Here is a 70,723-nt window from a genome sequence, read left to right as displayed (position 1 = left end):
GTTAACAAAAGCCAGCTAACACCATAATCCTTATAATTACCGTTGCCTCTGTACCTAGAGGCACTAGTGTTAACGCACACCTCAGTGCTGCCCATCCCTCAGGACTACATCCCAATCCACCACTGAGAGTTCTGATAATAAGATGCTGTCTGAGCAGCGAGAGATCCAGTTTCAGAAGCCCACTGAAGGTCTGGTCTCTCAGCTCCCTTCTAGTACCAACTGACTTAGTTTGGTTCCCTGAAAGCAAAGCCTGAGGCAGGGATTGGGATAAAAAGGGGGTTTATTTGGGAGATGATCCTAGGAAGTTGCAAGTAGAGAGGAGGAGGAAAGACAGATGACAGGTGTTTCGGAGACTGCTGCTGTGATCGTGACAGCCCCATTTCCGTAGGACCTCCTGCTCCCTGAGCGGCACACAGAACGCCTCCTGAGCCCCCTCAGCTCTCATGGCCCCTCTGTTGATGGTTACTCCTGGGAGTTCTGACTGTCCAGTAATTCCAGTCTCGCCTGAGCAAAGATTTCTGTGATGGGAGAAAAGGCCCTGGGGCAGAAAATAGAAAGGCAGTGGCCGACCGGTGCCTGACGTGGTTTGCTGTCAGTGCACGGGGAAGGCTGTCCCTGCGCACACTGTCCACTGCAGATATGACTTAAATCAGGAGAGGGCTGAGGTTTTGTGACCCCGATGACAGCTCTCATTGTCTTCATTGTCATCGCCATTATCAATGGCTAAACCAGCTATAGCACAAAGACAGGGTATTGTAAATAACACAATAGAGACATCAACAAGGTGCATAGGAAGGAAGGAAAGAATGATTCTAGCATTTGGGAAAGAGGAGGTGTCATGAAGATGATTTTTCATGGGATCTTGAAAGACAAGTAGGATTTCATAAGGTAAAGAAGTCAGGGCAAAACATTCCAGGAGAGGAAAATATAACTAAAAAACATGAATATAGTGATGGGGATACATGATGGGTATAGTGACGGGGTTGCAGTGACTGCATACAGTGGAGGGGTACAGTGATGGGTGTAGTGATGGGGTACACTGAGGCATTAGCCTGGATGCTAGGATGCAGCCAGATGAGAAAGATTTGAACATCTAGTTAAAGTATTTGGGTTTAACATGAATGTGAGATGGGGTTGAAGGAACAGGTGATGAGAAGGAGGCTCTAAGGCTCCCTAGCCCTGGGCCCGTGTCGGGTGAGAAGGGCATTGCCCAGTGACCTGATTCCATCACCACTGTACCGTTCCTTTGTTTCATCCACCTACAGATGGTTTCCACCCCGAGGCAGCTGCCATTGCTCTCATGCCTTCAAAGGTTCCTTTAGCCTCCCCTTATGAGAGGGGAAGTGGGAGTTGAACTCCACTGCCTAGCAGTATTTCAAACCAAGCCTCAGACTGAGCTCTTAGCTGTCACCTTGGTTTTTTCCCTCAGGGTTTCAGCCTAGCTATCTGGGAGAGCAGGGAGAGCCCATCAAAGGTCTGTGTGCCTCAGGGGCCATCCAGGCCACTGATCTGTGCTACTAATGGGGACATCAAGGTCCAAGGACGTGATATCAGTGGTTATTCATCTTTCTAAAAAATTAAATGATTTTTCATAGCCAGCCTCCCCTCCCTGATCTTCCTGTGGCTCCTCATTCCTACCCCCTCCTCCCCAAATTGCAAAGCCTGCAGCTTGGAGGCAGGAAACCTGGGCTCAAGTCCCATCTGTGCTGCTTCTCAGTCTCGTGATATTGCACCAGCCATCCTACCTTGCAGAACCTCAGTTTCCTCATCTACAAAATGGGCACAATCGCATTAAATCAGGTAACAGATGCAAAGAAAGCAATCATCCCCAGGTCTGGTACCTACAAGGCATTCTACATATGAAAGTTAGTGTCATTGTTCCGTGACATTATCAGTGTTTCCCAGTGAACACTCCCAGTCTTAGGGGGATGCCTGAGATAATCAGAGGTGGGACATAAACAGAACAGCAAATAGAAGACATGTATTAAATAATTAGAAAACTATTTTCTCCAGTTCTCTTTGCATTATGATGCAAAGAGAGTTTGGTGGTAGCATGTCTTCTATATATATCCAATGCTTGTTAATTTCCATTTTTAACAATGAGGGAATAACTTGCCCCACTGGTTAATGGTCGATAATTACATTTAACTCAATCTGGTAAACTCGATCCTCTTCAATAATTTAAACAGTCTCTTTAGGTAGAATGATCTGTCTCAAATATGTCCATAATCTGTCAGATTTTCTTCCCACCCCTCCCACACTCCTCACCAGGACAGAGTCTGGCTACATGAATTGAGAGAAGCTGACAGGGCCACATGAGAAAAGCAGAGGGAGTTTGGAGCCACTTGCAGAGGGCCTTGCCGTGTCCTGGTCTCCATAGCAATTTCCATCTGCACCAGGCTCCTAGAGAATGATGACCTGTAAAACGGTGAGCTCATGGTCTGGATCGAAGCCCGCTGACCCTCCCCTGCTGTCCCAGTACCACACCCTGGCCCTGCCCTGCACTCCGCCATCTGCTCCTGCCCCAGGTAGGCTGGGGCTCTGTTCTGTTCTAAGCCTGGAAGCGCCTCGATGTCTCCCTGGCCTCCTCCTCACCTAGCTCCCAGCCAGACTGGCAATCACCTCCAAGTTCCCTTTTGGGAGGCTGCAGGGTACACGTGAGCAGCTGTGAGGGACACATGCCTGGAAATGCCCGAGGTGTGCTCTCAGGGAGGAAGCTGGTCATGGCCGCAACTAATAGGAAAACAAGAGGTTTGAAAAGCGAAATGTTAAGGTGTTCAGGAGGATCAGGGAAAGGCTCTTGGAAGAAGCTCTTGGAAGAAGTGGCAGTGGAATTGGGCTTTAAAGGATAAGCAGCTGGAGAAGACAGACATTCCCAATGGGGGCTGGGGAGGGATTTGACAACAAAGTCCATGTGAAGGCACTTTTAAAACTGTTGAACGAGCAGTGGCATTTCTGGTCAGATGCAGGGGTAGAGTTCGGAAGCAAGGAGAATCTTTTTGGTGGCAGTTAGGGAGAGCCAGAGGGGAAATACAATCTAAGACGCCTTGAGGTTGCCAAGAAGGCTGTAGACGAAATAGACACTGAAGGTCCTGGTGGCAGCCCCAGCCCAGATGCCATTCTGAGATGGACCTTCAGAGCCACTCTCTTGCCCTGGCAGCGACTTTCTTCCTCTTCTCAGAAACTTCTCGGCTTCCCCAGCCTGTGCTGGTTCTTCTGGCATCAAAGGCAGATATGGAAACCTCATTCCTACTTGGGTCTCTGGAACTTATAATCCTACAATGTCTGCTCAGTTGTCAACATAAGGTGGGGAGACAGAGGCCCAGAGGAGAGAAAGGATTTGTTCAAGGACGTCCTCGATTCCAAGGGAGAATCAATGTAGAACCCAGGTCTCTGTAAAGGGTTTCAAGGTCACAGGCAAGGGCACATGGCTGCTTAGGGCTGCCGTAACAGGAAGGGCTTAGTGGAAAGGCAGGGAGAAGGAATCACGTTCTTCTTTGCAGCTTTTTAAAGAACAGTGTGTAGGTGGGTCTTAGCAAGCAAGATTTAGATTCCAATCTAGTAAACGCTATTGACTACCTACAATATGGCCAGGACATGAGCTAAGTGCTTTGATATCTAAAAAGCTATAAGTCTTTGAATCCTCTCGACAACAAATATGTCTATAAACATGCATTAAGATATTTATATTCTCAATGTTAAATCTAAAAATGTAAACCCTGTAGGCAAGCCAGAAACATTTGAGAAATTCACTCCGTTCACCTCCAAAGATGTATGCTCACCTCAAAGATGGACAGATTGAATGTGCAGACATCTGATAAAAGCAATCTCTTTCTTCTTTAACCCTAGTCCATCGTTCCTAACCATCATCATGTTTAGGGACTGCTGTTCACTGGATTTCATGGGCAATTTGCAAGATTTTCAAGGTTAATTTGAAGCATATGTGATTTTTGCTGAATTAAGAATCAAACCCTCACATAAGTTTCCACTGAGGTCCTTTTCCCATCATCCCTTGCACTTTCAGCAGCATATCAGGAGTTGGAGTTGGAGAAAAGAGACTATTTCCTGGAGGAGTTCAAGTCCATGAAGGTTTATGGAGTACCTGCCTTGGGCAAAGTGCGTCAGACAGTCAGGCAGCCCCTCACCATGACGTTGAGGAAGGCCTCCCTGCTTGTTTGTGCAGAGTTCTGTATCCAGCAGGCATATATTACCTGCTTATGGCTCCTCTGCCTCTCTCATAAGGTGACTACTCTGGGGAACCTGTGTGCGAGATTGATGCTTTTCAAATAGACTCTGGCTGTTGCTACATCCCAGGGCCCTTCCCCCACATCTCCAGCGGGTGGGCAGAAGGTGCACTTCCAAGTGCCCCAGATAACTCTGACTCTGCCAGCCCAGCCCCACGCATTCGAAAAGCCCCTTCCTGGACCCTTTACCCTAAGTGAGGCATGGAGCCTGCTGGGGGCAGGTTGGTGATGCTCCTGGGTCCTGACCTGGATCCTCCTACAACCCGCCAGCAGTTTTTCAGAACATGGCCTTATAATGGAGGAGGCCCTGCAATGAGAACCCATGATGCTGAGGACAGGCCCCAGCAGAACTGCTTCTCATGACCTCACCTCCCTGCACCTGTCTCCAGACCAGAATTGCAGAGGGCTGGCCTAAGACCCAACTCGGGCTGGTGGAAATGCTGTGTTGGGCTCACACGGTGACTTTTTAAAAATTGAGGCTACATTTAAATGTATAGAGATACCATAGACTTCTGGTTTGTCCTGCCTACACTGTCACAGGCCAAATGTTTCTGGAGCTGAGACTCACAGCATTTAGACAGAGTGTGTGCTATCCAGTTTCCCACCACCCCTCCTTCTCTGCTCTTCTCCCCTGGCCGGCGGCATTGCCTGCTTGCTGCCTTCACGGCCCCTGGAGGCATCTGACGTGGAGACCCCTGGCTTACCTGGGCTCGAATGTCCTTTCTGCTTCTACCATGTCTGTGAGTCCAAAGCCTACCAAATTATCTTTCCCCAGTTCGAGTTAATCATCAGCTTCTTCTTATGTAAATCAGAACAGGAAAGTCTTGCTTGGCCAATTCCTCTGAAAATATTAGTCCGATGCTATTCTTCGCTATCCCTGAGACCTGTGTCTGACTGCTCAGCATTTGCCTGCTAACAGGAAGCCCTTTCCAGCCCCTGACCAAAGCTCTCTGAGGCCAGCAGCGGCCGTGGATGTCCAGGGAATTCAGCCGGGGCAGCTGGATGAGCAGGGACTGGGTGCACCCAGGCCAGGCCCTGATCTGGGCTGTTGGGGTCCTCGCAGCCGCCACCAAGGGTGAGACACCCAGTGGGAGAGGAGGGCTCTCAGAATATGGGATGGGGAAGAATTTTCCACTGGTGGAAAGAAGTTATTTTTCAGAGGTCTCTGAGGCCTATGGAGGGCTACATGGTACCCTTAGGGCATGAATGTTTTGGTGTTGCTGACAGCCGTGGGCCAGAGCTTCCTTCTTGGGCACCGGTATGGCACAGAAGACCCTGGTTTTGCCCTTGGGCTGCTCACACCTTGCAAGGGACTTGGAGAAGTTCTGTCCTGGGCAGTGGGGGAGGGCATGGGACAGAATCTGTGCTTCTGTAGCCCTGGCTGCAGAGGCAGGACTTTCGGTAATGGGAGGACAGTAGAAACAGCACCAGGACACCAGGTCCTGCTAAGTAAGTCCCTGGGCTGTTTTCTTCTCAAAGAAGAAAGGCTCCACATTCTATGTGGAAACCAAGACGCCTACTTGCCAGTCTCCCAAAGTGTCACGTTCATAGCCCTGCACGTGGATTAGTAGATTTCAGGTGGCATCTGCATGTAAATGTTTAATTTTTGTCAATGAATATTTATTTTATGTTTATTCAAAAGCATATACTTAATACATCTACACCACAATTCCATAGCTGTTATTGCTTAGGATTCTTCTAGGTAAAATTTTAAAAGGAGTTTATTCAGATTTAGGAAAATAAGAAGCAGGTAATCGTACAGGTGATGCACAGATGTCCCAGCGGTTGTGCTGGTGGGCCTGGCAATGGCAGAACTGAGCAGGTGATTTCGTGGGGCCCTGGAATCTGCACGGCCTGCCTGGTGTTGGCCCTGTAGAAAGGGAAAGCTGCACAGCAGAAGGGAGAGGGGTTCCCAAGAGAACCGGGGGAAATTCTGTGGCGTGGAGCTGGGCTCCTAGAGAAACGAAGTCAGTGCTCTCGTGAAGGTGACTTCTAAGGCAATCCTGGAGGAAGCAGTGGACATGAATTCCTGGAGAGGGAACTCAGATACTTCTCGTTGCACAGGAAAAGTGTCCCCACTGGGGAAGCTCCACATCCGGCCATGCCCTGCCTCTCCCCAGCTCCTGACTCCTTCCTATGTGTCCCCTCAGGGCTTGCCACTGACGTGCCACAAAGGAACACCAGCCTGGGATGGGTCCAAGGGAAGCAAGTCACTGTGCTGGGAAGCTCCGTGCCTGTGAATGTGTTCCTCGGGGTCCCCTATGCTGCACCCCCTCTGGGGCCCCTGCGATTTGCAGACCCCGAGCCTGCATCGCCCTGGAATGACTTGCGAGAAGCCACCTCCTACCCTAACTTGTAAGACCAGGCTTGGACCCATGGGTGGCCTGTGACTCTGGGAGTCGGGGGAGTGAAGGTCGTGCATTCAGGTGGGAAAGGGGAGAGGGGTGGAGAAGGGTCGTGTGGGAGGGAGGGAGAGGGCTACTGACCTAGGGTCATGCTTCAGTCATCTCCTGATTCCCAACTGGCTGGTCTCCAGAGTCGCTGGAGGCATTTTTCAAAATAGCAGATTCCCTGGGCTCCCTTCTGAACTTCCTGAATCAGAATTTCCCAAGCTGGGCCAAGGACACAGTTGTCCGATAGCTCCCTAGGGATTCTGCGCTCCAGCCAGCTTTGGGCGGCACCATGGTGGGCTCACTCCCTTGTGGTCAGAAGGGAGTGTGCAGGTGCTTCCATGTGACCTCTTGCCCAGGCGTGGCCTCTGCGGTCAGCCTGGGTTAGAGCTTCCGAGAGAAGAACCACACTGGAGGGACTGTAGCTCTGGCAGCTGAGACTGCACCTGATGCGGTGCTGGCCCCTAGTGAGAACTCCACGAACACCTGCAGGGTGGATGCAGGAGTGTGTCTCTTTGACACAGGGGGCCTGGGGAGTAAGGAGGTCTCAGTCACTGCAGATTTTCAGGCTTGAGTGGGTAACCAGTTAGCAGCTTGACTATGGAGGGGTGAGGTGAGACTGATGGGTGGGCAAGACGACCTGAAAATCCCCAAGAATCTTCTTGCTTCTCCGATTCTGTGGCACCCACAGGTTGGGCCGCATCCGTTCCTGGTGTTGGGGTCTCAGGCAAAAGGAATACTCTGGTGCTGGAATGTCCCCTAAACCACAGAAGATGACCCCATCTGATTCTAGGGACTGAGCACATGAAGCTGAAACTCGTTTGTTTGTTCATTCATTCAACTAATATTCACTGAGAACCAACCTGATAACTGGCTCTCCGTTAGGCCCTGGGGACACCGCAGTAGATTAGTCACAGCTGCCCTCAGGGAGCCTGTAGACAGGGACACAAACAATAATTAACCGTTGAAATGCGGAGTGACAAGGGCAACCATTAGGGGGCCAGAGGAGGGTGCTGAGGGAGCACAGAGGACCACCTAACCCAGCTTTGAGGGGAGTCAGAGGTGACTTTGCTGAAAGCAGTGAGGCCTGATTTCTGGTGGGCCACGTGCAAAGGGGCAAGCAGATGTGGGGAGAGGGCAGTCCAGGCAGAGGGTCCAGCTTGAGCAAAGTCTAGACGCAGGAGTCTCCTTGCTAGTCCACCTCATTCAGTTGCTGGTAGGGAAGCCCGGGAATGTCCCTTTGCTCTTCTGGGGAACAGAAGAGGGAGCTGCAGGAGCAAAGCCCTTGAACTTCAACCAGTGTCCTGCTCTCCACAATCTGGGAATTGCTGAGCCAGCTTGAGTTGTTATGTATGTCTGCATTATCGGTGTAGCCATGGGGGAGTGGGCAGGGTTATTCTGAACAGTGTGCCTTCCCAGCCAGGAACCAGAACAAAGAGAATTATAGTTGGCTTGTGTGTGTGTGTGTGTGTGTGTGTGTGTGTGTGTGTGTGTTTTGGAAACCATGAGGGTTTTAGCCATGACCAGACTTTGTACGATAGCTCCCATGTACCTCTCCTGCTCAGGCAGAGGAGATGGCCAGGCCACCCCACTGTCACAAGAACTGACCCCTCCCAGGCAATTTTGCTGACAGCAATTCTGAGGACTTTCTCTTCCCCTTCTCCAAGGTGCCTCCAGAACTTAGATTGGCTGTTCTCAGATCAACACATGCTCAGGGTGCATTACCCCGACCTCGGCACGTCGGAAGACTGCCTGTACCTTAACATCCACGCGCCGGCCCACGCCGATGTGGGCTCCCAGCTCCCGGTAAGGCGACCTGCTGTGCTTGGCTTGGGGTCCGGGCAGGGTGGCTGTGTGTCTGTCTGGAATTGAACTTAGCCTCCTGTTGGGTAAATGGGAAATGTAATCCCATTAATAACTTTAAAAAATCATTAGAATGACAGATTCGATTGACTTTTCTGATTGATTCTTTATTGACAGTGACTTTTTATTTTTATTTTATTTTGTTTTCCCCCTCTGTTGAGTATTTAATGATCTATAAACTCTCAGAAAAGATACTGCTTAAAAGGACTGATTTTTTTTTTAATTTGAGAAATTCTTTTTTTTAAAAAGGATAATAACATACTCCAGTTTTTCTATTATAATTAAGACAGGTAGTAATGTTAAATATTCCCTTAAGAATGTGAAAGATCCCTGTGGAAGTGAGTGGGGGAAAGGCATATTCTGTTTCTTTAGCCACACCCTCCTCTCTCCCCCACGCCTCTGCCATGGGAGACTCACTCTCTTGTGTCATACCAGCAGCATCTACTGAGTGCGTACTGTGTGGCGGGCACAGGACATTATTTAATTTAACTCCCACAGTAACCCCGTGGGTAAGGATGATTGGACCCATTCTACAGACAGTGGAGGTGAGGCACGAGAAGGGACAAGTGACTTGCTCTATGTTGTGCACACAGTAGGTGCTAGATCCTGGCGCCAATCCAGTGTTTTGTCCAGCTCCCCTTTCTCCTTTGTGGCTTCTTATCGTTTCCTGCCCCATGGTTTGTAATCACTAATATGACCTTAAAAGGGGAATTAGAAGGGATTTATAATTAAGCGTACCATCAGGGATAATACCATTTGGTATTGTGTTTTTGTGTTCCCTGGTCCCAAGTTTTCTAATCAATATAGTAAAGTTTCCACACTTCGCTTTCTCTCTTTCTCTTTCTTCTCTCCTCTTCTCTCTGAAGGTAGAGAAAAGTCTTAAAACATCTTGAGCTCCTTTTGCTCTTATACATGGTGATTTTCATCTCCCTGTGGGTCACAGGCTCACTGATATTTAGTTAACACTTTCTGAGCACTTGAAGCGTGCTATGTATTGCTCATTGTTCTAGGAGCTTTCGATGCAGGTTCTTGTGTAAACCTCATGATAACTTCATAAGTAACATACTATCATTTTTCACATCTTATAGATTAAAAAAATGAGCCTCAGAGAGGTTAAGTAATCTTCCCAAGGTCACACAGCTAGGCAGTGGCAGAGCTGAGAATCAAAACCAAGCATTCAGATGCCAGAGCCTACACACTTAACTGAGGGCGTCTCCAAAACAAAAAACCTCTCACTCAGGAAGGAAAGTGAGGCTTTTATATTTCACCTGAAGAAAGAATCCCCCAGCGTGCAAGGGGAGGGGATGGGGCTGGGCGGGCTGACTCTCCCCTCCGCAGGTCATGGTGTGGTTCCCGGGGGGCGCCTTCGAGACCGGCTCAGCTTCCATCTTCGATGGGTCCGCCCTGGCTGCCTATGAAGATGTGCTGGTTGTGACCACTCAGTACCGGCTTGGAATATTTGGCTTCTTCACGTGAGTCTCACCAAGTGATTGACGTGCCAGATCCCCAGGGGGTACCTGTGCAGTAGCCACAGGCAGTGCCAGCAGCCTAAGTGGGGCGCGGGGGAATAAGCCTTCAGTGGCATTGAATAAATTTGGCCCTAATTAATTAGGAAATTTTCACAGTCGTAACAGATAAATCCCCAAATCTTTGTGGTTTGAAAAAACAAAAATCTCATTCTGACTCAAGTAAAGTTCAACTGAGTGTCCCTGATGGACAGACATCCTTCCACGTGGCCAGCCAGGGATGTGGGCTCTGATGTGGACCCTCTAGGGCCCCAGCTCGTCTGCATTTGGCCAGTGGAAGGAGAATGAGCCGAGGCTCATGCAAGGGAGGTTCTTCCGGTCAGCCTGGGGGTGGTGCTCATCACTTCTGTTCATGTGCCATTGGTGGAACTCGGTCACCTGGCCACATCCAACTGCAGGGGAGACCGGGCAATGCAGCCCAGCTGTTCCCCTGGAAAAGCGCAAACTGATGGTGTGAGCAGTTAGTAGTGCCACTGCTCACCTGGGAATCAGCGCTTGATTGCGTTGGTTTCCCTCCCTCCAGTAATGCCCAGCGTGTATTGGGTGCTCACTGAACCCGGGCACAGTGCTGTGCCCTTTCGTGCATTATGTCAGCTCACCCTCAAAGTAACCCTGCAAGAAAGGTTCTGTTGTTATTATTATTTTACACCTGGAAAATGGAGGCACAGAGACCCTAAGCAACATCCTAGAGGTCACAGAACAGAGCTGGGTCTCTCGGTCACTTCTATTATCCTGCCTGAAACATGGCAGGTTAAGTGCGGACCGGGTGTGATGTAAGCGAAGAGGAGTGGTGAGGGGTGGGGCCCCGACTGCGCTTGGAGGAAGCTAACTCTGGAGCAGAGTGGAGGCTGGGCCGGGGTGCCCAGCTGCAGCTGGAGAGGCCAGTTGGGAGGCTGCTGCACAGTCCTGACGCAGGCCAGGGGGTGGCTGGATCATGAGAGCACTAGCTAACATGCATGTAACATGTGTATGACATGCTTATTCTATGCCGAGTGCCGTCAGTCTTCACAGCAACCATGTGGAGCGGGCACTATCATTGTCCCCACTTCAGGTGTGAGAACACTGAGGCAAAGCAGGCTGAGTGACTTGCCTCAGGTCACCCAGATAATAAGTGTCAGGTTATGAATCCTGCGCTAGGGCTGAGATCTTAGCCGTTCAGGCACAATGCTTCTCAGGGTGGACAGAAATAGAGGACAGGGGCCACAGTGGGAGCCACAGTGGAACGGGGGTAGCATTGGCAGGCATGGGGGTCTGAGAGAGAGATGATGGAGTCACAAGCAGCCCAGGGATCATGGATAGAGAAAGGGACCCGGGGAAAGAGCAGTTTCGGCGACTGGAGAGTGGAGGGGAATCCAGGATTACTTGCAAAAATGGTGCGCACCACGTGAATGTTTTTGGTCCAGGCATTTCTTTGGTTCTATGGCATTTTCAATTGTTCCCTCATTAATTGTCCCCCAGTCCAGGGGCAGAAGCAGGAGGGGAGGGGCATTGTTAGGAGCATGGATTCTGGGGCCAGACTCCCAAATTTGAATCCTGAATCTGCCACTTTCTAGCTCTATGGCAAGGGAATTTAACCTTTCTGTGCCTCGATTTCCTAGTGTGTAAGAAGGAGCTGCTGTAGGCATCGAGTCCTGACAGCATGCTCGGGTTCAGTGGAAGGCAGCACTTCCCAGCAGAGCGGGAGCCCAGGTGGCAGGACGCACATCCTGGCCTCTAGCCCAGCCTCAGTCAGCACCTGCCGGTGCCTCCCACTGTGCACAGCGGAAGCCTGGCCGCTGCAGCTCCTAGAGGTCAGCTTTTGGGGGGCAGGGCAGAGACGGGTGAAGAGAGGACCCAGAGGAGCAAAGGGAGAAAAAACAGCACCACTCACCCCATAGGCCGTGAGGTTTATAGGAGTGTTAGCTGCAGATCTCTTAGAACAGTGTCTGGTGCGAGCTATTGCCGCCGCTGTTACTGCTGCTGCTGTTATTATTTTTAAATTTGGTCATTATTTAGACCTCTGTGCCCAGGAAGGCCTTGCTCCCTGGTACAGACTGACCTCTAGGAGTGGGACTCTTCTCCCGGGATCCATGGATTCAGGGGAGACTATGAAGAGCCTGAAATTGCACATACAATATTGTACAATATGTGTATTTTTCTTGGGTGCATAGCTTTCATCAGATTCTCAAAGAAACTCAAACCCCAGCAAAGGGTGAGAACTAAGCCCAGTTTCCCCAGCTCCTCCAGGTCTCTGACTCCCAAACCCCTCATGGGTGACACCTGTCCACAGCCTCTGCTCAGAACTTCCCAGGTGTGGCCGACTGAGAATTCTCACGCTGCTTTTGCCCCCAGCACACAGGATCAGCACGCTCGAGGGAACTGGGCCTTCAAGGACCAGTTGGCTGCTCTGTCCTGGGTACAGAAGAACATCCAGTTCTTTGGTGGGGACCCCAGTTCTGTGACTATCTTTGGCGAGTCAGCGGGAGCCATAAGTGTCTCCAGCCTGGTGAGTTCTCCGCTGTGTGACCTGAATGGCCCCGGGCAGTGGTGGCAGCGGTTGGGGGTTTACAAAGTTGAGGATGACGAATCGCTCACATTTGGTTGGTGCCTTCATGTTGAACACTTTAATGCACATTGTGTCCCTCGAGCCTCACCAATACATCGTGAATATTTCAGTCTCAGTTGATGGACGAGATAGCCGGCACTGGCAGAGTTTAAATGAATCACCTAAGGTCACACAGTGAGTAATCATTTGAGGAAAAATTCCTTATATTTGTAGAGTAGAAGCCCCAGCATCCAGTCACCAGGACTGGTAATTACTTGTTTACTAGAAAGAAACTCAGCTAGCTAAGTATGAAGTAACAAAAGATGCATATAAACATTTAATTATTTTAAGATAAACCATAAAGTATACCAGTGGTTTGATACATGGCCTTCTGTTTTCGGAGCTGGTCTGCTGACTCGAGTTCCAACACAGGTTCTCTTGCATAAACCACCTGCAAAATTCACTACCCTCCAATTGCACCTCCAGTTTCTTTACAGTGAGCACAAACTTAAAGAAGCCTGCAAAGTAGTCCGACTGCAGCGCATTGTGGAGTTTTATACTTTGCCTCCAAATATTTTACTGTTATCTTGTCCACACCTAATTTGACAGCAATAATTTTAGCTATCCGTCATTGAGTTTTTTTTCCTTAAACATAATTTTGTTTTCTTTTTACATGTACAGTTCATTTGTTCCCATGATGTTTCATTGATTATGTAATTACAATAACAAAAGCAACTGACAAAACATGTTTGGTAGCAAACATACCAGACTCTTGGCAAGAAGCTGGTGGGAGAGAAATAAACGGAGGTACTAGAAAGTGACCTGCTGGCTCTGAGTGGGCAGCATCTCCTCCGCATCAGTTAGCACGTTAATTGCAGAAACCAGTTGCATGGGTCAAGAGAGCTTCTGCTGTACACTTGACAATATACAAGGTTTTTTTATACCTTCAAAATTACCTTCGAAGGTAGCTTATATTAACCTAACTTTTCATGTGTTACAACAGCCATCATTTCATGAGTGAAGTTTGACCAGGCACTGTGCAAAGACTTCTATGTTCATTACTTCCCCTATTCCTCACAATAATTCCATGATATGGGCTCAGTTTTTACTCCGGTTTTACAGAGAAGTGAACTGAAGCTTAGAAATATTAAGCAACTTGCCTGAGGTTACCCAGCTAGGAAGTGAAGGAGCTAGAACTCACATGCCTGAATGTTTGACTTCAAAGTTTATGAAGAATCTGGGGCTTAGAGAAATTAAATAACTTGCCCAAACCTTCACAACTAGTCCTTGAACCGCCAAACAAGGGCTTTTTTTTTTTTTTTCCCTCTAAGGTTAGAGCTCCCAGGGAGGCTTCCTGGTAAGGTTTCTTCAAAGAAGGGGTGGATGGTATGTGCGATGGGGGGGAGCCCCTGGATAACCTTTCCTGGGTCTCCTGTGTTCTCTCTCCAGATTCTGTCTCCCATGGCCAGTGGCTTATTCCACAAAGCCATCATGGAGAGTGGGGTGGCTGTCATCCCTTACCTGAATGCCCCTGATGACGAGAGGACTAAGGATGTAGGTATATTGTTGACATCTTTCCAGCTGCCTCTTCCTTAGTCAGGAGAGTATGTGGTCAGGAGTTAATAGCGTGCCATCGTCTCATCATGTGCTTGTCTTTCCTCAGCGACCATGCCCAAGGAAGCTCATGCTGGCCCAAGGTGAACCTTGTTCCTCCATGGAAGGCTCCTGGTTCAGGAGGAAATGGGTCCAGCCACACAAAGCCACATTAGTGGTGTGCATGAGTGTGTGTGTGTGTGTATGTGTGTGTAATAGTTCTTGCATCTTATCCGTTACTCTTTTCTTGTGATGTTTAACTCAGTCCCTTATATTATATACAGCTCATCTCCTGTACCTACTCTACTCCACAGGGAATGGCTACCTAGGGCACTATGTTAAGAAAGATCCTGAGGCAGTTTCCAGCTCAGTGGGAAATAATGCTGTGACTGATTAATGCTGTCTGGCATGGGATTATAAGGGGGAGGTGGGGCATATGTCCCGAGATAGTTATCATCTGTCATCTTGTCTTAACTCTCTACTAGATAGGGAGGCCCTGGAGACCAAGGTGTCTCTGTCCTTCATGTCCCAAGCATAATACCTGGTATATATTGAGCAGCCATAAATGTTTGTTGGATGAATGAATTAACAAATGCACTGATTTATTCATGTTTATTAATTAAGCACTGGGCTATGGAGCCATCTCCTGAGTATTAATCATTTAAGAGGTATATTTTCTTAAACACCTTATAGAAAATAACAGAGTACTTGAAGGGCAGAAACATAGAATTAAAAGATTGTAAAAATACCCAATACCCTCAATACAGAGGGGACACTGATTTTGTCAACATTCTCTAGAAAGCTACTTTCAGTTTGCGCATATATTTATTCATATGTCACACATTTATTGAGTGCCCACTGTTTTCCCAGCTCTATTAGGACCTGTAGTTTTATCAGTGCATAAAACACATCCTAAGCTCAAGGAGAATAGAATGTTTTTATTACAAAGGTTTTTTTTTTTTTTAACCTGGAATCCATGGATAGGTTTGGGAGGTGGTCCTTGAACACCCTATGACTATATGCAGACTCTATATGCATGTGCATTCTCCCAGGGAGAGGGTCTGTAGCTTTCATTGGATTCTCGAGCATCCATGGCTCCCAGAAAATTAAGAACCACCACTTTCAAGGGACAAGTGCTGAAATATGGAATGTTCAATGACAGGGCAAGCAGGCATTTAGCAATGGGCTGGGTAGGGAAGGTAGGGAACGTTGAGCTGCTAAGAGATTAGGAGAGGAAGGGGTTATGGGGCCTGCAACGGTCTGAAAGGATGTCTTGGAGGGCAGGACTTGGGCCTTAAAGAATGAGCAGGATTGGTGCAGGGACAGAAAAAAAGACCTTCAGGGCACTGTAGGATAGGGCTCGGGCAGAGCTAAGAGCCAACAAGCTGAGAATCTGATCCCCAGTCTTACCCCAACTGACAATTACAGAGCTTGCAATGCTGCTCCTCACTCTTGGGGCCTCTGACTCCATTTAGCACCCCAAAGTTGGGCAGCTGGGCTTTGGGGGTCCTAGTGTCAATGCAACCATGCTCACAGGACTGGTCTTTCCGTGACCAGGAATTTTGCTTCCATTCCATGGCCTCGCCCCTAGCTCTGGCTTTGGCTAAAGACAACAAGGAGGGTAAGAAGAGAGAGAAAGGATAACTCAGTGCCAGCCCGTCCTCTGTGTGCACTTTGTGTTACAGGTGTGTGGGGCTCAGGAGGGGCCGCAGGATGGACTCATATCCAGAGGACCAGCCTGTGGCTGGCCGGAGAACGCTTTCCAACTCTTATTTTCCTGGGTGATTTCAGTACCGTGCTCTGACCTGGTCCTTCTCTGGAAATAGTTGCAGATGGTTGCAGATTTCTGTGGTCGCAATGCATCCGACTCCGTGGCCCTGCTGGAGTGTCTGAGGGCAAAATCCTCCAGGGAGTTGCTGGCCCTCAGCCAGGTGAGGAAGGAAGGGAGAGTTTCGGGGGTAGGGTGGCCTGTTCAATGGAGCAGGGCACAAATCCTACCCCTCTGTTATTTATTTTGATTCGGGACTTGGAAAAGAGGGGAATTGAGGATTCATGGTAACAGCTGTAAAAAACAAATATGAGGCATAGAACCTCACATTTAATTTAAGGAACTTGACAGGCAGGGGTGCTGCTTAGCCTGGGTAAAATCCAGCCAAATGCAAGAGCTGTCTCTAAGTCCCTGAGAGCATCTCGCTGGAAAGAGGGACCAGGCTTGTTGCTCACACCCCCAGGAGCTAAAGTCAAGATCAGGAGCTGGAAGTTCCATTAGGAAACCATTTTGGCTTGGAATAACCGAGAACTTCCTAAAACTTCAGTTGTCTGGAGAAGGACTGAGGTCCTTTAGAAGGTGGTGACATGCCCACCTCTGTAGGTATTTAAGCAAGATCTGCCTGACTGAACTTTCAATCACTGGATGTTTAATTAGACTGGCTGATCTTATATGTCCCTTCCAATCTTGAGAGCCTTTGATAATCTTTGAAAGAGCGAAGTCATTATCTATCAGACTCCACCATGTGCTGGTTATTTGGCATACATCGAATATCCACTGTCAGCTGTGCTGGAGTCGGGGAAATGGATAATAAGTCCTTGACCTGATACTGTGTCAGGCTCTTCTCTGTGGTCCTTTCTATACAACTCCCCAAACAGAAACTGAAAGAAACCATGATTAGAACCCCCTGTTGCTTTCTGGGACTCAAGAAATATCCAGCCACTTTCAAGGCACGGCGCTCTCTGGGAAAGCCATCTCAGGAAGGCGCTCACACCAGCCCCTGCTGGCCTGGCCACTCCCTCCCCTCCCCATTGTCCCCTTTGCATTTGGCCAGTGGTTCTCAAACTTGAGCATGCCTCAGAACCACCTTGAGGACTTGCTAAATAAGTTTGCTGGTCTGCACCCCAGAGTTCCGTATTCAGCAGGCCTGGAATGAGGCCTGAGAATTTGCACTGCTAAAAGTTCCCAGATGCTGCTGGTCCAGAAACCACTTTGAGAACCACTGTACTAGGCCACTGTTTTTCTTAGGTAGATGCTATTATTATTCCCATTTAGCAGATGAGAAACTAAGGCAAGTTCAGCCCCCTTGCCCAAGAAAGCAGCAGAGCTGTCCAGGGACTGTTGCATTGAGCTGGGCCATTAGTGGTTTATTTTTACTTTTTTAATGCATTTTGACCACTGCTAGACAGGGTTGAATTTGCTTGGCTAGGATTTGGGGACAGCGGATTTTGTGAACAGAAACAGCTGCTGATTTTTCTTCTTTTCCTTATTACAGAGAACAAAGTCTTTCACTCGAGTGGTTGATGGGCTTTTCTTTCCAGCTGAACCGACAGAGTTATTATCTCTAAAAGCATTTAAAGCAGTTCCTTCTATCATCGGAGTCAATAACCATGAGTGTGGTTACCTGCTGCCCTTGGTAAGAACCCTGGCTGTCTGCACGGCTGCTTCCTCAGCAGCGACGCCCCGTTTGCTTCAACAGCTGGGCATTTTCCTAGATGACACCACGTGTCGTGAGGGCTGGGGCCGCCAGCCATGCACACAGTGGTCATCTTTCTCTGAAAGGGGGGAACTGAGGACCTGGGTGTCAGGGGGGTCACAGGAAGTGTCTGCCTTGCTCCTCATCTGATGGGGCTTACAGTGGGGATTGGATTCATTTGGTCTTTACGACAAAACATTATAAATGATTGTTTTCAAGGTATTCAGAGCTGACATTCAAATAGGTGTGAAAATCTTCGGTCCTTTGAACTGTTCATGTCCAGCCGCGGTTTGGCATTTTGACTTCCAAGAACGGTCTCCAAGGTTGTACAGGTTGCAAAATTATCAAATCATTTTATTCATTTGACAAGTACGTACTGAGCCTTTACTACACACGTGTGAAAACCGAGCATTCATCTGTGAACACGGTTCCAGTGTTCTGGGAGCTTACGTTCTCGAGGACAGAGACAGATGAGACACAAAGTCGAAAAGATGACTTAAGAGAGTGACAGGTGCTTTGAAGGACACAAGTGGGGAGAGAGGGCGTCTTTAGGGCAGGCAAAGGGTAGTCGGGAAAGGCTCCCCTGAGGTGGGGTTATTGAGCTGAGGCCCGGACACTGGAAAGGATCCATGATTTCTCGGCTGTGGCTTAGGAAGACCTTCCCCATTGGAAGTACACTTTTCATCTGTCCTCAGAAGAGTGGAGGGGGTTCCATTCATAGCACTGTCAAAGCTCATTTATATAGACCAACCTCCTCGTTTTAAGCTGGGGGTGATGGACTTAAGAAATAAAGAGGTTTGCTAACTTATAAAGCTAGTTGGTGGCTGTCTAGAACCGGAATCCTGAGTTCATTGGTTGTTAAAGCATGTTCTGCCATTACTAATTTGATCTCCAGAGCAATGTTTTGGGGTAAGAGGGCCTGCGGATTTTTGTCCTCACGTTGTAAATGAGGCAACTGAGTCACAGATTGTGGTTTGAGTGAGGCCTTCCAATGCTTTCTGGGAGTGTACTAGAAAGAAGGTGGGTGCTACCGATGACAACCACCACCAAAACCACTGCAACCAGTTCCCAAGCGCCCTCCATGTGCCATGAGCCAGCCATCTGGGCAACAACTTGCAAACAGGCATCACTGTTCCTATTTTATGGCTAAAGAAACAGAGCCTCGGAGGCTGAAATGGTTTTCCTAAGTCTCCCAGTTAATACAGAGACAGCGGTTATAATTTTTATGCACTTAGGCTCTACCTTTAAACGCTAGGTTCTCCGCTTATCTGCTGTGTGATGTTGGGTGAGTTGCCTAATGTCTCTGAATCTCCATTCCCTCATCTGTGAAATAGGGCTAATCTTAATACCCACCTCATAGGTACATATCAAATAGGCTGGCATATAGTAAGTGCTCAGTAAATGCTAGATATTGGAATTATTCAAGTGACAGAATGGGAATTGGTAACCAGATCTGCGTGGCTTTAAGGCCTGTATGGTGCTGATATTCCATGTGAACTTGTAATGAAATCCACTATTGGCTATTGGAGACCAAAGGAAATCCTCTAGAAACAAATTCCAGCTCATTAACCTGCACAGAGGGTCTTTAGTAGTTGAAATATGCTTGTGGATAACTTGAATGACTCCAGGCGTTCCCTCAGATTCCAAGAAAGAGACATGTTTAAATATCTAATGATTCATTACCCCAAGATCTTCAGCAGAAAATGTACCAAGGAGATGCATTGGACAAGTGAATAGTATTTCTGCCCTCTCATGGTTTTAGGCTATAACATTGCCAGAAAATGGTCATTTAACAAATAATGACACATAGCTCTTCCTATGTGCCAAACGCTGCCATACGAGCGTTAAAAATATCAGCTCACTCATTTCTCATCACAGCCCTGGCATGGGGACTGTCACTTTCTTCACCTTTTGGATGAGAAGCCTGAGCCAGGGAGAGTTCGGTCCCTTGCCAAGTTCACAGCTGGCGAGGGCAGGGCAGGGAGCCTGTGTTCTCAGCCACCAGCCTCCCTGCCTCCCTGCCTGACCCTACTGCTGGCTTCTCAGGGGCCCTGTTTGCAAAGGTCTTTAGAAGGAGAACAGCAAAGCACCAGTTTGCAGATTTTCTGCCTTCTCTTTGAACTTGGTGTGGAAGCCACATTGTGGCCTCTATCAGGCCGTTAAGGCGGTGGGTAACAAAATGCCACAGATTAGGTGGCTTGAACAACAGAACGTCATTTTCTTACCGTGCTGGAGGCTGGAAGTCCAAGATCAAGGCACAGTCTCTCTTTTGTGTGCTCCAATTCCTGGTCTCTCTGTGCGTGTCTCTAAATTTTCTCTTCTTGAAAGGACTCCAGTCAGGTTGGATTAGGGCTCACCCTAACGGCCTCGTTTTAACTCAGTCACCTCTTTAAAGGCCCTGTCTCCAAATACAGTCCCATTCTGAGGTGCTGGGGGTTAGGGCTTCAACACATGAGTTTGTGGAGGACACACTGTAGCCCATAACAGGGGCCTTTCCACAGGGAGGCCACTTGGGTATGGCAGGCGGTGGCTGCCTGTCATCGCGTGTGAGAAGAGGAGACTTATTACCTGACCGTCGCATCCAAGCTGCTGCTACATGTGGCCGCCTAGGGCTCAAAGCTTCCTGTTCTTCCCCCGCTCCCCTCAGAAAGTCGGGTGCCCAGGCCCTCGGAGAGACTGGTTCACCATCTGATGGCTCCCTGGGGACACCCTGCTTCTCTCTGCAGAAGGAGATGCCTGAGATCCTTACCGGCTCCAACAAGTCTCTCGCCCTCCGCTTGATACACAGCCTCTTGGTGAGTGAGCCCGGGTGACTGCACACTCCAGAGACCCACTCACTAATGCAATCCTGGGCCACACTCAGGGAGGGGACCTGGGGGGATAGATGTCCCTCATGCCTTCATTCAATAGACCTTTACTAAGTGCAGGCCCCCCACCCCTTACCCACACTCCCCCACAGCCAAAGAGCTCCCAAAACCCAAAGGCCTTTCGTAACCCACCTGGCAGCCAAACCTGACCTAGATGGGTCTGCAGCCATCGGTCTGTACAGTGGCCACGCATTCATTTACTTCATTTATCACACCATTCATGTTTCTCCGGAGACATATCTGTATGGATGCTGGGGCTCTGTGCCCACCACATCATGTCACGTAACAGGAAGCACCTGTCCTGAATTATCTACCTACAGTCTGCAAAGTTCTGAATTCTGAAACACGCACTGGACTGGGGACCCATGTTCACTACGCACCAGCCTGGCGCTGTGCCACGTTCTGACAAGTCATTCCCTCCTTCGTCCATTTGTTACTCAATCCTTATTCACTCACTGCACAGACACATCAGTCTCGAGTCTTACTCTAGACACTAGGAGCTGGACGTGGATTGCTTCCCTTCCTTCCTTCTCTCCTTCCGTCCATCTTCCTCCTCCATCAACATTCATTCGGCGTGGACTCAGTGCCAGGTTCATTTCATTCATTTATTCACGGAACAAACGTTTAGTCAGAGTCCACGTGTCCCTGCACTTCCCTAGGCGCCGGGGTGGGAGCTGGGTGGGATGACAAGACACTTCTGTACACACTAGGCAGAGGAATGTCTAGGGCCCTGTGGTGCCCACTGAGGGGCAGGCGGCTCCCTCGGGGACAGTTGGAAGGATTGCCGGAGCTTGTCTGGAGATGGAGGGCAGGGTGAGAGGAGCCGTGCAGGACCGAGAGGACCAGCTGGGAGCAGAGGGTGTGAAACCAGCTGAGGGTTGGCTGCCACAGGAGAGGTGCTTGATGCCATTATAAGCTACAGAAGGAACGTAAACTTCATCCCAGGGGCTGGGCACAGAAGGAAGAGTGACGTGATTCAGTTTCCATTTTAGAAAGAGCCTCCTGGCTGCAGAGTGGGCCAGACTGGGGCCAGGGATCCCTCAGGCCCCGAGGCTTGGTGGAGGGATGCTTGCTGGGTCTTGGCTGTGTGAGGATGAGAACTGGGACAAGGGTTTGAGAGACATTCAGAATATCAGTCGGATAGTGGAATCTCTCAGGCTAGGTTGCAGACGGCCTCGTGGAGGAGGTGGCCTTTGGTCTGGGCCTTAGGAGAGGGGAACCCTTGAGCAGGAGGACATTTCAAGTGGAGAAGGTATCCTGAGCCAATTCCGGGGTGGGAAGCAGGTTGTATGGGAAGGTGCGAGGGGAATGGAAGAGCCTGGGTCTCCCCTAGGCCCGGTAGCATGCCACGGGGTGTTCTGAAATGGTAAGTAGTCCTCTGATGCAGAAGGCAGAGAGCCTTGCTCAAGAACCCTAGAACCCGCATTCTGGCTGTCCTATGGGTTCTTGCCCAAGACTCCACTCTCTATGCCCCCCTTGGATACCTCTGGCATCATGGCATCTGCTGGTCACGTACGCCAAGTGGCCAGGCCCCTGCACCGCAGCCTGGACCTGCTGCAGAGACCGCCCTTGCTCTGGGCCTAATTAAAATCCACCAGTCTTCTAAGGACCTGACCGGCGAGTCTGAGCAGCATTCCCAGAGGGTGGACCCTGCCTCCCCTCCAGATTCCAAGCAACCTCCTGGGGGCCGTGCCGCTGTCTTGGTGGTGGGGTCTGAGGTGCAGCATCTTATCCAGCACTCCCCAGAGCCCCAGACACCCTGAAAGCATCACCAGTGTGGCAGACCCCTGAATGTTTTTGAAGTTCACCTTTCACGCTCTGCCATTTGTGCTTGGGACAAGTTAAGGGAGAGAATCCTGGGAAGCAGACTGGTGCCAGGTCAAAGAAGGCATCGAATGCCGTGTTAAGGCCCTTGGCAACGGGGCTCAGGGGAACCAGCAGGACTGAAGGCCCGCCCTGGGCCGGGAAGCTATTCTCTTCACACCTCATGTCAGCCTCCGAACAACCCCGTTTTTATAGATGAGGGAACGGAGGCTCCAAACGACTGACTGGCTTAGGGAAAACAGCAAAGGGCTGGAGGCAGCGCTGGTGCCAGAAGCAGGGCCTGTGCCGTGGATGTGTAACCTGTGTTGTCACAGACAGCATTGTGCTCAGAAGGGTGCTGCATTTCAAGATGGCTTTGCTGTCACCATCTGGAAATTCTTAACAAATTTTTGAACAAGGGGCCCCACATTCTCACTTCGCACCTACAAATGATGTAGCCAGTTCTGCCCAGCAGTGACTCTTTGTGAAAGATGATGGGGAAGCCCGTGTACTGTGGTTAGGAGCGTGGGCTTCAGATGCAAATAGACTTGTGAAAGAATCATGGTCCTACCAACTTGGACCAACCACTTCACCTCTCTCAGCCTCAGTTTCCTAATCTGTGAAATGGAGCTAATTTTCATAGGGTTGCTGTGTGGATTGAATGAGGCTATGCATGTAAGCATTCAAAATCATGCCTGCACAGGTAAGTGCTTAACATGTTGGCCATTGTTGTTGACCTGGATCTCCTGTGACCATGATTTTTTACAGCACGTCCCCTTCCAGTATTTGTACGTTGTGGCTAATGAATACTTCCACGACAAGCTCTCCCTGGTGGAAATCCGAGATAGTTTACTGGACTTGCTTGGAGATGTGTTCTTTGTAATCCCTGGGTTGGTGACGGCTCGCTGTCACAGAGGTGAGTCTCTGAGCAGCCCCTGCAGGGCCACAGCCCAGAGAGGCCAGTGGCTGCGGGGACCCGTGTTGTCTGCTGGCCAGCTGCCGCTCTGCCCTCTGCCCCTCACCGAGGGGGAGTTCCCAGGTGTGTCTGGGATGCGGCTGTGCTGTGCTGCCTTGGCAGTTCCCCTGCCATTCAGAGTCTGGGAACGTTGATCAGTTCTTGTTTCTGCTCCTTTCCCTGCTTCAGGATCATGTAGAAAATTTCCACCTCCCTGTAACCTTATGGAGGATGTTGCCCAGGTTGTTGTCTCTCTGGAAGTGTCTTCCCAAACTGCCATAAGGCGTAGTCGAATAATCAGAAAGACAGAATTACTCGTGGAGACATAAACCTTGTCTTCCTTCCTTCCTTTCTCCTTCCTTCCTTCTCTCCTTCCCTCCCTCCTTTCCCTTCCTCTCCTTTCAATAAGTATTTATCTAGGACCTACCATGCGCCTGGCACTGTTCTAGGTCTCAGAGATAGAGTAGTGAGCAAAACTTGTACCTTGTAATACTTTGGGGGAAAAAAGACCCTGCCATTATGAGAATCCCATTCTAATAGCAGGCGAGCCTGACGACCAATAAGCAAGTAAACATAGAATATGCTAGATGGAGTAAAATAAAGCAGAACTGAGGTCAGTGGTGACAGGGTGCTGTGGAAGGTCACTGTTTTATAAGGTCTGTTAAGGTGACAGTTGAGATAAGGACTGAGAGTTGACTATTGGATTTGGCAACATAGAGGTTACTGGTGATCTTGACAAGAACTATTTTCATGGAATGACAGGGGAGTAAAAGCCACATTAAAATGGGCAAATTGATCTCTAGACTCAATGCAATCCCAATCCCAATCTCAATCAAAACCTTAGCAGTGGTTTTGGAGAAATGAAGAAACAAATTCTACAATTTATATGGAAATGCGAGGACAGCCAAAACCGTCTTGAAAAAGAATAACAGAGTTGGAGGCCCTACAGTCCACCTGATTTCAGGACCTATCATTGAGTTACGGTAACTAAGAAAGTCTGGTATGGGCTGAACGACAGACAGACAGACAACAGAACACAGTGGGGAGTCCAGAAGATAGACCCACACATAGCAGTTAACAAATGGAGCTGGAGTAACTGGATATCCAAAACCAAATTTAAAAATTTTTGCTGTTCAAAAGATGTTAATAATGCAAGCAAAAGTGGTGGAGTAGGGAACTTCACCACAAAAGAGGTGAATGAACCAGCAGGGACCGTCAGGATCAATTTTAACAGAAATCTAGGAACAAATCAAGGGTTTATAAGCAGCAGGTGAACATTTAGTCAAGCCAGACGCGCCTGAGTCTCACTGTGGCATTTCCACTCACTTTTGCAGCATTCCCTGCGACCCAGCTAAGCAGTGGCCTTGAACAAGAGCCACCCACATTTATGATATAGCAGCCTAGGAATGGAGCGAGAAAAATAGACCTTATTTTCAAATAATTGTCGATGTTTGTTTTGACCTGTCTGGGGCTCCCTAAATGACTAGCTCAAAAGGCTTGCCTTTGTTACACCTAAATGAGAACTCTCTCCGGGCTGAGATAGCTACATGGAAGGCATCTGTCACAAACATTTACAGGTAAATGCATTAGTTGCTGCCACCAGGGCTAAGGGATAACTGTTGGAGCAAACGGTAGACTAACTGAAAAGCTTGGGAGGAAAGGACAGGCAATGAGACACCTTGGGAAATTAGGGCTTGAAAAGCCCCCACATGTTCCTGGGCATCTAGACGGCCGTGGCCGTGGGTGTACCCAGAAAAGCCCCCAGGAGGCCCTAAGCTTTCCCAACGCCGACCTCAGTCTCTGCTCAAGCAGCAAGTGAAGGCTAAGGTAGAATCGTAAGCTGCCTGGCTGGGTGTTAAAGGAGGGCCCCAACACACACATCAGCCCGCTGCAAAGACCGGGAGCTTTTCTTTTCGTTTTTGTTTGGTTGGTTTTTGGAACCAGGCATTTATGGAAATCCCAGCTGACCTATCAAATCACTAGCTGACCACTAAGCTACAGAAAAGAGACTGTGACGAAGTGCAGACTTTACAAAATTAATGTAGAGACATCACCAAACAAACAAACAATAGCAGCTTCAACAAGCAGTAACACAAACCCAGGGGAGGGGGGAGAATCTGATATACAGAGTTGCCACATTATAATATTCAAAATCTCCAGTTTTTAAAAAAATTATGAGATATGCAAAGAAACGAGATTATGGCCCATATACAGGAAAAACATTAATAGAAATTATCCCTGAGGAAGCCAGGCATTGGACTTACTAGACAAAGACTTTATTTAAATCAACTATTTTAAATATACTCAAACACTCCACACAACATTAGATTCCATATTCTGCTCAAGTGCACACGAAATATCTACCAGAATAAACCATATTTTAGGCTACAGAAAAATTTCAATAAATGTAAAAATGATGCAAATTGTACAGAATATCTTCCTCAGCCACAATGGAATGAAATTAGAAGTCTATGAAAAAAGAAAATCTGGAAAATTCATAAATATTTAGACATTAAACGGCATACTCTTTTTTTTTTACACTTTAAAAAATTGTAGTTAAATGTGCGTAACAAAAAATTTATCCTTTTAACCATCTCCCTACATTCCTTCACCGCTCTGCTACTGAAGGTCTTTGTGCTGTAATCGCCAACACACACGCAGAGAGGTGAAGGAATGTAGATTGCAAATGCATAGGTTGTCTTGGAAGCAGGGAATTGGCCTTGTCCTGTTGTCTCCAGACCATTGAGCCAGAGTCAATGAGAGGAAGTCACAACAAGGTAGATCTTGGTTCAACATGAAGGACTTTTTTGAAAAGTAGGACTAGTGCCTTCTCAGGCCGCCCCAAGGAGTTGTGAATTCTTAGTCATTAGCGGTATGGGGCTAGTTCGACAGGAAATTTCAGCCTCAAATGAAGAAGGAGGAAGTTCGGCTGGTTTTGGTAGCCTCTCGTCTCTGAGCTTTTCCCACCCCTGGTCTACAAATCCAGGACTCAGTAGGTAGGAATGCAGCCCCCTGCTCCACCCCGCGAGCACACGTGACGTTTCCTCACCTCTCGTCAGATGCTGGAGCCCCTGTCTACTTCTACGAGTTTCAGCACCGGCCCCAGTGCTTTGAAGACACGAAACCAGCTTTTGTCAAAGCTGACCACGGTGATGAAGTCCGCTTTGTGTTTGGAGGTGCCTTCCTGAAGGGCGACATTGTCATGTTCGGTAAGGAACTGGCCACGGGGTTCCTGCTCTTGCAGGAACACGGAACTTGGGATGAGATGGGAGAAGATTCGACTCCCCCGGGTTAATAAGGAGCTCTCTGTTCACCCCACCCCTAGGCAAGAGCCCTGGAGGACCGGTAGGTTGGGATTTAATCACCTCTGTGGCTTACAGAGAGACACAACCTTTCCCTGGAAAATGGTCCCACTCATATTTTTAGAAACCAAGATGAAAAGAGCTGCCAACACCTGTTGGATAAGTGCTTCTTTTTGTACTCAACCTGTGGGGTGTGCGCTGTGGAGCGCTCAGCATCTAATTTTTTGAAAAATATATTAGAATCATTTTCTTCCTTTTCTCTGACCACTGGTCCCACCCTCCCTACTCTTCCCAGAAATCCCATGAGGCTACCACCCAGGGCTTTCAAAGGCAGGGACCACATTTTTCTTATTAATAATTCCAGCTCAAAGTGGTCTGGATCCAGATGAGCTCATGTGAATGTCTGTGAAACTGTTACTAATGGTGTTAGCTCATTTATTACTGAATTTAGACGTATTTGGTGCCTAAAATTATAAACCCATCAAAGTAGGTTACATCAGTAGCAAAAATTACAAGATTACACACAGGAGCCATCACTAAAATATTTAATTAAAAACTTTACACAACACAGACTCTTCACACTGGCCTCTCAACAATGAGAACAGAGCTTCCCACATAGAAGCTGCGGTTTGTGACTGTGGTTTGTTCATTATTTTATGTATTCATCATCATCTTACGTCATCTTATAACACAGATAATAACAGAACTATCTTTGTCATAAGGTTTAAATAAAACAATTCCCACTGAGCACACAGTGAGTACTTAATAAATACTACTGTTATTACTCAACAACATTACCTGGGCCATACTACGTGACGGCACATGGATTCTACAAACTGGAAACAATGAACAACATACGTATCAAAGGGTTAAACGCCTTGATATCTAAGGAGCCTCTAAAATTGATGTGAAAAGAACAACCTAATCAAAAACTGGGTAACAGATATAAACAGATAGTCTTTGGAAAAGGAAACACAAATGGCTTTAAACACATGAAGATCCACGCAGCCTCCCTTGTTAACAAGAGAATTGCAGACTAGCTTGGGCTGAGGAAACATTTTCCATCGATCAAGTTTGGAAAGAACAAAATGTTTTAAATTAAACAATGTATTCAAGCAGGTGTAGGAAACAGACAATTTTGTACATTCATAGAAAACTCTATCGACATTTAAAATGCATATAATCTTCAGCCTGGCAATTCTAGTTCTAGGATTTTTTTGTATAATTACACTTCCACATGTGCAAAAATATAAGTGCACACTAACGCATTGCTTTTACCAGCAAAAGATTGGAAACATAATACATGAATTTTATATTTCTGTATGATAGCATATAAATATTTATAGATGTTCATAAAACAATAGATGGCAACTTTATAGGTGACAATGTCCTAGATATAATAGGAGATTAATTTTAGTAAAAAGAGCAAGATGTAGAATAAGTGTCTAACCTACTACCAAATGGCAATTGGTTGCCTCTGAGGCTGGTCATTGGGTGTCTGGAGGAAAGAAATGGGAAGGAAACTTATTTTCATTAGAAATGAGATACTCTTTTTGCATTTTGAATTTTTTACTTTTTAAATAAAGAAATACAGTAATTAATTGTAAAAGTGTGCGCGTGTGTGTGTGTGTGTGTGTGTGAGAAAGAGAGAGAGAAGGCGCAGAGAGAAGGGTGGTCTCTGTCCCTGAGGACCCTGCAGCTTCATGGGAATGGCTGGAAGAACACAGGGTAGACACGGATGATGTGTGTTCAGCCTCCGCCGTTTGGAAGCCCCAGTTCCTTGGGCAGGTCACAGTTGCTCTGAGCCTCAGTGTCTGCATATACAAGATGGTGGCTTGGGGGCTTGTAAGGACCGCAGCCGCGGGAGGAGAGGTGTGAAAGGGACCCATCAAGGTGAGGCACCTGGAGCTTCTGGCGGGGCATTGTGAGCAGCAGAATTTTGTGATTATCTCCTTCAGAAGGAGCCACAGAGGAGGAGAAAGTGCTGAGCAGGAAGATGATGAAATATTGGGCTAACTTTGCGCGGACCGGGTAAGTGAACCTCCCGGCCTCCCCCACGCTGGGGTGTTGGAGGAGGAAGATCTCGCTCTGTTTCTACTTCCATCCACATGCAGGAATCCTAATGGGGGCGGCCTGCCCCTGTGGCCGGCCTATGATTTGACCGAGAAGTACCTGAAGCTGGACGTGAACGTGAGCCAGGGACAGAGACTGAAAGAGCACAGAGTGGAGTTTTGGACCGATTCCCTCCCTCTGATAATGTCCACTTCTGAAGCTCTCCTCCGTCCTCCTTCCTCCCTGCTCCTCCTTTCCCTGCTCCTGCCTTCCTTTCTCTCCTTTGTTCCCTGAGAAGTTACCTGTGGGTGATTTTGGTTTCTCTTCTCCTTCTGCAATTTCTCTCATAATCATGAGCTTCCTTCTGAGTTTAGCTGTTCTCCATGGGGATCTTTGGGGAGTAAGCTGCTTTAGCTGATGCTTTATGGACTTGGGGATGGTCTTTATAGAATTCTTTGCAACATCAACAAATACAATTTGTCTTGGAAGACAACAAGATTTCTTCAGTAAGTCTGGAGGAGGGCTGGCCTACTTGTCATAATAATGATCTTGTCACTCATGTGCAATAAAATCAGAATGTAAAATATATACAGGGAACAGAATTTAATTCTGTGCTGATAACTCCGTCCCAGCCCCCAACATCCAAGATGAAGTGGACTTTCTATTGGAGAAGTTGTCTGCATGTGTTACCAAAAATGCGAGTCCCCCACCCCAACCCATGGGGGCTTCAGCCACAAGCCAAGTACAGATGTCCTGGATGCTGCTGGGTTTGAGCTGGGTCTTTTCTCTGGCTGAGGCAGATGTGTGGGGGCATCTGAGAGCATCCTCAGCCATGGAAACCAGACTTCATTCAAGGTCAAGAGCCAAGAAGTCGAACACCAGGCAGCAAGGGTCAGATCAGGGACACCAAGGAGACAAGAAGCTTCCCCACTGGCATTGAGACTAATCTGCTATTCAGTAAATCTACACTGGGCACCCAATATATGCTACGCAGATCCCTGCTGGGGATATAGCCATGAACAAAAACATGGCTGCTACTAAATAGTGAGCAAACAGACATCAATCAAACATTCACCCAAGTGAGTATCTTATGACGTAAATTTGATAAGTGCTGCTCAGGAAAAGTAAGGTGTTTTAAGAAGCTGCATCTGTAACAAATGGACTTAAGTTATTAGTAGATTAAAGTCTTAGGAGGCTCTCTCTGTAGAAAAAGCATTTATATTAAGAAAGGATGAATTAACGTTTGCCACATGATAGGTAGGGAGAATGCTGTGCATCCCATCATTCAAAGACACACTCTGTATATCCATGTAGCCCTTACGATATACTTATTCACCAGGGTAATTGATTTTTCTTTGTGATCACTTCAAGATTGCACATGAGGTGCACTGAATGGGAGGGTTTCTGCTCCAACTCATAGCCTGCATCTGGCCCCCAGAAGTGCTTTGTTTATCCCACACAATGTTAAAAATGTTTGGGAATTAGTGGCCAGCTAATTTTAAATTAGGAAAATTTCACATTAAAAGCCATATTTCCAGCTTCTGCAGAAGGAGGAAATAAAAAAAAAAAAAAACCCAGAAGATCTTGGAATAATAAAGCTACATTCCCACACTACAACCAGGACTTCTGACAGCCCATATAGCACCTTTGTGCAAATTAGAAGGTACCCCTTCCTCAAAACCCTCCACAGACATCTTCCAAGAAACTATCATTGATAAATATCTGCATCTATGATATGAAAGACCTCTCCTCTGAAGTGTTGCCCTTCTACAGTGCACAACCTATACAACTGTTCTCAGCAAAGATGAGTAAACTGCAGGAACAGAGTAGTGGCTACCCCCCTGTGCAAAGGCATAAGCTCTCAACTTTCCACAGTCCTCACCATTCCGCTTTGTCCTGTGCCTATTATCCAACCCCTAAAGGTGTTTAAGTTCGGGCCCCTGACCTCTCATTTTACAGTGAGCCACGGACAGTTAAATGGATTCACCCCAGATCACTCATCGAGTTAGCAGCAAGTCAAAAGCAGGCCTGAAGTCTCGTGTCTCTCCAGAGCAGGACTCTTGGGCCATGCTGCAAACCTCTCTCACCAGACAGTCCAAGGCATCAGGTTGTCTCTAGCGTAGGTGGTTGTGGGAGGGGTGGATCAGAGATGCCTGAGCTACTTTATGCTCTAGGAAGAGGGACCAAGCCTCACGCAAGCAAGCTGGAAATTCAATCGCCGCTGCAGCTGCAGAAGGCTAATTTCTACATTGATATTTGGAAAAACTATCAGCTAGAAAACACCACTCAACTCATTTTTAAAAATACTATCATATTAAATGACATTACACCACGCATCATTTATGTACTGCTTGCAATTCCAGTATCCTCAAATATGTTTCTAATTTTGGCTGGTGTCTTGCTAGGGGGAGCACATTTCCAAGTCATCCAGATATAGGGCCCTCGTCCCTCCTCCTTCTTGTCCACACACAATCAGATTTATGGAGTTAAAGTTGGCATATAAATGCCACTTTGGGTCATTTTTGTGTTTTTTTCCATTTAGTTCAGGGTTTTGTATCTGGAGTGTAAGTAGAAGAATTGTGTGAAAGACTTTTGCAAATCCTCACTGGCCAGGCCACTTGCCAGTCCAACTGAAGCAGAATCTTCTTAGATGGGACCTAGAAGTCTGTATTTTCTGTTTTCAGGCATATTAGTGCTCACCCCTGATTAAGAACTACTGAGTATTATCAGTGTGGCATATGTATTTTTCAAGTTGCTAAAGGCTGTCCGAAAAAACAACCCTGTCGTTTGTAAGACCAAGGGGGCGGTGCGTATTCTGTGGTAGCCATCTGTGCAAGGCTGTGGTGGTCTGTCATTTACATACATTGTACTAATTAAAAAGCCAATTATGCTCAGAAATAAGAAAGCCACTGAGATTGCTGGAAACCAGGTCAGGCCAGGTGGGTGGACTAAAGGTCTGGGTGCGGCCTGGGGTGCGTGGATGCTTCGAGGAACTGGACTGTTTTTTTGCTTTAATCCATGCCTGGCATGGATGTGTCACAACCTCTTCAGCCATTAGTCTGATCCTGGGCATTTATGGTCTTAATGTGATGAGCAACTTTGGGAATGGATACTTTTATTTTTAAATATTATTTATGTCATTCAGATTTGCAGCAGATGGAGTGGGTCAAAGGCTATGCCCTTCTTACATCACTCTTTTTATGTTCTACAAATTCATTTTCCTGAAGAGCCGTATCATTTCATACTCATCAGTGATGCAGATATTTGTGTTTCACACTCCTGCTTTCCATCATTGTAAAAATAGAAAATATTTAATCACTTTATTATTGTAAAATAAACCATTTGCTTTATTCCAGAATTCCCCCGCCCCCCCAACAATCTTGAACCCTATTCCTTAAACCGAAGCAAAACTTTGGGGACAAACCAAATCAGTTTCCGCCTGCGAATTTCCTAATGTCCAGCAGAGGGCAGCATTACAATAGAGAAAAAATGCTTCCCTCCACTCTGCGGCTTCTGGGTGCGGGTGGTGTGGCGCTGCGGTGCTCGGGCTGCAAAGGAAACCGTACACAATAGTTACATTACAAGTCAGTACCATATAGTATTGTCCTTTTTCTCTGTAACGTTTGGAAAGAGAACGGGTACGATAGGGTACGATCCATTCCCTGGAAAGTCTGACTGTGAAGACTGAACCCGCAGGCAGAACGCAGTTTTTCCCTTTCCGATGTTTGTCCTTTCCCTGCTTCCGGGTCAGCTCCCCAGCATAAAGGAGCCTCTCCCCTCGGCATCCCCGTCCCTTCTCCTCTTCGCTTAAGGGACTCTGGACTCGATCTTCCTGCCCAATCCCGAAGCCAACTCCCTTTTCTAGCCCTGGCCGCAAGTCCCCCAGTTCCGCCAGTTTCCCCTGGGCGGAGACGGGGGCGGGGGACCCCATCCCTCGGGAATCTGGTTCCCTGCTAAGAGCTGGCACGAAGAGCGCGCCTCGTGTGATTCTCGTGGGGGGAGCGCGGGAGGAAAACCCCCTTGTCGCTCGATGGTGTCAGAATACCAGGGGATTCGTTGGCAAAGAGCTCGCTGTGCTCCGTGGGTGGGTTGGAGCTCACGTCTGGACTTAAAGGATGGGCAGGAGGGGACCGGTAGCCAGGGTGCGGCAGGAGCACAGTGGCAGGGCCCCCCGGACCCCCGGCCAGCGGTGCAGTAGGGGGTGTGTTGGCAAGGCTGCTGGAACACAGCCTAGGTGCCTGGGGGACAGCTTTTCTATCCTGATCTGTAGGAAGCAGACTTTTCTCTTTATAGGAGGATGGTGTGATACAAGGTGCATTTACCTATTCATCTGTCTCTATATATCTACCTATCTGCTCCCGTTTATATAATTGTACTTGAAGCTCTATTACCTCCTGGAGTTTTCGAGGATAAGAGCCAATTTATTCAAGATGTGTTTTAGGTAAGTTTAAGTTGAATTTCTGTTACTACATACTATAGGATCCTGATTAAAATAATTGCCACATTTGATCATTTGTATTCTATAAGTTATATGGTCTACAGTAATTTTATCTGTATCAGTCTTGTCTCCTCTATTAGATATGAGTTTGTAAGGCCTGGTATAAGCATTGAAGTTTTTAAATTGAATAAAAAATACATGCCAGAAAGTATATATGTGTACATACGTACATATACACACGTATGCAATATATATGTTATGGCTTGATAAATTTTCAGAGGGTTCCGCCAGGCACAGGCAAGGCCTAGGAGTGGCCGCCTCTGTTTGCAGAAGTGATTGATGTTACAGGAGGGTATATGATTAAACAGTGGATTGGGAGAATAATCCCTCGTTATCTTTGTTATTTGCTAACACAGCACTGTGTGATCTCCATAGCCAAGAGCAAAGGGTGTTTCCCAGGTTGCAAAAGCCAGCTGGCTCCGGCACAAGGCAGGATGGTTAATAGATGTGTGTGTGTGCATCGTGCTAAGTGACTGGAAACAGCCTTGGTGTCTAGTGAGGAGGACCACCCAGACTGTCCTGTGTAGATAGGGATAACGGTGCTTTTTATTAGCATGCTCCTCATTACCTGTTTTTGTTTGTTTGTTTGTGTGTTGTTTTGTTTTTTTGTTTGTTTGTTTTTTGAGAAAACTAAGGGAGGTAGGAACATTAGCCCAGGTCAAGCTTTGTAGAGTGAATCCTTTCTGGGGACTGATTCTAATGCTGTCACCAAGTCCCTAACCCCTCCACAGGGCCCCCTCACCAGCCTGCCCCATGGCTAGATTGAGTGCTAATGAGTATCCCTTTTTGAATGTGGGTTTCCAGAAGCTTCATTTCAGCTACAACCTACGGCCTTGGGCAAGAACCCATGAACATCTCTGGGACTGCCACATGCTTTATGGAAGCTGGTTGCCCAATCCTTCCTGATGTCAGCATTGGTCTGCCCAAGCTTGCCAAATGACATGGGGAAACAGAACACAGATCTCCAAGGACCCACCTCCCCTCTGGCCTTTTCTAACCCCTCCGCCCTACCACCCTTACCCTGGACCAACGAACTGGCAAGGCCACTGTGGACAAGATCAAGGTGTTTTGCCCTGTGATAAGGTTGGCAGTTAGAACGCCTCCCCGATGTGTCAAAGCAAGAGAAATGGCTGCCGTCCATTTCATCCGCAATGTGGCAGAAGTCAAAAGCCTCCATTTCTGGTCCTGACTTTGCCGTTGAGTTGCTGTGTGAGCTGAGGCAACTTCTTCCCCACTCTGGGCCTTAGTTTCCTCTGGACATGAAGAAAGGAATTGACTTGGGACTACAGATTAGTTGGCTCAGGCTGCCAGAGCGAAATATCACAGACTGGGTGACTTAAACAACAGAAATTAGTTTTCTCACAGTTCTGGAGCTGGAAGTCCAAGTTCACGGTGCTGTCAGGATTAGACTCCTCTGAGCCCTTCCTCCCTGGCTTGCAGGAGGCCACCCTCTTGCTACATGTTCACATGGTCACCCCTCTGTGCACATGTGCCCCTGGCATCTCTCTGGGTACCAATTTCCTCTTCACGTTAGGACAACAGTCAGACTGGATTAGGGCCCACTCTAGTGATCTTATTTAAATGTGATCCCCTCTTTAAAGTCCCTGTTTCCAAATATAGTCACATTCTTAGGTACCAAGGTTTAGGGCTTCCCCATATGAATTTTGGCTGGACCCATTTCAACCCATACAGACCACATGGGTCATTTGGCTAAGGGGCTCAGGACCCTTTGCCTTTCCCCAGAAGCAAACCTGAGACAGGGATTCAAACACAAGTGCAGGAAACAGTGACGGGAGAGGGCAGGTGAGGTCAAGAAGGGAAAACAGTCAGTCAAGGGTCCTTTATGAAATCAGTCCCCACTGTGGGTGCCTGGAGCTTAGTCTCAAGAGGAAACTGTGGGAACAGAATACACTGAGGTATTTATCTCCCAGGAACCCTGGTGCTCCTGTTTCCAACCATCTGTCACCCTCTGAGTAGCTCCTGGCTGCAGGCAGCTCCCTACCCTTCCTGGCAGCCTGGAGGACCCAGAGGGACCAGCAGGAATGCCGGGGCACTGTGCAGGGAGGAGGCAGAGGGAGGAGAAGCCAGAAGGGAGAGGCTGCACGAGATCCCCCCAGGCCAGCAAGCCTGTGCTTGGGGCAACAACAAAGGTAGTTTGTCAAAAACTGACCCCAAAACAGAGGGTTTCAGAGTGTGGGCTGTGCAGCCACACGGGCTGTGTCCGGTGCTCAACTCTTCCTGCGGGATATGCGACCTCACACCAGGTCCTTAACCACACTGAGCTTCAGAAGATGCTAGTATCAATCAATGTCACAGGGGTGTTTGAGAACGGAGGTCCTGCGTACGAGACGCTCGGTGTTTGCCATGCAGTAAGCGCTCCATAAACATTTTCAAGTGAATGTATGAATGAGTAAAAGTGGAAAATACAAATAAGTAACAATACAGTATTACAGCCAGGAATTGGTTGTTGTAATACTAATGTATAACCTTTCTCGTAATTTTCCCTATGCAAATAAAGATGCATATTACTACTAAAATGGGATCGTATTAGACATAACTAGATTTTAAAAAATATATTTCTTTATTTCAGAGAAATATAATTCACATACCATAAAATTCACCTTTTTAAAGTGTACAATTCAGTGAGGGGTTGTTTTTTTTTTTTTTGCATAATTATAAAGTTTTGCAAACATCTCCACCATCTAATCCCAGAACATTTTTACCACCCCAGAAAGAACCCTGATGCCCACTAGCAGTCACTCGGCATCCCCCTCATTTCCCTCTTCCCCAGGCCCTGGCAGCCACTAATCTACTCTCTGTCTGCGTGGACTTGTCCATTCTGGAAATTTCATATAAAAAGTAATCACGCAATATGTATCTCTTGTGCCTGGCTTCTTTCACTTAGCATAATATTTTCAAGTTTCGTCCAGGTTGTATCATGTTCCTTTTATGGCTGAATAATATTTCACTCTGTGGATAGACCTCATTTTATGTATCCACTCATCATCTCATTTGAGTGTTTCCACTTTTTGGCTATTATGAATAATACTATTATTTGACTACAAGTTTTTGTATGAACACATTTTCAATTTTCCTGAGACTCTTCCTAGGAGTGGAACTGCTGGGTCGTGTGCTAACTCTGTGCTTCACTTTTCTAGGAACTGCCAAACCGTCTCCCAAAGCAGGCTCAGCAGTTTTATCACCTGTGTTTGCCCCTTTCACACTAGATTGTGACTGTCTTTCCTTGTCAGTAAATAGATATGTGCATCGCTACTTTGAGTGAGTACATAATATTTCCTTAACCAGCCGTACCAGAGTGTGTTTAACAAATTCCGTATTGTTGGACATTTGATGATCCCATGAAAGAGGCTTTGAGCATCTTCCTTGTGTCCCAAGCAGTTTGTAAATGACACTTTCCCAGGTGTACCCAGAGCTCTTTGTATCCCCCTAATTTGGGGGTTCCACATGCATTGCAACCCTCCCCACACATCTGTCCTATCTACTAATGGTGAGCTCCTTGATAAGATGAACCATGTCTTGAGTTTACCTGTGTATCCATAACACCCAACCAAGTGTCAGGCATTTTGGTAAATGTTCAAAGAATGAATTGGATACATGGATGGATGGTTATAGCCAGGGACTGTGGAGAAATAAAGTCAATTTTTACCTTCTGTCCGAAATCCCTGCTTTGAGAGGTAGTGAGTTCTCTGATACATGAGGCTGGGTCAGTTGGCAGGAAAATTGTAAAGTAACTTTAGGCATCAGAAATAGGACTGGATGGAATTTAAAATCGCTTCCAAGCTTGAGAGCCTAGACCTCTATGAAATACAAGCCCAGAGAAGCTGAGAGATGTGTCCTAAGTTGCCCAGCTGAGCGAGTGTGGGGCTGTGAGTTGCTGTGAATATTTCTGAGCTTGTTCTGGGGACCCCACACCAAAGCTCCCCCTTGCCTAAAGGCATCTGCCTGCTTGTGCCTGGCTTTGGAAAGCTCCCAGCCCGCTAGGGTTAGAGTCCCACAAAGCAGAAACCCTTATGTAACTAGTTGCTTGGCAAGTTTGTGGCTATCTGTAATCTGAGAGCTGAGTGTGGACTATTTACATAAAAGAGGCTAAACTGAGTGGGCGTGGCTTAGGGGTTCCAACAAATGCCCAAGGAGACCTGTGGAAGTGCAGAGAGCGTTCCTGTTATCCCTGATTCGATCACTGGGCTGAGGGGGCTCAGGCTCTCTGAGGGGCATCAAGATCTCCCAGGCCCAGGGACCTGCTCTCCTTCCACAATGTGGCTCTGTACTCTGTTCCTGGCCACTCTCGCCGTTTCCAGAGCTGGGGGTGAGTTCTTCTGAAATACAAATATCCAGGGTGCACTTGGAAATCCTTGTCCTGGGCCGAGGTGGGTGAGGATGGGTACAGAGAAAAGGCACTACAGGTCTGGTGCTGCAGAGGTGCGCGCTTCCAGATTTGGACTTGGACTTGGAGCAGCGGAGCCCAGCTGGCCCCAGCCTGTGTGGAGACACAGCGGGGGAGAAACGGCCTGAGACCCCAGCTGCACTTCACGTGCCTCAGGCAGGAGGGCGACGGGCTCACCTAATGCCTCACACACGAGCAACGTGGGGAGCTCAGCTTAATTTCTTCTGTCGTTAGTCCAGATATGGCCAGATACGGAGAGTGACACAGCAGAATACTAAGAGCAAGGACCTTGCAGCCTGAGGGCGTGGGTTTGAATCCCAGCTCAGCACTTCCTACCTGTGCGTCCCTAGGCAAGGAACTTGACTTTTCTGTGTTTCAGTTACGGCATCTCTGACATAGGGATGCCTACAGTACCTACCTCGCTGGGCTGCTGTGGGGATGACATGGGACGTTTCCAAGGCACTTAGGACAATGTCTGGTATAGAGGAAGTGCAGGAAAGGGTTGGATAAATGAAGGGGTTGTTTATAAATGTATTGAATTAATAGAAAATTTGAGGTATGGTCAGGGCAATGTATGAGGAGCCAATGATCGCCATTGAAAAAGCGGTTTGTCACTCACAGTTCTCAGGAGGAGGGGCACACACTGGGGTGGGGGTGGGGCACAAGGGGAAACTCCAGAGCGGTGGGGGGTGGGGGGTGGGGGGTGGGCAAGGGCTTTTGTTGGGATTTCTGCTGGAAGAGGCAAGGCAGGGGGAGCAGGCTGAGCACTGGCTACTGTGAGTAATTTCAGGGGCCTTCGGGGCACAGGGGCCGTCCCTGGTTGTCTGGTAACTGGCTCTGGGGTGACTAGGGCAGGTGGATGGTGGCCCAGGGTGTGGGAACCTGTCAAGGAGGTGGTTGGTGTGTGGGCTCTGGGATGGTTGGTCCCCGGAAGGGACAGTTCCTCCAGAACCAGCAAGGCCTCAGGTGGCGAAGCATGAGAGCACAGACAGTAACAGACGTGGGAAGTACAGGGGGCAGCGAGGGACCTTGAACTACATCTGTGCCATTTTATAGACGGAGATGCTGAGACCCCAAAAGCAGAATGCACTTGCCCAAGGTCACCTGGGTAACCATGCCCTGGTCTATCTCTGGCTCCTGGATGCAGAGCCAGGGGTCCCACCTTCAGCCCTGACAGCCAGGCCCTGTCTGGGTTCTGTCTTTGTGACAGGGCAACACTGTGAGAGAGAGGCCTGGAACTGTGCGTAAGGGCAGAGTAAGAAAGGCGCCAAATGTGGACTTGAATGTTCCTTTAGCTCTGGTTACCCCTGGCAACGTCATCCGTTTCCACCTTTAGCAAGTCCTTACAGGCTGCTTCCATTTCATGAGTTTCCTCATCTGTAAAATGGGCATGTTGATGCCTACCTAGCATGGCTTTCCTAAGGTTAATTTAAAGGAACTGGAATGTATGTCTGGCATGTAGCAAGTGCCCACTATGCACATGCCACATGTAACACATGGTAACTGCTGCTGTTCCCATTCTTGCTTGTGCCTCCCGTCCACCCACTTTTTCCCCCTTGGCATTCTGGCCTCTGTCCACTTCATTCCTTGCTAGGCCCACTGATTTCTTCTCTGACATTACTTTCCTCCTCTCCCCTGGGCTTCCGTGTTGCCCTGGCGTTTTCCTGCGGAGACTCTGATGCGTATTCTCGGTCTGGGCTGTAGCTGTCCCTGTTTTATCTTTAGTTCTTTCCCTTCTCTCTCACACTGGCCTCTTCGATGAAGTCACACGCATCCATGGTGTGCACCTCACCCTCTGGAAGATGAACCCACCCTGCCCTCACCCAACCTCCTTCCACTCTAAAGTGCCCACGTCCTGTGGGATCCTCTTGCCAGGATGTCTCCCTGACACCCACACTGACCTGTGTGAATTGGGACCCAGCCTCACACGCCAGCTCTTTCATCTCCTTCGCTTCCTGTCCCCCACATCTGGTCAGGGACTGAGTCCTTCAAAATCCCTTATAGACATCACCGTATTCATAAAATTTGTCTTATAATTATGAAATGGCATCTATGTTCAGTGCAGAAAACGTGAAAATCACAAAGAAAACAAGTCACCTGCAATGCCACCCACTGCCACGGCAGTGAACAGCCTTCCAAGGACGTTCATCTCAGCGTTATTTGTAGTAATTAGCAACAGCAACAAAAGAAAACAGCCTCAGTGTCCGCAGTATAGGATCAGCTATTAAGAACATGAGACATAGATACTGTTTTGTAACCAGGTGTTGCCTAAGGAGTTTCTAATGTCATTGAACATTCTCTGATGAGACCCAATCTGGATTATTCTTTTCTGTTCTGGACACACACACTGAAAGACAAGTTGAATGTTTATCTGTATCCAAAGCAGCTCAATGGGGAGGACAAGAGGCTAGAAATAATTTCCTGGGAAGGATGCTTAGAGACATCGAGGTCACTTGAGGCCAGACAGGACTGGGAGGGGGTGGCATGAGCAAACATCTGAAAGGCCACCTGCCTGGAAGATCGCATTAGCTTGGTCCCATGGCAGGTGGAACCAGGACTGACACGGAAGCTGCAGGGACATGGACGTCAGCTCAGGGGGGAAGAACTGTCTGCTCTGCAGAGTGGAGCAGCCGGGACTCTGCCCCCCAGTCTCTGTCCTCTGGACGTCCTGCTCTGAGCCACGGCAGAGTCCTCCTCAAGCTTATGTCCCTTCCTCCAGAACACCTCCTGCTGCTCATTTGCCTATGAAATAAAGCCCCAGCCCTCAGCCTGGCATTCTAGGCCCTCCCGGACCCGCAATCTCTCATCCCAGGGTTAGTTTCCACTCCCCGTAGCCTCCACCTGGTGCCCACGGGCCGCTCGCCCTGCCCGGCAGCCTCTGCATTTTGCTGTCTCCGAGCCTCGGCACAGTCTCTCCTCTCTACTTCACACCCCTCCCTGCTTTCATCTCCCCTCATTCAGTCCTCCTGCTGCTGCAGGTCCCAGCCCCTCCACGTGCCACCAGGCAGATGGCCTCACCCCTCTTGTACCTCCTGAAGCACCTCACAGGTACCCTCCCAGGACACCACCACTTTCTTCCCGGATTTAGGCTCGAGTGTGTATGTGGCTCATTCCCCCTGCAAGGCTCGGTTCTCCTGGGAATAGGAGCCACCGCGTGTTCACCCTGTCACCCTGCATGCGGCTCAGTGCAGGATGTAATAGATGAATGTTCCAGAGGCTTCTCAGAGGGAGACCGAGTGACTGTTTTCCCAGCAGCTCTCCTTGCATTTATTTTTGACTGGGTGCTTTTGCACCTCCTGTTCCAATTTGCTCCTTAAAACAGCTCTGTGAGTTAGGAAGGACAGTGACCCCTCACCCCTTTTTCGTGTAAGGAGAAACTGAGGCATAGAGGGCTTAGGTGACTTACTCAAGGTCACACGCCTAGAAAGTGGCAAAACCCACCAAGAATCCAAGTCAAACCTTTCTCCTCTGATGTGTCCTCATTTCCTCTCGATGTCCAGCAGGTCACCCATCCTCGCCACCTGTGGTGGACACCGTGCATGGCAAAGTCCTGGGGAAGTACGTCCGCTTGGAAGGATTCGCACAGCCTGTGGCCGTGTTCCTGGGAGTCCCCTTTGCCAAGCCTCCTCTCGGATCCCTGCGTTTTGCTCCGCCGCAGCCTGCAGAGCCATGGCGCTCTGTGAAGACCACCACCTCCTACCCGCCCATGTAAGCCGGTGGGGCTGGCTTGGGCTCCTTTCATGGGGATGTTTGCCTCAGAGTGATGCAGGATGGAGTCCCGGCAACCCCCTGATCGGCTTGTACTTTGTTCTGGAATCCTTAAGAACTCTGTAGAAGCTTAAGAACATTCCAGAACTCTCAGAATATTCTAGAGTCTTTTATTCAACACATAAATTTATTGAGTACCTACTGGGTGCCAGGCATGTTCCCAGGTCTTGGGATCCATTGGTGAACAAAACAAAGATCCCTAGCTTCATGGAGCTTGCGTTCTAGCAGAGGGAGACAGACAATGAATAACCTGCAAATTTTTAAATGAATAATCTGCTCTGTTAGAATGTGATAAGTGCTCTGAGAAAAAAGCAGTTGAGCAGATGATAAGAAGTAATAATCCTATCAATTCTTCTGACTTGCACTTTGACACAGTTGTGGGGTAGGGTGCATGAGGAGAGGTATGTGGGTGGGGAGTGTAGGGGGGTGTTGGCTTGCTGAACTCTCAACTCCCGGTGTGTCTAGTTACTTATTCACGAGCAGAGCAACGGTTGGCGTTCCCTGCCTGCCTGGCCACGTTGGGCACAGCAGCCCAAAGGTTCCAGTTGGCCTCACTGCTCCCCTGCCCAGGCACCTCAGGCACCTGCATGCCTCCACCCTGCATGATTCTCTTCCTCAGCAAGACGTTTCTCAGGGTCTCCTGGACCTGCCTCTGGCTGCCTCCCTTCCTTTCCTTTCTTTTCCTTTCTCTTAAAAATAATATTCCCTGTTTTTATTTTCTGTTTCCAAATCTAATACATACTTACTACAGAAAATGTAGGAAATAGAGGGAAGGAAAACTAAGGAAATTAAAATCATGGTCAATTCCACCAGTCAGAAAGAATTGCCGTTAATATTTTAGATAGTTTTCCCAGCCTTTATCTGTTGCATACTTTCTTTCTTGAAAATGGCATCATATATATGGACAGTTTGGATGCCTGCTTTGCTCATTGCACAACCTGGCATTTAACAGCTCCATTACATTGGGTATTGAACCATAATTAATTTACTCAATTTCTTATTTGGGATCATTAAGTTGTTTTTGACAATATAAATAACACTGTAATGCACAGCCTGTATTAAATCTCTATGCCCATTCAAGAATATTTTAGAAGTTTCAAGAAATGACATTGCAGAGTCAAAAGTATGCGGTTCTTGTTCAATTTTCCTCCACAAATGTTCCAACTACAATCCTTCTATAAATGTATGAAAACCTCTATTCAGCCGACTCTTGCCAATGTTTAGAGTTATTAAAATCGTTTTTGGCTATTGAATTGCAAAATGGTAGTGATAAATATTATTTTGCTTTTTATTTGCATTTATAGTGAAGTTGAACTATTTTTCTCTTTTTTGACATTTGAATCTCTTTTTTTCTGAATATCTGCCCTTGCTCTTGGTGATCTGGGGACAAATCTCCCTGAATGGAAATCAGGAAGTCACTTTGCTAACTCTGATTCTGCTACTTGACAGCTGTGTCATTCTGGCCCCTGAGTCCCTCCGTCCTCATGTGCACAGTGGGGCTGCGGTGCCGCCTCCTGGGTACATTGAGATCTGGGAACATTGTCTATAATGTACTCAGAAATGTAAACCCCGCATAGCGTGGATCTTCCTGCTATGTGGCCCTGGGCAGGTTCTCGAACCTCTCTGTGCCTCAGGTTTTTCATCTGTAAAATGAGAATAATACCAGAATCTATGTCATGGGGCTGACCTGAGGCCTAAAGACATTAGTACATAAAGGGTACTTAAAACAGTGGCTGGCCCATTTGGAAGACTCAATAAATATTACCAGTTTTCATCTATGTTGGATCTTTGAGATCTTTCATCAGGGCAACCAACAGAGCTTGCTGAGGATGAGTTGATGGTAGAACCCTGGCAGGTCAGAGCTGCAAAAACCTTCTAGAAATCACTCCCCTCATTTACACCCGGCAGATTGGGGTCTCGAACAGAAAAGCAATTCACCCAACGTTACTCAGCAAATGAGTGGCTGAGGCAGGACTAGAATATAGATGTTGTCCCATAAAGGTTTTACCCTGACCTGTTGCAGACCCTAAATGCCTGCCATTTGAGTGACTTCTCATGGTGTGTGGAAGTCTCCTGTGGCCTGGAACATATTTACCTGGTGGAGGAACAGGGTCACCGTGCAGGGATCCTCAGCATCCCACCTTCTGGAGCCCTACAGATAGCAGGAAATGTCACCTCCCAGGGGAGGTCAGCATCTCTGCAGCCTCCTCTCCTTGAGGCAGGGCATCCCAAAGGCTCTGAGAAGGACAGCGAGTCCGAGGGCCCCACCTGGACCCCCAGATGCCTCCTCTCCCTTCCAGCATCTTGAGTCTCTCAATGGCAAGTCCAAGTACAGGCTGAAACCTCCCAGAGCAAGGCCCAGAACAGCCCTAAGAGACACCTTGCTTAGGTCTGCTTGAACCTCAGGGGTTCCTCTTTCTCCCCTCCCCAGGTGCTCCCAAGACCCAGTGGGAGGGCAGCTGCTCTCCGACCTCTTTACCAACAGAAAGGAGAACATTACTCTCAAGTCGTCTGAAGACTGTCTGTACCTGAATATTTACACTCCTGCTGACTTGACCAAGAGAAGCAGGCTGCCGGTAAGCCGTGGGAACCCCTGGCCCAGACGTGCCGGTTCCACAACCACGGGGTCTTCTGGTGCAGATGGGAAGCGGGTGAAGGCAGCGGGGGAGGGGGCAGCATGGCCAGGACTGCTCAGGGGCCGCAGGGCTTGCACAGGAAACACAAGTTTCCAATGTCAGTTTGCCCTCGTGACACGGAACCACTGGGGGAGTTTGCTGTTCGTCTGTAAGGCACATCTTAATTGTCCCAAGTTCTCTCATGCTCACTGAAGGACAAGAGTGATTACCCTTAGTTTCTAGGTTAAGAATATGGTACCCAGAACAATTTGGACATAATTTTCCATAGTGTTAGAGCTAGGAGGCATCTTAAAGAAAAGCCAATAACCCAACTCTCCCGTTACATATAGAGAAACTGAGGCCCAGATGGGGGAACACGGAGGTTGCGCAGTATGGTTGGCAGGACCAGAGCTCAGGTCTTTTTGATCTTCAAACCAGTGTTTTTTGACGTGGATTAGGACATTGAGCGAGTGTGTGGCCTTTCCCGAGCCAGCATACCAAGATCCGCCTGAGAGAACTTTAACTGTCATATTAGCAAGCTGTTGGGTGGAGCCTAGGACAGTCCCAGAGGTACTTTCCTTTGTCTTTGGCCAACCACCTAGGATTTTTTTTTTTTTTTTTTTTTTTTTAGACAGAGTCTCACTCTGTTCCCCTGGCTAGAGTGCCGTGGCATCAGCCTAGCTCACAGCAACCTCAAACTCCTGGGCTCAAGCGATCCTCCTGCCTCAGCCTCCCGAGTAGCTGGGACTACAGGCATGCGCCACCATGCCCGGCTAATTTTTTCTATATATATTTTTAGTTGTCCCTATAATTTCTTTATATTTTTAGTAGAGACAGGGTCTTACTCTTGCTCAGGCTGGTCTCGAACTCCTGACCTTGAGTGATCCACCTGCCTCTGCCTCCCAGAGTGCTAGGATTACAGGCGTGAGCCACCGCGCCCGGCCCCTCCTAGAATTTTAACCAGCTGATTTTTCTCCCTAACAGTCTTAGGACTGGCACATGCTGGTGACCCCGTGAGTCAGCATTTCCCAAATGAACGATGGACCAGAGATGGGGCAGGCTGCCAGCTGCAGGCTGGAGGGTGGGGAAGGGGAGGGTCTGCTGGAAAAGGAGGCGATGCCTAGGGTGGCCAGGGGAGGGTGTCAGCACCCGGCCAGTGTGCCAGGATCACTTTTGCTTGGTGCCAGGAGTGGGGGAGGAGGTTTGTGAACTTAGGACTAGATGTTGGCCCCACACGCTTTGTAAGGCACAAGGAAGTGGGGACAAAGGTTCACCCACTCCCTCATTCATTCATTCTTCTATTATGTACTCACTCAGCGTCCCCTCTGCAAGGTTAGACTTGGGGGTTGGGGAAAGGAGGAACATGAAACCGCTTCCAGGCAGCCCCTGCCTGCAGGGATCCTGCCTGCAGGGATCCTGCCCTCTGGGCTGACTTCGGCATGTTACCGCAGACCAGCCCGTGGGCGCAGCCGTCACTCGTCACTCGGAGACGACGGTCACCTCAGCCCCTCCCCAGGAGGGAGGCAGGGATCAGACAAACAGGGGCTGTGGGAGCCTGCAGACGGAAGAACCTCTAGTACAGACACAGGATCCAGAACTGCAGGGTCTGGGTTTGAATCCTGCTTCTGCTTTGACTAGCTGAGAGACCTGGGTGAACTGTTAAGTTCTCTGGTTGCTGTTTCCTTGCAATGGGAGCCGTCAGGTGCATGTTCATTGCCGACTGCCCACCTTTGTCTCCGCCCCTGGCTGAATATGAAGAGCAAGCCCTTGTGAAACCTCAGAGGGGAAGGGAGGATCGTACCCCACCCTAACAGCACGCTTGCTGCACTGTGGCCACTGGCTGCCGTGTGCTGGGCAGCTCAGCACCTGGACTCTGGACCCGACTGCCTGGGTTCGAGTCCTGCTTCTGCCACTTGGCTGTGTGACCTTGGGCAAGTTAAGTGCCTCAGTTTTCCAATCTGTCAAACAGTGCAATATTAGTACCTACCTCGTGGATGGTTTATTTTAAAGTGCTTAGACAGTACTTGGTGCATAGTTTGTATTATGAGTTGTACTTTTTCATTAACAATGTTATTATAATATAATTATTTTAGCCCCTTTCCACTTCTCCTTGTTATGTGAGCTCTTTACTTTCAAGAACCGTGTGTCCACTCTCGTCCTCAGTTCCTATCACAGTCCCTGGCACATAGTAGGTTCCCAGATAATGTTAGTCAAGTGAGTCAAAGCTTCCTGAGGCGGGTGGATTCCAGGCCGGGCTTTGCAGGGTGGGTAGGATTTGGGGAGGCAGAAGGGAGGCAGGAAGGAGGCATAAAAGGAAGCGCTACCATCGGGGCATGTGTGCTTCTTGAGACAATCACTTGTACACAGGGAAGTGTAATTCATAACCAAAAAAATAGCTGCGATGCAGCTGCAATGCAAGCTGGTATATACCCACGCAGCGCTGGCTGCAAGGTCCAGCATGAGGGTGACGGGAGTGTCGGGGACAACAGGGCATCCTTAGCCTTCCCTGTTATTCCCATGGTGATGTGCTCAGCGTCAATAGCCTGGGCTGGGGAGAAAGGCGGGGGCAGCCAGGCTGCATCAAGTGGGTGGTGGCCTGGGCTGTAGCTGGGAGGGTCGTGGAGGAGAGACGTTTCCTTTGGAACCTCGCTGGGCGCTGGTGGACTTTGGGTAATGGCCTGCTTGAGTCACGGCCAAGAAGTGGGCTATCAAACCAGACAACCTCTGAGTCCTTCCCAGCTCCGCTTCCTATAACCAGTGTGGGGGTCCCTCCCTGTCCAGGTGATGGTGTGGATCCACGGAGGTGGTCTCATGGTGGGCGGGGCCTCCACCTATGATGGCCTGCCCCTCTCTGCCCATGAAAACGTGGTGGTCGTGACCATTCAGTACCGTCTGGGCATCTGGGGATTCTTCAGGTAAGTTTCTGGGCTCTCCTGCCTGCACTCCGGTCCCAAAGTGAAGATACTAGGAGCCAGCGCTGGTCATGTCAGCCCTCAGGAGACCTTTGCTAAGTTCCTTATGAAAGGCATCCCAGTCTCCTCATAACTGGACACTCTTACCTTCTCATGATCCAGCCACACTTGTTCACTTGCTCTGGAGCTTTTGCATGTGCTCTTCCCTCTGCCTGGAATGCCTACTCTACCTGGCAAACTCCTATTCATCCTGCAATGCCCAGCCCACATGTTGCCTCCTCTGAAGTACTCATCTCCTTTTCAGCTGTGCTGCCCCAGCACGTTCCACATTCCTCTATCAAGCCATTAGATGCAGCGCAGCGGTGAAAGGTTCACACATCTTCCTTCTCCTAATAATGAAGGGAAGGCCAGACTCACAGAGCATGCTCAGGGCTTGCTTGTGGGTGAAGGAATGGGTGGCTGGAGATGGGAGATTGTCGGAGCAGCTGAGCCAGGGAGCCACCCTCTGTGGAGGAGTGTTGGGGTGCGCTCACCCCATATCTTGTTAGAAATCTGGCACATGCAGCAGTCAGGACTAGAGGCTTCTCTGTGGGGACAGGAAGCAGGTTTCCTTCTGGGCACAGTGACCGTGAGCCTTTTCTGAGTGCACCTGACTCAGAACACCTGACCCCGAGGTGTGATGGGTGGGTGGGGGAGGGGATCCACTCACTGCTGGGAGGACCCAGGGAGCAAGAGGACGGGCTGTGCTGGGCCTGCCAGTGGGCATCCCGGCCAGTCACCGAGGTTTCGCCTTCCTTGAGACTCCACATCCCTTTCACCTACGGCCCCGTCTCTGCTGCCCGTTACAGGAAAACTGCTAGTGTCCTGTCTGCAGTCCCCTCCTCCCTGTCTGTCCTCTACTCACGCCAGCCGGGTTTTCCCCTGACCACGCCGCCAGGCTGTTCCCGTCGAGGTCACCCATGACCTCCACCTGTCCTCGGCCCAACCTTCCCTGACCTCTTAGCAGCAGCCGCTGAGGGTCCCTCACACCTCTGTGACATGCTCCCTTCCCTTGGCTCCCGGCCACCCCCACCTGGCGGGCTGCTCCTTCTTAGCCCCTTTGTGGGTCCCTCCTCGTCCCTGTCCTTGGGACTCAGTGTCTCCCTCTCCCTCTGCACTAGTTCCTACCAATCCCCAGGACACTGTCAGAGCCCTGTGGTTCGGCCATTTCTCCTTTAATCCCAGACACCCTTCACTAGCTACCTCCTCTGTCCCCGCGGGCTGTCTGAGGCCCCTCACTCTTCACAGGGACACACCGAGCCAGGACTCCCACGTCCTCCCCAGGCACAGGTGCCCCTGCTTCTCCCAGCGCCCCCCCTGCTCAGGTGCCGGAGGCTCCGTCCTCCCAGTTGCCCGGGATAAAGGCCACGAGGGCAGCCTGGACTCTTCTCTTTTCCCCCGCACGCAGGCGACAGCTGATCCTCCTGGCTCCACCTATGAGATGTACTCAGAGTCCCCCCGTTGCTCACCCTCCATTGCTTCACCCTAATCAGTCTGTCTGGCTCTGGCCTGGATTATTATCACAGCCACTCACTTGGTCACTCTGCGACTTTTGTGCTGCAGCTGAGCCAGAGAGATCATAAAGGCATAGACTGAGTCACGTCATTCCTCTGCACAAACCTGCAGTGGCTTCCCACATTACCTGGGGTGACATGCATCGTGCTTCCCCAGGCCCACAGGGCCCTCTCCAGCTGCACCTGCTACATGCACACGGCGTTCGCTGGGCCCCAGGGCCTTTGCACTTGCTGTTTCTTCTCCCTGGAATCGTCCTCTTTGGATATTTGCAAGGCTCACACGCTCGTTTCATTCAGGCTTCTACTCAAATGTCACAGCACCCCGGAGATCTTCCCTGGTCATGGGATCTGAAGTAGCACCCACTGCCCCACCCCGGCCTGTTCCCTCACCCCATTTTATTTTCCCTCAAAGCACTTTCACTACCTGACATTTTATTCTGTATTTATTTGTTCGTTTGTTTGTGGTCTGTACTATGAGCTCAGTGTAAGAAATTTTCCCTGTTTTGTTCTCAGTTTTGCTCTAGCTCCTAGAGCAGTATTGGGCACTGCTGTGCCTACCAACGGGTCATCCTGGGCCAGTCACTGAGCTATCACCTTCCTTGAGACTCCACACGTAGTAGATGCTCAGTAAATGGTGTCCGGATGAGAGAATGTAGAGCCCTACAACAGCACATGCTGGGGAATGGAAGGCAGGGGAAGGCCCCTGTGTCAGGGGTGTGGACGCCCAGCCTTACTCTGGAAGGCTCACCGGGAGCCCCCGGCCCCACCTCTAGTCCTGAGAGCCCTGCCATGGCGTCTGTGCTGCCCACCCCAACCTCTTCTCTTACAGCACAGGGGACGAACACAGCCAGGGGAACTGGGGTCACTTGGACCAGGTGGCCGCACTGCGCTGGGTCCAGGACAACATTGCCAACTTTGGAGGGAACCCAGGCTCTGTGACCATCTTTGGAGAGTCGGCGGGAGGCGAAAGTGTCTCTGTTCTTGTAAGTGTTCCTGGCACCAGGCCCCACCCCCAGGCTGATGTGGCATCTGACGCTCTTGGAAACCAGCCCACCCAGCCACAGGCACCTTTGCTTACAAGGCCTGGATTGGGGACAGACCCTACTTATTTCCCAGAATCAGGTTGTGGAGAGCTAATGTCCAAACTCTCTTTGGCCCCCAGGAAGCTCACAGCTGAGCTTTATGTCCTGGGGCCGTAAGAATCTCCAGCCCCAGCCTGCACTGGTGGCAGTCCTCCTCTGGCACCTTGGCTGAGCTCTCTCTCTCCTTCCTAGCTATTTTAACACCAGGACTCAGCTCACTTCCCCTGGGCAGTAGGGTTGGGTATAAATTATGAACATATGGAGGCAAGGACAAGAGCTGGACAGAGGTCATTGTGTGGCTTGAAGCCAGATCTATGTGTCAAGGGGACGAGAGCACTAAGATCAGGCAGGAGCCTCCGCTGAGGTGGTCTCACGGCCCCCCATGCCCAAGAGGGAGGCGGCCGTCTGTGGGACTGAGGGACCAGGTGGGCTGGGGGAGGTGGGGGAGGAAAGACAGCTGGAACACAGGATGGGGAGGGAGGGGACAGGGCATGTGGGCCACAGACACAGCCTGGGGGCGCGAGATGTCCTGCCAGTGTGGGAAATGGGGCTGGGGGAGACGCTGAGGGCAGCGGGGATGGAAAAGCAGGTTGGAAGGAGCTGGGGGCTGGGAGGAGCCCTCCGGGTGCCTCGGAGTTGGGCAGGGGCTCAGCCCATTGCTGTGTTTGTCAATCATACATTAGTGTCCTAGTTGAAGACTCAGAGGAAAATGCTTGTATTTTTATTTTTTAAATTAGAGATAAAGGAAAAATACAGATCAGTCCAATAAAGAAAAAAGCCATCCCCAATCCTAGTCCCCAGGGTCCTCACTGTGGACATTCGACATGTATTTTTCTAGTCTTTTCTTCATGACTCGTTCTGTCTGTCACATATCATCTTTTTCTTCTACCAATAAACTTTCCTTAATTAACATAAGGGATGTTAATTAACATAAATGGAAGTATAACACAGTGTAACATTATAATATATTTTATAATTGCATGGTATTCCATGGTAGGAATGAAAAATTGTTCATTTACCCAATCTCATGATATTGGAACCTTGGGTTCTTTCCCGTTTTTACTATGATAACCAGCCGGGGCATCTCAGAAGTCTTCGTGTGCCTCCCTGGTCACGTTTCTGCTGAGTAGTGGAAATGCTGAAGCAGAACGTGCGGCTGGGAATTGCCAAGCTTCTTTCTGGTGCTCTTGACTGCTGTGATCTGTGCGTGCCACACGCTTCCTGTTCCCTCCCCGGCTCTGTGCCCCAGCTCCATCCCGCTGAGGTTCTCTGGGGGAGGCTGGGAAACAGGCCAGGCCAGGTGAGGGGCCCCGGTGCCCACTGATCCCCAGGGGAGAGCTGTGGGTGGACCCTCCCCTGAGCATGAACTCTCCTCCCGTCCTCTCCCCTCCCAGGTTTTATCTCCCCTGACCAAGAACCTCTTCCACCGGGCCATTTCTCAGAGTAGTACAGCCCTCAGTCATGCTCTGGTCCAGAATGGTGACATCAAGCCCCTGGCGGAGGTAGGTATCTCACAGGACACTCCCACACCCTTGGCTCTGCGCTCTTGGCATCCTCAGGAGTAGTTCCTGCTGTGGGATTCAGCAGACATTCTCGAGGAATCTCTGAAGTGAGAGCGGCTGAGCAGGAAAGTCAAGGAGACACCTTGCAAAACCTCCCAAGTTTACAGCCAAACAAACGGGGACAGAGTGTGGAAGCAACATGCTAAGGACCACACGGGTTCAGTGCATAGCTCCGACTGAAGCTTGCGACTCGGACAGCCCATGACCACACACCTCAGAGGTTATCAGGAAAGGCTTCTTTAAAAAGAGATCGATGAGTCAGTGTCAGAAAGCTGAGCAATAATTTACTTGCTGAGCAATGAGTATTCCAGGGAGAGAACACAGCATGTGCAAATGTCCTGTGGCAGGAGAAGCATCTTGAGAGTGAGAGAAGGCTGATGTGGCCAGAGCAGAGAGCAGGGGTAGCTTGGGGTGCGCTGAGGGTGGGGACCTTGGCAGGGGCCTTGCTGCACGAGACCCTGGGGAGGATTTTGTGTTCATCTGGAGAGTGGTGAGAAGAGAGGAAGGGGTGACCACAGGGTGGCGCTGCTGAGCAGGGCCCACTGGAGCCAGAGAGGTACAGGGTTTGGGTGGGGCTGTGAGGGCTGGTTTGGGGCAGCTCAGACTTCAGGGGCTGATTAATCAGCAGGCAGGGAGGAAATGGAGACGCCAAGGATTTTTTTAGAATTTTTGAGAATTTTTTCAGAATTCATTGATTATAAGCAACAGGTGGCCACTGAGGCAGGCTTGAGTCAAGAAGGGGAATTTATTTTTCAAGGAAGCAGAGGTGGCAGGGGTGAGGCTGGGCTTTGTGAACCAACAGGAGCCAGAAATTGCAAAGTGAAGGGAATCCAGGTCTCTCTGACTCTTGCTCTTCTCTCCCCCTCCCTCCGTCTCCTCCACTTCTCCCTCCTCCTGTTGGTTTATTCGCCAAGTAAGTTCTGAGCAGGAGTTTTGCAGCAGGCACTGTCCAGGCTCTGGGACCCTGCACACTCCCCATGGCCCCAGTGCCACGGAGCCCGTCTTGGGTCCATCAGCGCCTTCCTCTGTGGCCAAGCTTTGCTGTCAGTTCCTGTGACCAGCCCATCTGGCCCCGGGCTTGGGAACTCACCTGTGGTTCCAGAAAGTTTTCCCCCTGTTTTGGAAAACGCTCGTATCTATACTCACAGCTCTGCACCCCCATCCCAGGCCGCTTAGGAGAGAGGCTGGCAGCACTGGCTTTGCTGAGATGCCGCCCTTGGTGCATCAGATGTGGCCTCTCGGAACAGTCCGGGTGACGGTGTGCGGGGCAGCCCACCCCCCAGCGTCTAAGGCACGCTCAGGGGAGCCTCTCCTTCTGGAGGGTTTTCTTCTTACTTTTTTTCAAGATGAGTAGAGGTTCTAGGTTGGGGTCAGGGGTTCTCCGTGCGTTAATCGGTACTGATCAATGGCTTGCCTTGGGACAAGGGAGGGCAGATACGGGCCCATGTTTGTGTGCCCGTTGAATGAAGAATGATTTTGTTTTCGTTTTTAAGCAACTGAAAAAAAAACAAAAGTATAATATTTCATGACCCATAAAAGTGGTATGAAATTCAAATTCAAGTGTCCGTAGATAAAATTTTGTTGCAACACAACACCACCCATTTATTTCACTCCAGCAGCAGGGTTCAGAAATTGCAACACAGGCCACAAGGCCCACAAAAGCGCAAATATTTTCTGTTTGTCCATTTGATGAAAATGTCTGACCCCTGCCCTGGAGAGTCACGTTTGCTTATTGCTCGGGACTCTAGCACGTGACTGTGCAGGTGGAAACTCTCACCCGTGCCGCAGGCGCCCCACTGACTGAGAAGCACCATCCGCACCTCAGGACGGACGCGTGTGATTTTCCTGTAGGGCCCCGTTTAAATCACATTCGGTACTTTCTGAAGTTCCCTGGTGTGAATCACCTTACCCAGGCCTCCTGCAATTCTGCACGTGTTTCAGTGTGTGGGCGACACGGTACCCTCCTACATGCTTCCCATGTTTTGGTTCATCTTATAAGGTAGGTGAGATTATGCCTGTCTAAGGATGGAGAAACCGAGGCACAAAGAACACAAGTGGTTTTCCTGAGGCCAAAGGGCCAGTACGTGCAGGAGCTGGGCTTGGAAACCAGACAGTGGGGTTGGGGCTCCATGCTCTTACACCCGCCTCCACTCTGCCTCCTCTCTTGAGACACTCAGCTTTGAGATTGTTATACCCATTTTAACAGAGATAAGGTAACAGAGAGAGGGCGTGTGTGCTTATCACTCATGTCACAATTCAGATTAGGCACAGGGTCAGCACTCTGTGGGCCCCAGAACCCACACGTCTGGTCTAGAGTACTTCCTGCTCCACAGACTGGGCCAGGGGTAGAACACATCTTCTACCCTGATGGCGGGAAGGGCCGTTGCTCTTGAGCTCTTGCTGCCTGTGGTCTTTGCAGAAAGTTGCTGTCGCTGCTGGGTGTAAAACCACCACCTCGGCTGTCATGGTTCACTGCCTGCGCCAGAAGACAGAGGAGGAGCTCCACGAGTTGTCAGTGAAAATGGTAGGTGGGTCCGTTCTAGTGCCTCCAGCCTGCAGTCATGGCCCCGGGCTTCAGCATTTCAGCTGTCCTCTTGCCCTAGAAAGATTCCCTGGGACAATTTCTGACCTCTCGGGAAACCTCTGGGTCTCAATGGAGAATTTCATTTTTCCTTTTTTATTGTAGCATACCTCAGATAGCAAAACAAGTCCAAAAATAACATGGTGAAAAAATGCGTAATAATCCCTCAGCTTGATTAAAAGTTAATATTTTTCCATTCTTGTTTTCACATGTATTTATAAGAAATTAATCATTAAATATTCCCAGGGGTGACCACCATCCTGAATTTGGGGGGTGGGGATATTAAGCACAAAGATTTCAGAAAGATGTCACAACTTATCTTGGTTGATTTAGAAACTCTCTAAACTATAACCCAGTGGTGTCCCAATTTTCTAGATTTTCTGAAACTCTGCCCCAATTGTGAATCTAGGATAGCCATCCATCCACCCATTCATTCATCTACCATCTTGTTATCCATCTGTCTATCCACTAATCCATTCATTTCACTGATATCCTTTTATCAGTCTAATATCAACTCATCCATGACTATTCATTCATCTATTTTCAACTCATCTGTCATCTATGCATCATCCAGCCACATTATATCCTCAGTCCATCATGCATTCCTCCAAAATCAATGATTCATCCATCACCTACCTGGTATTATCATCCATCCATCCATCCTTCCATGTATCCATTCATCCATACTCCATGTATCGATCCACCCATTTATCCATTCATCCATCCATCCATCCGACCATCCATCCATCCATCTATCTATACATCCATTTATGCTAAGTGTATGGAGTGGGGTGTCAGGGGAGGTGATGGAGACATGAGTTGGGTATCGTCTCTCCTCACGAGGAACTATCCAAGGAGAAACACACGCATGTTTGTAGTGGGTTGAATATGGTGAGAGTGCAGAGCAGGGAAATATTCCTTATAGTCATCAGGGATGCTTTACAGGGAAGGTGGCCCTTGAGGATTGATGGATGGCTGTGGCAGTCATCTGTCTTCACAGGCAAGCTCATCAGACAAACACCCGGAGAATACAGCATCTAGAGCCAATGGGAAATATTCCCTTTGTGGGGGAAGAATGTGATTTGTGAGCTTAGGAGAATCTGAGGCCTGGGCTCCCCATCTGGACCGGGGCCCCTGAGGATACTCCTGGCCCCCCAGGGCATGTCTCTAGCGCTGGGCTCCGCCTGCATTGCGATGGGTTGGGTCCAGTGTGGCCTTGGGACTTGTGTGCTGGTTCATCTGGCTCTGATAAGGTGACCAAGGTGTTCAAATAATTAATACACCGCTGTTTTATAATGACTGAAAAGAGGCAAATATTTCAGCAATTCTCCACTTGCACAAGAGGATCCAGCTTATAAGGGAGAGTTGATGACTTAGGAAAGCCCAGACCACAGATCCTAGGACATCCTTCTGAGATTTTCTGAGACCTTGTGGAAGTGCTTCCATGATTATCCACTGCCTCTAATACATAGTCTCACACAAACACACACACACACACTCTCCTGGCTGTTAGCTCTACAACCCATAACGGAGGAACCCTTACTCGTCACTTCCTGCTCTATCTGTTAGCTGTAGTGCAACACTGCAATCACTGCAATCTTGGTGAACACACACCAGAGAGAAGCATGGACTGGATGAGTTTCAGGGAGCTTGTACAAGTCAGGACTTTTCAGTGCAAGATGAAAACACTCATCTCAAGTTGCCTTGAGCAGAAAGAGAAATCTGTGCTGTAACAGAATCTACAGGTAATGCAAAAGTCCAGCACTAGATGGCTTCAGGCTTGGCTGGATCCAGATGCTGATGTGGTATTATTGAGACTCTACCTGTCTCTATCCCTCAGTTTTGCGCTCCTCTGTGTTGGCTTCACTCTCAGGCAGATTTGTCCCCTGGGAAGGTTCAGAGACAACAGCACTCTGACCTTATATCTTACCGCTTAGAAACCCTCTGCCCCAACAATTCTTGCAAAAGAATTTTGAGGTAAACTATGTTGAACTGACATGAGTAAGTGCCCACCCCTGAAATAACGTCTGTGTTTAGGGAGATGGAACACCCTGGATTACATAGAAATACCTGAATTTATGGCATGAGAGAGGGGAAGAGGGAGGTTCCCCAACGGAAAATCGGGAACAAGAAGGGAAAATGGGTGGTGGGCAGGGCAGGCACCAGCAGCAGATGGCCTCTCCGGAGCTCCAGCAACACTGGCCAGGGTTCCCGGGGCCTGTGTTTCCCTTGCTGGTGCCTGCCCCTCCCCCACTGACACCTAAAGCCTGTGCTCACGCCCATGGAGCCGGTGTCCTGCCCACTTCCTCTCCACCCTGCCAGGGTGGCACCAGGAGGGAGAACCCGACACCCCTGGTGCACAGCCACAAAGATCAGCTTTCTCCCGGGGAGCTTCTCACCCACATCTCTGCCTTTGTCTTCACAGAATTTTTTTACGATCGATTTACTTGGAGACCCCAGAGAGGTAAGGACCTGTGGTTTCTTGATTGCACGTTTTGAGTCTTAACATCTTTAAGCTCCAATTAACTCTGAATGAAAGAATTGTCCCTTCTGGAACCCCCATAACTCATGTGTATGGCGCAGAGGTCTAGAAAGGGGCAGTGACTTGCCTGGGCTAACACAGCCAGGGGACCAGAGGCAGGACTGGAACCCGTTCCCCGGACTCACAGTCCAGTGCTCCAGGCATCAAGTCTGAGTCCCTGGGCTCACCCGCCCCCCTTCTTATTCACGTTTCCTCTGCCCAACATGGCCCCGAGGGAGGAGGCTGGACCGGAGCCTCCCACTGTCGGGAGGCAGAGGTCACAGGAGCTTCCCTGAGGGTACAGATTCCCTGGGAGGCCACAGGTTCATCTATACAGGGGGATCCCGGAATGTCAGTCCTGAGGACCCCCCTCCTCCCAGCACACAGGACACCCCAATAGTGTCCCCCCCTGCTGTCCCCCCAACAGGTTGCCCGGGTCTGGTGGCATCACCTGTGCAGCATCTCACAGTTCTGCCCTCTCTGCCCACCCCCTGGAGGTCACAGCACTTTTCCCCTAACAGGTCATGTGAGGATTGAGTGAGAGTCACGCAGCCAATGAGCTCAGGCTTTGTAAGCACTGCCCGCGTGCCAGGACCTGACTCGGGAGCTGGGGACGTAGCAGTGATACACACAAGATCCTTTCCCCTTAGAGCCTTCCATGCCAGTGGGGGCGTGTACAGTAAAGACCACATAAAATACGTAGTGTGTTGGTGATGGGCGGTGTTAAGGGGTGGAGCTCACCCGTGGTTTGAACTTACATAGCAGGGTCAGGGACGGGCTGAGTGAGAAGGTGGCATCTGAGCCGGGCTCCGGACGGGGGGAGGCAGCTGTCAGGGAAACTGGAGGGGTCGTCCAGGCAGGGACGGCTGCTGCGCTGGTCCTCGCTGAGGCAGGAGGCTGCTCTGCAGAGCTGGAGAGGAAGGAGTCGGGACAGACGGGCTGGAGGCTGAAGGGGTAGTGGGAGGTGGGAGGTGGGAGGTGGGGGTGGGGGTGGGGGTGGTCACCTGAAGCACTTGGACTTTGATTTGGAGTGAGAGGGGAGGCTTGGAGGGTTGTGAACCGAGGAGAGACATGATCTTGGACTTTACAAAGGTCTCTGTCTGCGGTGTTGAAAATACTGTCGGGAAGGGGCCTGGAAGGTGCAGAGAGACCAGCTGGGGGGCCGCTGTGCTGGAATCATCCAGGCCAGGGGTCCTGGCGGCGGAGACGAGGCCACAGCAGTGGGGTGGGGACGGGCTGGAGTCTGGATATGTTGAAGGGCTGGCTGACGGGATGTGCGGACGGACAGCGCGTGAGGGGCGAGAAAGACGGGAGTGAAGGATGCCCGAGCTTCCTACCCCAGCAAGGTCATACACGTGGCCCACACAGGGCCGCCACGTGCAGTCACTGAGAGGACAGTGGCAATTACTGTCACTGCTGCTGCTGCCACTCTTCCCCTCACGGGTGCCACCCCACTCTGGCCCTTGTTGTCTTTCTCCTGGACTTTTACTGTCTTCTACCCCCACTTTCCTTCCTGGTACCCAGGTCCCACGGTGCTGCCAGACTTACCCTCCTAAACACCCATGAGCGCCTGTCTCCCTACTTCTTACAAGCCTGACCTTCCTTACCAGAGCCACCCCCTGCCCCCGTGGAGTTAGTCCTTCCAAACCAAGCCGAGTGCCTGCTGTGTGCAGAAAGTGTGCTCCGCCATCTGACCCTGTCTCTGGTCCCTGCCCCACGGCCATCCCTGCAAGCCCAGGACTCACTGAAGTTCCTGGTATTAGCCCTCCACAGTGACACCTCTGTCCCTTTGCTCATGGAGTTCCCACTGTTTGGAAATTCTTATCCCTGTCCTGCTCTCTCAATCCCTTTCACTGCCCAGAGCCCCCCGCAGGTGGTGAGCACCTCCTCCTCCTCCGTGTGGCCTGCCCTGTTCCTTCCAGACGCGTGCTCCCTTGCCAGCTGCCCACGGCAGCCCTCTCTGGACCGCACAACCTTTCAAGGCAGCCGTAGTCACGCCTGATCCTGTTCTCTATAATCAAACGTATTGGATTAGGGTTTGGCCTTGTCCTGCTTGGTTGAGTTCTCGTTACAGACCTCTCTTGTCACCAGCCAGAATTGGCCTGTCATTCATTGCCTTGTGCAGAACAGACACGGGCCCTGGAAACCAGTGTCTCAAAGAGATCCAACGAGCCAACACTCTGTCTTCTTGTATTTCCTCTGGTAGGACCAAGTGTCCTTCTCACAGTCCATTCAGTGCCGTATTTTTTGCATTTTGTGCTCTGTGTTAGTTAGAGATCTCCCGTTTCAAACGCCCCCCAGAGTCCTGCTGCAGCGCTGTCTCGTGTTCCCAAGCTCAGGAACGCTGTGCTGTGTGTGGCGGGGAAAGTGCCCGTGTCAGACGCGCTTTGCTGAGCGATGAATCGCAGTGCTGTTGGCCGTGAGTTCGGAGTCAGTGAATGAGCAGCACGGCCGGGAGGAAGGGGAGGAACGGTGCCCGTCCACACGCGAGGCCAGTGTGCAAAGGGGTAGAATCTGCAGTGTGTGACGCGCCACGGCAAGGACGGAAAAGCAGCTACAAACGCAGACTCAGGAGACGATGAAGGATTTTGTAGAAAGCACAGGGGACGGCACTGCTGTGGGGCTGAAACCAAAAATATTTCCAGCCATGGGATCCAGGGTGAGGAAAACGTGAAGGCCTTCCTGGATGGTGTTTCTTACAAATAAATACTACATAAAAGTAGTTCTTTAAAGAAATACCTATTACATGCAATGCCTTTAAACAGAAACTCGCACATAAATAAGGTTGCTGAATATGTTGTGTCCGGAGACTCCCAGGACCTGGCCCCGTATTTCCCTTCCAGGGGCGACTCGGCACTCTCGCGCCCTGCGCTCAGGGCGATGCTGTAGAACACAGCATGGCCGCCGTGAGTGACAAAGGCCTCCCGCAGAGAGACTGGCAGAGGCACACGCACACTTCACGCTGAAATATATGTGACATTGGTACACATTCCATAATACATGTATTTCGATTTGAGTCAAGATTTGCCACCTTACCACTGCCAGCCCCTGGCTGCAATTCTACCCTCTGGGGTCACACAGACTTGGCCCCCTTGGTCAGGACCCTGAGCTTCTGTGGCCACAGCCTGGGGCCACACAGGCCCATGTCCTGCCCTCGCCCTCAGACAGGCAGGTGGGGGACAGGGTGCTGTCTGGGGAGGGAGGCTCAGACGCCGCCCTGTCTCTTCCGCAGCATCACCCCTTCCTGCCCACGGTGGTGGACGGAGTGCTGCTGCCCAAAAGCCCTGAAGAGCTTCTGGCCGAGAAGAATTTCAACGCTGTCCCCTACATTGTTGGCATCAACGAGCAAGAGTTTGGCTGGCTCCTTCCAGTGGTGAGCACGTGCAGCCTCAGACAGACAGCGCCCTCCCCGGTCAGCCCTCCACGCTCCGGCCCCAGGCGTCTTCCTTCTCCAAGCCCCCATCTGAGTCAGGGCAGCCGTCCCCTTCCTCACAAGTTGTCATTTCCATGGAAACCTCTGGGCTGGCCCAGCTGTGACCGGGGTGGCATGGCCCCGGGAACCCCTCTCCCCAGCACTCTTTGATCGTCTTCCAATGAGAGAATCCTACGGTGTCCGTGCCGGGAGGGCCTGAGGAGGTAACGGTTGTGCAGATGGGAAATGGAGGAGCCTAGAACGGGGAAGGAGCTCGGGGCGTTGAGGCGAGTCAGGCCTGGGCCCGGCAGCTTCTCACCTTGGGCCCGGTGTGCAATTTCCCCATAAATCGCCACGCACGCTCTCAGTCATCTCTCTGGAGAGATTCAAAGTGGGTTGTTTCTCCTTGAGTTAAGATTGGCTCTAAACGTGCAGCAAGACCTTCCTTCCTTTCCAAGATAACAAAGCCAACCCTAGTTAGAGCAGGAGAACAGGTTTTATACAGTAACACCATTGCAACAGAGAATTGTCCGGTGTGGATGGGCCCCACATCCCTGCAACAAAGGCTGGAGATGTTCTGAAGCCTGGGCTGTGCTGAGGGAAAGCACGGTAGGGTGCGGAGTTGGGGCTGGTTAGTCCGTGAGGCCAGACCACCTGGATCTGTGAGTCCACCCTTCCCTGGAGGAGAAACAGGAGGCAGGGGTGTGAATGGCAGGGAGGCCCTCCCTGAAGTGAGGCTGTAATCTTCGCACAGGACTGGGAGGGAGACCAGGGGTATCTCCCTGAAGGTTTGCACTTCATAGCCAGGCCCCTCAGGTCCTTGAGGAAACAGTGTGGGTGGTAGATTTGCATTCCGAAGGGCAGAGAAAGGCCTTAGAACTGGAAGCTTTCTAAAGTCACTGCTCTGGGAGGGGCTCAGGGCCTCTGCCTGTCACCAGGTTTTGGCTGCAGCAAAGAGTAAGTTCCCTGGCAGGTCGAGCTTTCTCAGGCAGGCATTGTAAGGCAGCTGGGGCCGTTGTAGGGGCCTTGACCTTAAGCTGCTGGGAGACCTGCTGGGGCTTGAGGAAGTCTCTGGGTGCGGAGGTTTGGACAGAGTCGTTATGTGCTGACAGTTCTGCAGTTCTCCCTTCAGAAGGATATCAAAGACCAAAGCCGTGATGGCAGGATTTGGGACTTTCTGTGTCATCTGTGACAGGTGGGGTATTTGAGAGGTCTGTGTCACCTGCTCCAGAGCCCTTGACTTCAACACTAGCCCGGCTACAGCTTCCCTGTCTGCCTGGCTGACCACTGCAGGGATTCTAGCCTGGTGCACACACACCACACACACACCCACAAACACACATGCACCTGCACACATGCTGCAAAAAACTGACAGAGCTTCTGCTAAATTTTTTTATCCTCTTTGCAATCCTTAAATTTCTGGATATAAGTCCATTTGATTCATTGATTTTCCCAATTCATTAATGACCCATGCTTTTCAAGGCCCAAGAAAATTAGAGGACCTTCAGTCTGTGTTGGTTTGGTTCATTGGTCAGTTTGGCTCTTATCAATTCCTGATGATTCACAAATTCTTAACCATTTTTTTTTTTAATAGTTGATTGGCTATCCGCTTTCTGAAGGCAAACTGGACCAGAAGACAGCCGCGTCCCTCTTTTGGCAGTCCTACCCCTTTGCTGTAAGAGTCTAGGAATCGTGGGAATTGGCTAAGACCAAAGAGGGCAGGGACTTGTCCCAAATCACAGTTAAATTAAATGGCAGAATGGAGACTGGGGCTTGAGGGTTGTGCCCTCATGTTTCTGCCTTCCTCACTTGATTATCCTGGGGCAGAGGGGGCAGTTGCCCAGGGCGGGAGAGGTTCTCCATCGATGCAAGCCAGAGAAGCTGCTGCTCACCAGGGCACGTGGTCACCGTCCTGGCCTATTGCAGGGCATCCCTGAGGAACTGACTTCGGCAGCCGTTGAAGAGTATTTAGGGAGAACAGACGACCCTGTCAAAAAGAAAGACCTGTTCCTGGACTTGCTTGGAGATGTCATACTTGGTGTCCCGTCTGTGATTGTGGCGCGACACCACAGAGGTAAGTCCCAGAGGCCAGACCGGAGAGGAACGCTGGCCCCACCAGCTCCGGTATCTGACCTGCCCACCTCCCAGCATAGACAGACGTGGACACTGCCCAGGGGCCGGCCTCACAGCCAGGTTCCGTGTGGCGTGGGGTGTGGCGCTGTCCTATTTGGGTATTTGCCTGCAGCAGACGCTGAGAAAATCGTCCAGGTGCACGCGGTTTATTTGTCAGGTGAGCCCAGGAAACAGCAGCAGGGGGGTGGGGAAGCGTCAGAGGAAAGAGGTGGAGGACAGTCCGTGGTGCGTTGCCAAGCGGGTGTCCGCTGTGCACAGCTGGAGCTGGGAGCTCTGGGACACAAGCAGAGGACACGGCTCAGGCTTGTCCCTTCTGAGCAGGGGGAGCTGGCATATTTATCCACCGGCTCTCAGTTGTCATTGTTGAAGTCTGTTCCAAGGAGTTGTTAATTCCCTGGTGTTTTGACCGACTGCACACATGGGCCGATTAGTCCCTGCAGGGCTGACAGAGGCCTCAGGCAAAGAGGTGGGTGCTGGTGGTGGGCGTCAGGCTGGCAGGCCCAGAAACAGGGCATGTGGGTGATGTGGGTGAGGCAGCAACAGCATCTGCTACAGGGGCTTCCTGCCTGGGGCAATGGTGGGATGTGGGCCGGAGGACGAGTGTGGGAGGACGGGTCTCAGGAGGTTTCCAAGGCCAGAACTGGCTGCAAACTGGTCTGTTCACTGGTGGGGCTGGGGGAAGAGTCGAGACAAACAGGATCGAGACGGCTGTCCAGGGCCAAGAAGGCCAAACAGAGGGAGCCATAGCAGGTGTGGTGGTCTGGAGAATGTCAGTGTCTGTTCCCTCGGGCTTTTGTCCATCCTGGTGTGTGCTGGATGGACAAGCAGAGGGCCAGGGTGGCGTCCCCTCTGCACTGTCTGGCACTGCCCGAGGCTGTGTGGTGTGAAGTTAGGGATGTACGAGCTCACCTAGAGAGGAGCTGTCCTCTCCTGCGCACATTTGGGGATCTGCGCTCAACCCTCCTCTTCCTGTTAGGTCTCATTCGCCTAATGGACAAGCCAGGAAAGGGTTCTCTGGTCCGGACCTCTCTCTCTAGCCAGGCTGGAAGTGTTTTAAAATCCAGGACTTTATAAGCATGGTAAAAACTAGCCCTGGCTGTCCCAGTGTGTGCCCAGAGGACACCTGTGTACAGGAAGGTACAGGTATTTGTTACCGCGTCTTCCTTCTGAGGGTCCTGATGAAACCTTCAGCCAGGGGCCTCCTGCGGTTGGATCTGTTTTTTCATAAACTTGATTTTGCCTCTTGCCGTGTGTCTGACCTGTAGAGTTCTCTTCTACATCTTCTGCTGGTTCTGGGACTTGTGCGTTTTATCTGACATTTCATGACTTTGAGTTTCAGGGTATTTTTGCCAGAACCAAACAGATTTTTTCAATGTTCTTTTTTTGTCTTTGTCTCACTCTTTTTGATAAAGCTAACTTTTCTGAATATCAAATTAACATATTATAATTGTAGAAAGTTTAGAAAATATGGAAACACTTGAAGAAGAAACTAGATATCAATCCTAATTCCTCCACCTGGAGGTATGTGCTGTGAATTTTTTTCTGTATTTTCTTCTCATAATTTTTCCATGTCATATGTAATTTAACAATCAATTGTATATTGTGTTTCTGTTAATAGAAAACCATGTTGGGAGGGTTTTCTTAATGATGATACAAACCCATCAAAAACATGCACCATTCCATGGAACTGATGTATTAAAATTTACTTTATCTATTTTATCCTATTGGATATTTAGGCTGGAAGCTCATATTTTTTTCACAATTTTTTTTATTTCAGCATATTATGGGGGTACAAATGTTTAGGTTACGTATATTGCCCTTGCCCCTGCCTCCCCGCCGAGTCAGAGCTCCAAGCGTGTCCATCCCCTAGACGGTGCACATCGCACTCATTATGTATGTATATGTACACCCTTCCCCTCCTTCCCTGTCCCATCTGCCCAACACCTGATAAATGTTATTCCTATAAGTGCGCTTAGGTGTTGATCAGTGAAACCAATTTGATGGTGAGTACATGTGGTGCTTATTTCTCCATTCTTGGGATACTTCACTTAGTAGAATGGGTTCCAGCTTCTTTCCAGGAAAATACAAGAGGTGCTATATCACCATTGTTTCTTATAGCTGAGTAGTACTCCATGGTATACATATACCACATTTTATTAATCCAATCATGTATTGATGGGCACTTGGGTTGTTTCCACATCTTTGCAATTGTGAATTGTGCTGCTATAAACATTCTAGTGCAGATGTCTTTTTTATAGAATGTCTTTTGTTCCTTTGGGTAGATGCCCAGTAATGGGATTGCTGGATCAAACAGTAGGTCTACTTGTATCTATTCAAGGTATCTCCATATTGCTTTCCACAGAGGTTGCACTAGTTTGCAGGCCCAGCAGCAGTGTATGAGTGTTCCTATCTCTCCGCATCCACGCCAACATTTATTGTTTTGAGACTTTTTGATAAAGGCCATTCTCACTGGAGATAAGTGATATCTCATTATGGTTTTGATTTGCATTTCCCTGATGATTAGAGATGTTGAGCATTTTTTCATATGTTTCTTGGCCATTCTTCTGTCTTCTTTTGAAAAGTTTCATTTCATGTCCTTTGCCCACTTTTTGATAGGGTTGTTTGACTTTTTTCTTGCTGATTTTCCTGAGTTCTAAATAGATTCTAGTTATCAGCCCTTTATTGGATGTGTAACACGCGAACATTTTCTCCCATTCTGTAGGTTGTCTGTTTGCTCTCATGATAGTTTCTTTGGGGAAGCTCATATTTTGAGGCTACAAATAACATTATTCTGATTTGCACAAATCTCTAACCACATGTCTAATCATTTTCTTAGGGTTTTTTTTAGATGTGACATTATTAAGCTGGACCATAGAAACATTTTAAAGCTCTTGTTGCATATTGTAAAATTGCTCTCTAGGGTGTAAGAGTGTAGATTTCTTCACTGCCTTTCTCACTGGGATACTAAGATTGAAAATTAAAAGAATGCTGCCGTCTCATAAGCCCTCCCCAGCAAGTAAAAGGAACATCATCCTACATTTTAATTTGCATATCTTTGATTACTAGCTCTCTCATTGTCTCTGCTTCTCTAGTTGTTCCTACTTGTTATTGTCCAAATCTGTACCCTACTTTCTTTTGAAGACTTCTGTTATGATCATGGGCATTTGAAAATCTCAGTGATTTCAGGCCAAAAGGTTTTAAAAAAATCTTTTGGGAAGCATGCTGCCTAAAATAAGTTCTCATTCACAAAGGTTCTTTCCTCTGTGGTTGGGCTCTGAGTTCCTCAAACCCTCCTTTCAGCAAGTTGTGCTTGACCTTGAAGCCCTTTACCAAGTGCACTACAGACTCAGAAGCACGGCCTGCTCCAAACAACACCTCTTGATAAACCAAGGGTGCAGTGGTGGGGGCTAAGGGGGACGACTGAATAAGTTTTTCTTCATCCTCACATTGGGATGACCTATATTGGTACAATTCTTTGTGAAGGAATAATGACATTAAGAAATAATTATAGTATGTCACAAAATAACATACAGAGTATCATTCCAATTTTACATACCCCAAAGGGAGATGCGCCACAATGTTAAAAAGCAACTTTTTCTGAGAGATGGGATTATGAGTGATGTTTTTGTTCAGTTTCCTTTTCTCTGCATTTTCCAAATTTCTTACTGTATCCAAGGGGGAAAAATTGTGAAATTTCTCCACCAGGCTGACTTGGGGCCCGCCCTTTCCTCTCTCAGGGTCACTCCTCTGGGGACATTATGACCAGTTTGAAGTGCTAAGCCCCAGGTTGGGTGGCTCATGGGTTATCCCTGAGGAGCAGGGACTGGTGGCTCCAGTGAGCCAGCAGTAGGAAACTGACATCTCCCTGGGGGTTGGACAGGTGGGTTTGGTGGTAAGAGAGGAAGACAGAGGAGAGGAGGAGAGGGGTCGGGAGAGAGGAAGGTCACCCTTCCATGGCCCCTTCTCCACCACCATAACAGCCTTAAAGCCTCAACATTCCTTGGGCCAAGCAGGAAGCAAGACGTATGAGGAGACAGTGAAATGTGAAGTGCTGAGTTTTGTGGTTTCCTGAGAAATAAGAGACACATTGTTCTCTCTCTGCCTATGTTTGTATTTAAATATCCTTGTTTTCAGATAAGCAATTTGGATTTGCGTCACTCTTTTCAGAAATGGTGAAAAAAAACACTGGAAATGATCAAAACTAGACTGCATAGAAGACACCCATCAGGGAGAGTGTATTCTCCCAGAGAATGAACACTAGCCTGTGTGTTCCCGGTGAAATAGAATAGGGTAGACGGATGTAAGCAGATTTGTGGGTGTGTGAACGACTCAGGATGAAAAGCGACCCAGTCTCCCTGTATTGATAGTTAAATTGGTCAAACCAGGGTTTTAACATTCACTTATTCAGTATTCATTCATCCCTTAACTCATTCACTCGTTCAGCAAATACTCTGCCCAAATCCCAGTTGCACCTGGGTCAGCTCTGCAGCCCCAAACGAGTCACTGAGCTTTCCTGAGACGGTTTCTCACTGTGCTGATCGCCAGGGTTTCCTGCAGGGCCGGGGACCTGGACGGCACCCAGGGCTGGGTCGGTAACAGGAACCGTGCGCGAATCGTGTCTTCTCAGATGCCGGAGCCCCCACCTACATGTATGAGTTTCGGTACCGCCCAAGCTTCTCATCAGACATGAAACCCAAGACGGTGAGAGGGGACCACGGGGACGAGCTCTTCTCTGTCTTCGGAGCCCCATTTTTAAAAGGTAATGGCTCCTGGTGGCTGTGAGCCTGGAGTTAGGAGATGCGGGTTCCAGTCTTGGCTTGGAGGCCTTGAGCGATTTCTCCTTCTGTCCTGGTCCTGGTTTCCCGATTCACTCTAGCCGGGTTGAATGACATTGTGCAGCCCCCACCCTTCCCCCTGCTCTGACACGCGTGAGGGAGGATGTGCGCTCCTGTGCCCTCAGCCGAGGTCGCTCTCAGACTCCTGGCCTGTGCCGTCAATAGGGCGGAGGTGGGTCACCCGCAGGGCCCTGCTCGCGGGCCCGAATGTCACTCCTCCGTCTCCCTCTCACGAGAGCATATCAGAATGTGAGTGAAGTTCAGGTTAGAATTGGTGTTAACCTTGAATTGGGTCTAATGTGTGTCTGTCTGTTTTTCTGTCCACCTCTTTATCAAGAACAGACATTAACTTTAAAATATTTATAAATAAATATAATAATATAATGTTATTATATTATATAATATAATATTTTAAGGAAAAATTTTCACAAATGCCTTCAGTACCTTAACTCTCAGCAGTAACGGATGACTGTGACCCACCTCATGGCTGTTGGTGACACACCAGTGTCTCTGGGCGTGTCCCAGTGGGTGACTGCTTGGGACCTTTGCAGCTCTGCTGTTTTACGTAATATGCAAGTGTGCTGTGGGGGACATTGAGAAAGGTCCCGAGAGGGCCAGCCCTGGGAGGGGGGGTTGCCGCAGAGCAAGGCCTGGGGTGTGGCGCTGAGACCCTGAGGGGGAGGACGCAGCGGGAGGGGAGGGTCACAGAAGACAAAAGCAGCCGGCCCATGGGTTGGCTGCACGCCCCTTGCTGAGTTCCAGATCAGTCATCCCCAACCTTACAGTGCACAGGGATGAACCAGGAACTTCTTGCAATGCAGGTGGTGACTCAGTGTGTGTGGTGTATTCACCAAGACTCTTGTTTGCAACAAGCTCCCAAGGGACACTAATGCTGCTGAACCATGATCAACTTTGAGTAGCAAAACGTTTTTTCTTGTTCCCACAGAGGGTGCTTCAGACGAGGAGATCAAACTTAGCAAGATGGTGATGAAATTCTGGGCCAACTTTGCTCGGAATGGGTGAGGCTGGTGGCAAAGGTGGGGCAGGGTCGGTGGGGGCAGGTGGATCTATGGGGAGGGGCAGCTTCTAAAGTTTGAGTGATCAAACCCCCACCCTGTGAGCACAGTGCCGTGACCATGAGAGTTCTCTGAAAATGGAGGTGGTGAGCTCCCCATCTCTGGAGGTGTACAAGCCTCTTGGAAGACATGAGCCAGGAGATCCCTGCAAATCTCAGAGGATTGCTGGGACCGCACAGCAGCTTTAAAGAGTTTCTGTTTGATTCTGTCCCCAGGAACCCCAATGGGGAGGGACTGCCCCACTGGCCAGCGTACGACCAGCAGGAAGGGTACCTGCAGATTGACGTCCCCACGCAGGCAGCCCAGAAGCTGAAGGACAAGGAAGTGTCTTTCTGGACCAAGCTCCTGGCCACGGTGGCTGCCGAGAAGCCACCACAGACAAGACACACTGAGCTGTGAACGGGAGGCCCCGCCCGCCTCTGGAGCCTGGGGGAGCCAAGACAGGGCTATTCTGCAGAAGGGATTGCAGGTCAGGGAGCATCGCATTGTGGAGCTGCAGAATTGTGCGCTGGGGGTGGGCAGAGGCCAGAGAGAGGCAAGTTCTGCACTTGTGACCTCAGTTGTGGGAATAAATGTTTTTTGGAGGCCAAATCAGTGTTTGTGTCTTGGGCTAGAGATCAATGCATCCTCAGAGAGAGGAAGCTGGGGAGGGAGGCACCAGCAGGAGGGAGGTGCCTCTGCTGGGGACGGCGTGGCCTCTAGACAAGCAGCACCCAGTGAGCTGGGCCCTGGGGGGTGCTGAGGGGACTCTGGACACGCCCCTGTCTCTGAGCCCCACCAACTTCCAATAGCAGGATTTGGGGTGGCCGGCGTGCAGCTCCTCCCTTAGTTTGAATGAACCTGGATGAGGGGAGGTGGGGGAGGTGCCCTGGTGACCCTGTGGCAGTGTCGCGTGGCCTGTGCAACCCTCCCACAGGTCTGCGGTACCTTCCTCCACGTGCACAGTAGCCTCCCAGGCCCTCGGTGAGGCCGCCTCTTCCAGGGACCGGTCTGAAGTCCCTCTGCAGCCTGGACCACTGCAAGTCCAGGCAGGGACCACTTTGAAATAAGGCCCTGAAGTGTCATCCTAAAACTGTGTGTTTATGAATCTTTTGAGTGATTTCTGGATCCTTCTGGGATATAGAAAGCTCTAAGGAGTGTCACTCCTACCCTAACAGAAAGAAAAGCTGGATTTTCCTTAAAATCATAAGTATTCCTGCACCAAAGCACTGAAATTGCAAGGCAGTTGATTACCCTGGAATCTAAGGGAAGACAAGCACTTGGGAGGAGAGATGAAAGGCAAACTCTGGCTTCCCTTCTGCCTAAAGACAAAAGATAGGGTCGCTGGAATGCATAGAATTACTCTGAAAATTTTAATCAAGTGCCAAAGGCCGAGTGTGGGCCAGGATGACAGTATAAAATCCCTGGGGACCATAGGCCCAACAGGGAGTTTACCCCCATCACAGACTCTGCTCCGTGGGACTCTATCAGGTGCTCGTGAGAAAGGTCGGGGGCAGGTGGTAAAACTGGAGAAAACCTGTCTCCAGGGGGCAGGCACGAGCCCTGCTCAGATCCTTCTCCCTCAAGGAACAAAATCCTTCCACCCTTGGAAAAAGACCAGCAAACCTTGTCTCCCTCAAGGCACTGGTGAAGACCTGCTGCGGCCCGGGAACAGGCAAAATTTAAGACCCCCTGGTAGAGGGACAGGAAACCAATGTGGGTCAGATCATTGGTCTTTTATTGCTCGGCAGGGACAAGATTACTGAGAAAGCCCCATCTCCACGACTGAGGAACTCAGGGCCTCCCTAAGATCAAGGAGGCCAGACCAAGATAAGAGAAACCACCCATGGTTGTCACCAGAATTAGCAAGTCCCAAGGAACAGAAATCTGCTGGGGGAGGGAGAAAGCATGGAGAGAGATGCTCTGAATAACAGGTGTGCAGGGCTGGCCTAAAGCTGAAGCTGAAACAAACATTAAGAACATCGACCCCTACCCAAGCACGCTAGAGCAAGCACCGACTCCAGGTAACCCTAGAAGAATTTCAAGTGGATGGTGCACTCAAGATATACTATAGCAACCCCAAAACCCAAGCCCTGCTCGCTTCCTCACGATATTGACTCAACTACACCAACACACACACTCAAGTGCACTATTAGCCTAGCGGACGAAGAGGCACGCCCACTTCCAGTCGTACATACTATTTACTTCAGTTTCTAGTCTCTTACACATGATGTTAAGGATTGAGTTCAAAACGGCAAACACACAAAAAGCAAGAAAAAAACCCATTAACAAGAGACAAAGCAATTAACAGGACCAGATTTAGAGATAACCCAGGTGTTACAACTAACAGACTGGGAATTTAAAATAACTATATAGAAAACTTAGGTGAACATATGGGTAATTTCAGCAGAGAGTTAGAAACTATAAAAAAGAAGCAAATGGAAAAGTTAGAAATGAAAAAAAAAAGTAACAGAAATGAAGAACGCCTCTAATGGATTCAGCAGTAAACCTGACACAGCCAAGGAAAGAGTGAGTGAACTTGAAGACAGGTCAGTATCAATTACCCGACCTAAGTAAAAAGAGGAAAAGAGTGGAGGCAGAACACCAAACGGGACATAGCATCCAAGAGCTGTGGGATAATATCTAATGGTCCAACACTGGTAGCACTAGAATAGCAGAAGGAAAAGAGAAAAACAACAGGCAGAAAAAAAATATTTGAAAAGATAATGCCTGAGAATTTTCCAAAAATAATGAAAGACGTCAAAGTATAGATCTGAGAATCTCACAGAATCCCAAGCAGGATTAAACAACAACATCAACATACATGTTTAGACACGTAACGAGAAAATATTGAAGGCAGCCAGAGAGAAAAGACATTACATACAGAGAAACAAAGAAAAGAATTACGCAGATTTCTTATTGTAAACTCTGCAAGGCAATAAATGAATAAGTAAATAAATAAAGGGGAGGCATCTTTAAAGTGCCAAAAGAAAAAATTTCCAATTCAAACTGTTTTATCTAGAAAAAAATATTTGTCAAAAATAGAGAAAAAGAACAACTTAGAGTATTTATTATTAGCATATCTGTGCTACAAGAACTATGAAAGGAAGTTCTTCATGCAGAAGGTATCTGATACAAGAAAAAAAAATCTGTATCTATACCAAAGCAGTGAACTCTACAGAAATCTTTGAAATAAAGGTAAGATATT

The 70,723-nt window shown here is 49.3% G+C and overlaps 2 protein-coding genes across 3 annotated transcripts; both read left to right on the top strand.

The window, feature by feature from the left end:
* Positions 1 to 5,246: 5,246 nt before the first annotated feature.
* Positions 5,247 to 28,895, top strand: CES5A (carboxylesterase 5A). Its single transcript, XM_069456725.1, is given in 13 exon segments — positions 5,247 to 5,319; positions 6,395 to 6,599; positions 8,302 to 8,440; positions 9,836 to 9,969; positions 12,355 to 12,508; positions 13,997 to 14,101; positions 15,967 to 16,071; positions 17,404 to 17,544; positions 20,331 to 20,399; positions 23,043 to 23,190; positions 26,289 to 26,438; positions 28,490 to 28,562; positions 28,646 to 28,895. Coding segments are annotated over 13 exon segments (1,746 nt in total).
* An 8,331-nt stretch (positions 28,896 to 37,226) lies between these two features.
* On the top strand, positions 37,227 to 68,127 carry LOC138373864 (liver carboxylesterase 1-like). 2 transcript variants are annotated; one of them, XM_069456479.1, is made up of 14 exons: positions 37,227 to 37,408; positions 40,990 to 41,194; positions 43,686 to 43,830; positions 46,651 to 46,784; positions 49,164 to 49,317; positions 50,811 to 50,918; positions 53,398 to 53,502; positions 55,985 to 56,023; positions 59,313 to 59,453; positions 61,087 to 61,167; positions 61,419 to 61,566; positions 66,253 to 66,384; positions 67,407 to 67,479; positions 67,752 to 68,127. In XM_069456479.1, exons 1-14 carry the CDS (start codon positions 37,357 to 37,359, stop codon positions 67,933 to 67,935), a joined length of 1,701 nt encoding a protein of 566 aa, XP_069312580.1. In that variant the 5' UTR covers positions 37,227 to 37,356; the 3' UTR covers positions 67,936 to 68,127. The 2 variants fall into 2 exon arrangements, with proteins under 2 accessions (XP_069312580.1, XP_069312579.1); XM_069456478.1 differs by having other exon boundaries at positions 40,987 to 41,194.
* Positions 68,128 to 70,723: the final 2,596 nt, after the last annotated feature.

The sequence above is a fragment of the Eulemur rufifrons genome, chromosome 23 (genome assembly GCF_041146395.1).
Source record: "Eulemur rufifrons isolate Redbay chromosome 23, OSU_ERuf_1, whole genome shotgun sequence".
In the NCBI taxonomy this organism is placed as follows: Eukaryota; Metazoa; Chordata; class Mammalia; order Primates; family Lemuridae; genus Eulemur; species Eulemur rufifrons.
The sequence above is the reverse complement of the archived record's forward strand: the minus strand, read 5'-3'. Positions and strand labels throughout refer to the sequence as shown.

Bases quoted from the DNA above. Each gene is read 5' to 3' on its own strand.
- LOC138373864 (XM_069456478.1), top strand. From the start codon at position 37,357: ATGTGGCTCTGTACTCTGTTCCTGGCCACTCTCGCCGTTTCCAGAGCT. The intron at 56,024-59,312 runs GTAAGGACCTGT...TCTCTTCCGCAG, and splicing joins TACTTGGAGACCCCAGAGAG to CATCACCCCTTCCTGCCCAC. The intron at 61,168-61,418 runs GTAAGAGTCTAG...GGCCTATTGCAG, and splicing joins GGCAGTCCTACCCCTTTGCT to GGCATCCCTGAGGAACTGAC.